The 72,089-nt window shown below is 45.1% G+C and overlaps 1 protein-coding gene across 2 annotated transcripts; it reads right to left on the bottom strand.

Moving 5' to 3' along the window:
- Positions 1–37,117: 37,117 nt before the first annotated feature.
- Positions 37,118–62,744, bottom strand: LOC144485247 (scavenger receptor cysteine-rich domain-containing protein DMBT1-like). Of its 2 annotated transcripts, none has more exons than XM_078203462.1 (15): positions 62,498–62,744; positions 56,412–56,444; positions 55,322–55,636; positions 52,656–52,970; positions 51,329–51,643; positions 50,719–51,033; positions 47,998–48,309; positions 46,602–46,919; positions 46,460–46,516; positions 46,051–46,362; positions 45,567–45,683; positions 42,893–43,000; positions 40,788–40,898; positions 40,169–40,300; positions 37,118–37,523 (listed from the first exon to the last, which is right to left on the bottom strand). In XM_078203462.1, the coding sequence occupies exons 1-15, from the start codon at positions 62,541–62,543 to the stop codon at positions 37,477–37,479; spliced, it is 2,853 nt and encodes a 950-aa protein (XP_078059588.1). In that variant the 5' UTR covers positions 62,544–62,744; the 3' UTR covers positions 37,118–37,476. The 2 variants fall into 2 exon arrangements, with proteins under 2 accessions (XP_078059588.1, XP_078059589.1); XM_078203463.1 differs by having other exon boundaries at positions 37,126–37,523; positions 40,169–40,285; positions 62,498–62,743.
- Positions 62,745–72,089: the final 9,345 nt, after the last annotated feature.

Below are 72,089 nucleotides of genomic sequence, written 5' to 3'. Positions count from 1 at the left end.
GAGGCACCCCATGGACCATGGGCCAGGTACCCTGGGATATGTTGGGAGGTTCGAGATTCAGTCAGACAGACACGTTTTGCATCAGTCTTACATACACAGCCATTCAACGTGATAAATCTTCCACCTTCTGCAGCCCTGTTGCTGTTTCTGTGAATGTTTTACCATTTCTCTGGAGCCGTCACTACGTGAGACAGACATTGGAAATGTATTGACCTCAATCAGTGCTGTATTTCCCATCTCACATTCTCAGCACTTTCCGCTGAGCTACAGACAGGATCTTTACCTCTCTGCTCTGAGAATTTCGAAGACCGTGGCCCTTGTCCTTGGATTTTATGAGTCCTGGAAGGATCCAGCGGACTGCAGGTCCTCTGCACAGATCCGGATCATCGCTTCGTGGGGTGCGTGTGTCACAGTTGGAGCAGAAGAGGACCACTGCCCAGGGAGCATCTGAAAGGAGCTCCCAAATGTTGCAGGCAGACGCTCCTATACCCATTCAGGGCAAACTGAACCCTCCCTGCTGAGCTGGGGAGGTTCTGACAGTGACTCGTCATGTTTTCCCTAGCCCTCCCGTAGCCCCTGTTCCACAGAGTTCATGGAGGTGGTGATAACATGCAGGTTCATGTGTATTTCCTGTGCCTAATGTGCTGTCTGTGACTCTCCCTGAAGGTCACCAATCTCTCTGTGGAGGATGATATTTGTTCTCATACCTGAGACATGGTAACACTGCTGGCCTGGATTGTATCCTCCATCCTTTGTGTTTGGATACACGTAGCCTTTGTAAACTCCACCAGACATTAAAATACCTTATGTACAGCTCCAGTATCTGCTGCATTGTTAAAGACTCCAGTCACATTTCATCTTCCTGAAGCTGGCAATGCCCTGTTCCCTCGAATGTGAGTGAACTCAGCTATTACTGCCGCTATCAGCTGCTCGGGTTTGTCTGTGCTGCCAGATTGTAACCCCTTTGCTAATCGTGTGAGATGATATCTACTCTAGTAGAGGTTTTGGGGAATAATGTGACAGTGCACCCTTTGAGGACCCCTCCTCATCTTCCGAGATAAACACTTGCCTCCCTCTCGCATTGTGATTTGTGAGAGTGAGGAATGTTCGAGGTCAATGCACATTCCAACATGTCCTGCAGACTGTTCCTAATCTGGAACTCCATGTGACCAATGGTGAACACACAAACACTAGGTTATGGACTCAGCAGCAGAGTCTCCCCTGTGCCCATCCATTCACTCACACAATCTCTCTGGATCCACAACCCATCTCACCATCAGCGATTGCCCACCCAGCCTCCAGGTCTCCCAGCTCCAGCACTTGATCTTCTATTTGCACAAGGATGACACAATCTGCACACTGTCACTCTTGGCTCCTTCTCTGATGTTCTGCACTCTCTTTCAGAACCCCATACATTTCCATTGTTACTCACCCATCAAAGATACACACAAGGCTATGATGCTGCCTGCCTGACTGACCATCGTGGGACCACCAGGATGGTCACCCAGTCTCGGCAGTACAACAGTCATCTCTGACTGAAACCCTTCACGGAGAGGCTGACATGTTCCTGACAGTGAGGCTGCTGTCTGGGCATTGCCAGTGTCTGCGTGGAGATGTTCTTTCGACAATTTCACTTATATCCTGATTCACACATCAGTCTGTAAGTTTAACGCTCACCTTGTCAGAACAGATCAGGTTATTGATCCTTTTGCCTCAGTGCAACCACGTGCTGCCTGCTCAGGCCCTCGGCAATTTCTATCCTAGATTTGCTTGGGTTGATGAGACAGATCTCCTCCTCCAGTCCTGAGGGAACAGAAACTCCCTCGAAACCCATGTAGCCTCGAGGAGCATTTCCAGGGAAGTGTCAGTGAATTGGGTTTAATCTGTCTTCTGCCATTTCAGCCCTTTGTTCATTAACCAGGGCTCCCTCACTGTTCTCTGCAGAGCTGCTGCCTTTGAAAGTCCTGCTGGCTGCCTTTAAATATGGTGCCAGCATTGCCTGAAGCGGATCTTCCTCTGCAGAGAGTAGTTAAACTCTGGAATGCACAGGGTTACGGGGAGAACGTGGGGGGAATGGCACTTCGTGAACTGCTCATTCGGAGAGTCAGTGCAGACACCCTGGGCTGAATGGTGTAACAATTCTGTGATTCTGCCTGTGCTGCCTGAGTGGACGGATTCCCCTCACCTCTCGGATATTAATGTTGCCGGTAATGTGGTGTGGAGTTAATTCAGTTGTTTCAGTGTCTGGAGTGTGATGTGGAATGACGTTAATGTCGTGGGTTTGATCCCCACACCGGCTATGGGGGCTCATGGAGTCCCACCTCATCCCATTGCCCCGCTTTTACTAAGTTGTGTCCCTGAAGCTACATGTAACAAATTGTCTCTCTCTATTGGAGAGAAATACTAATATTTCACTGAGGGCTATGGTTACTAACACTGTCCACACTGCATCATCACCAACTTCCAGTTCAAATATCGATACATTTCCAACCATTATCTTCACAGAATTGTTACGGTGCACAATGAGGCCATTTGGCCCATCGTGTCTGCACCAGCTCACCAAACTCGCATTCGGAATTTGCGTCATTCTCCAGCCTTTTTCTCGCATCCTCGCTCACTGTTTATATTCAAATATTCATCTAATTCCCTGTTGACTGCTTCGATTCAGCCTCCCTCCACCACACCTCCAGACTGTGAATTCCAGACTCGAACCACTGGCAGTCTGAAAAAGGTTTCTCTCTCATCATGTTCAACCCCACCAAACACTCCATTCCTGAGCCACTGACCATTCCATGTCCCTCCCTGTGACTCAGTGTGAGCTGCTTTTGCTTGTGGTCTGGCTTTGGCTACCAAATAAACCTGTTGGACTTTAGCCTGGTGTTGTTAAACTTCTTACTCAGTGTGAGGACATAGGAATCCTGTGCTCTTCTCTTTCACCATCATCCCTTTTGTCATGTAATCACTCCGGCACTTCCATTTTGTTCTTTCCTCATCACCCGCCCATCCCTAGCTCCCTGCCCCTTAAAACAATTTAACTGACTACGATTTCCAGTTGCGAATTTTGGCTAATTGAACTGAAACTAAATCTGTTTCTATCTTCTCAGGTACTGCCTGTCCTGCTGAGACTTTCCAACATATTTTATTCATCTTTCAGATTTACAGCATCAATAGTATTTTGCCTTCTGTATGAACTGAAGTTGTGTTTTGTGAATGTCCAACACTGTACATTATTATTGTTCATGATTTTATGCTTCAAAAGACTGGGAATTTACCCGACTTCCTATTGTTTTTCTCTCTCCAGTCTGTTTGGTAACGATCTCACCGATTCTTGTGCCGAGGATCTGGCCTCTGCTCTCAGTACAAACCGCTCACTGATAGATCTGAATCTGGGTTTCAATAAACTGGGAGTTCCAGGAGTGAAACTGCTGTCCGAGGCTCTGAGGAATCCAGGCTGTAAAATACAGAAGCTGCAGTAAGTAGCAGACTGTGTGATTGACTCCATAATAACTGAATATTCAACAATATAATTTGATCACTGGTATTTGTAGAAAAAAACTCAGTCCATTACGATTGGCATCAGTTATTAATAAGGAAAACTGCTTTTGCACTGACTCGTGGCATTTCTTTCTCTGATCCCCAAGGAATGGGATGTCAGTGTCACAAATCTTTCTGTTGAGGGTGCAGGGGAATAATATTATGGTTCACCCTCTGAGGTCTGCTCCTCCTCCTCGGAGGTGCACGGCTCTTCCTGGATACAGCATCCATTGATTTGTGAAAAGGGGAGAGTGAATAGATGACAGTAATTGGAGGACAAGACATGGTGGTGGAATCTCTCTGTTAGTAACAGATGACAGTACAGTAGCGAGAGGTGAACTTAGTTCAAATGATCAAGATGCAGAATTAGTTTGGGTAGAGATAAGAATTAGCAAATTTTAGAGGTCGCTTGTGGGAATCATTTATCGGCTCCTGACAATAGTCACAATCTCCGACATTTTATAAGGAAAAATAATGTGGGTCTTGTAAAAGCTTACTGCAATAATCACGGGTGATGTTAATTTTCATGCACAAAGAAGAACAAAGAACCAAACAGCACAGTAACAGGCCCTTCGGCCCACCGAGCCTGAGGTGACTCCTAATCCTTCTTCAGACCCAGTACTTATTGCCCATATGCGGTTTATAATCCTCTGTTCATCTCCTGTTCGTGTTTCTATCAAGCTAAACCTTGAACGTTGGGAACGTTCCTGCTTCCGTCAACTTCACTGGCTGTGCATTCGAGGCACCCACCAACCTGTTTGTGAAAACTCTCCCCGCACGTCTCCTCTAAACTTTCCCCTCTTGCCTTCAAACTGTCCCCTCTTGTAGTTGACATTTCCATCCTGGGGAAAAGCCTCCAATTATCCACCATATTGATATCTCAATCAGGTCGCCCCCTCGGCTTCCGTGTTTCCAGTGAAGACAACCTGAGTTTATTCAACGTCTCCTCATAGCTTAACCAGACCAGGCAACATCCTTGTAAACTTTCTTTGCGCCCTCTCCAAAGCATCCAAATCCTTCTGGTAGTATGGTGAACAGAACTGCACGCAATATTCCACATGTGGCCTAACTAAAGTTTAATACAGGTGCAACATAACTTGCCAACTTTTATACTTGATGCCGTGGCCGATGAAGCAAGCACGCTGCATGCCTTGTTGATCAAGTTATCCACCTGTGTTGCCACTTTCAGGGATCAGTGGACCATTATGCACAGATCCCTCTGTATGTCAATGCTCCTGTTGTTTTACTCAGACAGGGAAGGCTGGGGGGCTACTTTGTGGAGTTGTATCAAATGAAGAGGGACATACATAAGTTTGTAGAAAGAAACCTTTCCCCTTCGTTTTAGTGGTCTATAACCAGGGGCATAGATTTAAGGCATTTGGCTGGATTTTCAGAGGAGAATTGAAGATGGCACAGTGGTCAGCATTGCTGCCTCACAATGTCAGGGACCTTTGTTCAATTCCGGCCTCGGGTGACTGCCTTTGTGGAGTTTGCATGTCCTCTCCGTGTGTGCCGGTTTCCGTCAGGTACTCTAGTTTCCTCCCACAATCCAAAGATGTGTATGCGAGGTGGATCGACCATGCTAAGTTGTCCCTTAGTGTCCCAAGATGTGTAGTTTAGGTGGATTTGCCATGGTAAATGTCCAGGGTTAAGCGGTTGTGTGGGCCTGGTTAAGATGCTTTTTCGGAGAGTGGATGGGGTGATTGGCCGCCTTCTGCACCGTCTGGATTCTATTGTTCTGTGGAAAAGCTTTTTCACCAAGAGGGTGGTGGGAATCTGGATCTTCGTGTCTGACAGCGGGTGGAGTCGGGAACACTCGCAACATTTAAGAAGCGGTTAGATGAGCATTTGAAATGCCACAGCTATGGAGCAAGTGCTGGAAAATGGATTAGAATAGATTGGTGCTTGATGGGTGACACAGACACGGTGGGCCGAAAGGCCTCTTTCTGTGCTGAAGAACTCTATAACAGCTCCAGCTGGAAGCGATGAACCAGAACCTGAATTTTCGCTGATTCCTGTTATTTCTCTCTCTGATCCCAAGGCAATGGAATGTCAATCCCATTGATTTTTGTGCCGTGGATGTAGGGGAATAATGTGACAGTGACTCTATGTGGACCCTTTCACATGCTCATCGGGGGGACAGATGTCATCCAGTCACACAACCCTTGATTTGTGAGGAAGAGGAAAGAATGAATGGAGGCAATTATTAAGACGCAGACCAGAAACTCCAAGATGTTTTGTGAAGTTAGCCTCGACCCTCGGTTTTCCATTTGATTTTGGCATTGATGAGCATGAGGTGTTTCACTCCAGGTATGAATCAAGTGACCCACGAGGATGCTTTTATCGAACACAGTGTATTGAAGAATGCAGTCAGATTATAACAACAAGAATTAGCATAACCTTTACCAATTGCAAGACTTAAACGTGACTCAGTATAACTCTGAACAGCTCGCTATCTCTGTTGTTTCAATGTAAAGCAATACCCACAGACATGCACGCTTCTCCAACATCAGTTAGCACAAAAACAAGGATGCTCATGTGTTGCCGATTTCCAGCTTTTTAACACATCTGGACAGCCAACCGACAGCTGTTTTTAGAGAAGGATGCAACCTCAGAGAGGTAACTCTGGCAGCTTCCAACACAGCAACACTTAAACAGCAAAAACTCCAACTTCAGAGAGGGAGACAACATTGCTGTTTGTCTCAACTTCGTAAGAAGTTTAACAACACAAGGTTAAAGTCCAACTTTAACCTGGCGTTGTTGAACTTCTTACTGTGTTTACCCCAGTCCAACGCTGGCATCTCCACATCATGTCTCAACTTCCAGCAGCTTCTGAAAGTAAAACTAAAACTAGTATGCTCTGTGAAACATAGCAGTCCCTCAGCCACATGTCATAACCTGTCAATCACCTGCAATCAAGTTCTAATCTGCCATCCCAGGGGAACACTGAAACAACAGAACACTGCATTAGTTCAGATTAAAATCAACATGATGTCAATTATACTGCTTCAGTAACAATAAAGGACACCAGCTACACATGAGCACGGTGCCGACAACATACCCTGCATAGGAACATGATGAAAATAGAAACTAGAAGCAGGAGTCGGCCATTCAGCCCTTCGAGCCTGATCCACCATTCATTTTGTTCATGACTGATCATCAAATTCAATATTCAGTTTATTTCTCAAGGTCATAGTTTGTAACAAAATGTACATTCCAACACGTCCTTCAGCCTGTTCCATGTGACCAGTGATGGGCACACAGGGTCTATGTTGTGTGTGCCAGAGAATCACCTGAGCCTATCCATTCGACTGTTCACTCTCAGCTCCATAACCAATATCACAATCAGCGATTTCTCACCCTGTCTGCTGTTCTCCCAGCTCCAGCGTTGCTCATTCAAGGTGTAAGGATGACAGGATCTGGACGCTGCCACCGTTTTTAGTTCATTTTCTGAAGTTTTGTGCTCTCTTCTACAGGCACATTAATTCCCATTGTTTCTCTCCCATCAAAAACACAAGCCTAAGCTGGTGACAACCTGACTGCCCATCATGTCTCCACAGGGAAATCCTCTTGCCTGTGACCATTCCATTCAGTAAGAAGTCTCACAACACCAGGTTAAAGTCCAACAGGTTTATTTGGTCGCAAAACCCACTAGCTTTCGGCCCCTGACGAAGGAGCAGCGCACCGAAAGCGAGTGGATTTTGCTACCAAATAAACCTGTTGGACTTTAACCTGGTGTTGGGAGACTTCTCCCTGTGTTTACCCCAGTCCAATTTCGGCATCTCCACATCATGACCATTCCATTCTCACAGTGCAAGAGTTATCTCTGACGAACCAGAACCCTGCAGAGAGAGGCTGGCATGTCTCTGACTGTCGATGCTACTGCCTGGGCATTGCCTGCGTCTGTGTGGGGATGACCTTTCTGCGATTTCACTTTCATTCTCATTCGACCCCCTATGCCTCAGATGACATGCTACAAGATGTTTCACCATCTTGTCAGAACATAGGTTATTCACCCTTTTGCTTCGCTGCAACCACATAATCCACACCTGCTCAGGTCTCGGGAAATCTCCATCCACATTTGCTTGGGTTGATGTGGCAGATACTCTCCAGTCCTGAGAGAACAGAAATTTGCTCCAAACTCACGTAGTCTTGGGGAATACTGCCAAGTGTTCTCAAGTGCATCATTGAATTGAGTTCAATCTTCCTTCTCCCATTTCAGCCCAGTGACCAGATCTTCCCCACTGGTCTCTCCAGAGCTGCTGCCTATGAAATGGAGTGGTGCTAGCATTGCCTGAACCGGGCCTTCCCCTGCAGCGAGTGGCTCAGGGCTGGAATTCACTGTCTGAGAGTATGGTGGTGACACGGTCAGTTGAAACTTTCCAAAGGGAATTGGATTGTTCTCTGAAAAGGAAGAATGTGCAGGGTTATGGGGAGAATTTGGGGGAATTACACTTAGTAAATTGCTCATTCAGAGAGTCAGTGCAGACAGCACAAGCCGAATGGTCGCCTTCTGCTGTGGAACAATTCTGTGATTCTACCTGAGAGAGACACCAATGGCCCTTTGTGGACACTGGCGAAATTACCTCACCCTGTCGACACTGCATCATCACCAGCTTCCAGTTAAAATATAGATACATTTCCAACCATTATCTTCACAGAACTGTTACGGAGAACCACGAGGCTAAGCACCAGCTCACCAAACTAGTATTTAGAATTTCTCTCATTCTTCTGTCTTCTCCTCGTATCTTTGCACATTGTTTCATTTGAATATTAATCGACTGCCCTCTGTGATGCCTCGATTCAGCCTGCCTCCATCACACTTCACGGCTGTACCTTCCAGACCCGTACCACTGGCAGCATAAAAAAGGTTCCTCTCACATTATCTTCAACAAAACCACACACTCCATTCCTGAGCCTCTGACCATCCCATGTAACTCCCTAGTGACTCAGGGTAAGGACATGGGGATCCTGTGCTTCCCTTTCACCATCATCCTTTTTGTCATTTAATCACTCCGGCACTTCCATAGAACATAGAACAGTACAGCACAGAACAGGCCCTTCGGCCCACGATGTTGTGCCGAGCTTTATCTGAAACCAAGATCAAGCTATCCCACTCCCTATCATCCTGGTGTGCTCCATGTGCCTATCCAATAACAGCTTAAATGTTCCTAAAGTGTCTGACTCCACTATCACTGCAGGCAGTCCATTCCACACCCCAACCACTCTCTGCGTAAAGAACCTACCTCTGATATCCTTCCTATATCTCCCACCACGAACCCTATAGTTATGCCCCCTTGTAATAGCTCCATCGACCCGAGGAAATAGTCTTTGAACGTTCACTCTATCTATCCCCTTCATCATTTTATAAACCTCTATTAAGTCTCCCCTCAGCCTCCTCCGCTCCAGAGAGTAAACTTTTATATTTTATCTTTTATCCACTTTTATCTTTCTTCGTCACCTGCCCATCCCCAGCTCCCTGTCACTTAAAACAATTTAACTCTCTGCTACTTCCAAGTTTCAATTATAGCTAATTGAACTGAAGCTAAATCTGTTTCTATCGTCACAGATACTGCCTGTTCTGCTGAGAGTTTCCAGCATATTTTATTCATATTTCAGATTTACAGCATGAACAGTATTTTGCCTTCTGTATCAACTGAAGTTGTGTTTCTTGAATGTCCCGCACTGTACATTATTATTGTTTATAAGCTTATTCTTAAATAGACTGGGAATTTACCCTGATTCCTGTTATTTTTCTCTCCCTCGTCTCCAGTCTGAAAGGAAATATTCTCACAGATTCTTGTGCCGAGGACCTGGCCCCTGTTCTCAGGACAAACCGCTCACTGATGGATCTGAATCTGGGTTACAATAAACTGGGAGATTCATGATTGAGACTGCTGCCTGTTGCTCTGAGGAATCTAGACTGTAAAATACAGGAACTGTAGTAAGTAGCAGACTGTGTGAGATTGTGTTTATAATGACTGCATATTCAACAATATAATTTGACCCCTGGTATTTGAAGAAGAAGAACTGCTTTTACTCTGACTCCTGTTGCTTCTCTCTCTCATCCCTCAGCAATGGGATGTCTCTCCCACAATTCGTTATGTCGAGGGTGCAGGGCAATAATGTTATGGTCCACCCTTTGAGGTCCTCTCCTCCTCCTCCGAGGTGCACGACTGTCCCTGGACATAGCATCCATTGATTTGTGAAAAGGAGGAGAGTGAATAGGTGACAGTGAATGGAGGACAGGACATGGTTTTGGAGCCTCTATGTTTGTAACAAATGACAGTACAGTGGCGAGAGGTGAACTTGGTTCAAATGATCAAGATGCAGAATCAGTTTGGGGAGAGATAAGAATTAGTAAAGTTAAAAGATCACTTCTGGGAATCAGTTCTCGGCCCCGAACAATAGTCATCATCTCTGACATAGTAGAGAATAATAATAATGGGGTCTTGTAAAAGCATACTGCAATCATCACAGGTGATCTTAATCTTTGTATACAAATAAGAACAAAGAACCATACAACACAGTAACAGGCCCTTCAGCCGACCAGGCCTTACTGACCCAGTACTTACTGCCCATACGCGGTTTCCATTCTCTGTTCCTCTCCTGTCCATGTGTTTATCAAGATACAGCTTGAACATTGGTAACACGCCTGCTTCCAACACCTCCATTGCCAGTGCATTCCAGGCACCCACCACCCTCTGTGTGAAAACTTACCCCACAGGTCTCCCCTAAACTTTGTCCCTCTCACCTTCATCCTGTGCCCTCTTGTAGTTGATCATTCCACCCTGGGGAAAAGTCTCTGAGTATCCACCATACTGATGCCTCTCAGAATAGTGTACACCTCTATCAGGTCACCCCTCAGCCTCCCTTTTCGCAGTGAAAACTATCCATGTTTATCCAACCTCTCCTCACACCTTAGTCCGCCTTGACCAAGCAACATTCTGGTAAACGTTCTTTGCACCCTCTCCAAAGCATCCAGATCCTTCTGGTCGTGTGATGAACATACTGCAGGCAGTATTCCAAAGGTGGCCTAACTAAATTTTCAGACAACTTTAGCATAATATGCCACTTTTATACTCGATGTTCTGGTCGATGAAGACAAGCATACTGTCTGCCTTCTTGACCACCTTATCCACCTGTGTTGCCACTTTCAGGAACCTGTGGACCAGTATGCACAGACCCTCTATATGTCAATGTTCCTATGGGTTCTTCCATTTACTGTATAAATCGCTCCTGAATTAGGTCTTTTAAAAAGCATCTCGATTGCATGAATCAGATAGTCAAAAGTTGAATAGAAGATTAGTCCGCAGAATATATTCAAGGAATTTCTTGGAGAAGCACGTTCCAGTGCAAAACACAAAATCTCACAGCTTTTACAAGACCCCATTATTTTTCCTCTCTCCTATGTCAGAGATGATGTCTATTGTTTGGGGCCTAGAAATGATTCCCAGAAGTGATCTTTTAACTTTGCTAATTCTTATCTCTACCCAAACTGATTCTGCATCTTGATCATTTGAACTAAGTTCACCACCGCCACTGTACTGTCATTTGTGACAAACAGAGAGACTCCACCACCATGTATTTTAGACATGGGGATGTGCAAATGTGTGCTGTTTCCAGCAAAACTCAATTCCTTTCATTTGAAAAAAACAGCAGCAGAAGTGTTCCAACCATTGCTAAATAAAGGACTATTAGATTAAGCGAAGATGTGGCACCATAGTTGGCACTGCTGCCTCACAGTGTCAGGGACCTGGATTCATTCCCGCTTAGGGTGATTGTCTGTGTGGAGTTTGCACGTTCTCCCTGTGTCTGTGTGGGTTTCCTCCGGTTGCTCCTGTTTCCTCCCACAGTCCAAAGAATGTGCAAGTTACGTGGATTGGCCATGCTAAATTGCCCCTTAGTGTCCAAGATGTGTAGGTTAGGGGGATTAGTGATGTAAATATGTGGGGTTATGGAAAAATAGGCAACTGCAGATCTGATTTGATTTGATTTATTATTGTCACATGTATTAATATGCAGTGAAAAATATTGTTTCTTGCGCGCTATACAGACAAAACATATCGTTCATAGAGAAGGAAATGCGAGAGTGCAGAATGTAGTGTTACAGTCATAGCTAGAGTAGAGAGAAAGATCAACTTAATGCAAGGTAAGTCTATTCAGCTGCAGCAGGGAAGAAGCTGTTCTTGAGTCGGTTGGTACGTGACTTGACTTTTGTAACTTTTTCCCGAAGGAAGAAGAGAGAATGTCCGGGGTGTGTGGAGTCCTTAATTATGCTGGCTGCTTTGCCGAGGCAGCAGGAAGTATAGACGGAGTCAATGGATGGGAGGCTGATTTGCATGATGGATTGGACTACATCATGACCTTTTGTAGTTCCTTGCGGTCTTGGGCAGAGCAGGAGCCATACCAAACTGTGATACAACCAGAAAGAATGCTTTCCATGATGCATCAGTAAAGGCTGATGAGAGTCGTAGCTGACATGCCGAATTACCTTCGTCTTCTGAGAAAATAGAGGCGTTGGTGGGCTTTCTTAACTATAGTGTCGGTCACAGCTTGTTGGTGATGTGGACACCTAAAAACCTGGAGCTCTCGATCCTTTCTACTTCATCCCCTTTGATGTAGATAGGGGCATGTTCTCCTTTACGCTTCTTGAAGTCAATGACAATCTCCTTCATTTTGTTGACATTGAGGGAGAGATTATTGTTGCAGCACCAGTTCACCAGATTCTCTATCTCATTCCTGTACTCTGTCTCATCATTGTTTGAGATCCGACCCACTACGGTGGTGTCGTCAGCAAACTTGAAAATTGAATTGGAGGGGAATTTGGTCCTGTTAGTTAGAATCTGTTAGTCTGACATTGATAGTATGGAAAATCCGATAGCAATCTATAATAAAGGAAGTGATAAAGAACACTTTGGAATTTGGCAGGATTAGACAGAGCCAACATGGATTTATGAAAGGCTGTCATGGTGACACAGTGGTTAGCATTGCTGCATCACAGCGCCAGGGGCCCAGTTTCAATTCCAACCTTGGGTGAATGTCTGTGTGTAGTCTGTATATTCTCCCCGTGCCTGCATGGGTTTCCTCCCACACTCCAAAGAGATGCATGGTAGATGGTTTGGCCATGGTAAAATTGTCCTTGGTGTCCCAAGATATGTATGTTAGGTGGATTAGCCCTCGTAAATTTGAGATTTTGGGGTGCAGACCTTGGTAATATATTCCATCAGAGTATCTCGATGGGCTGAATGGCCTCCGTCTACACTAGGAATTCTATGAAATCATGTTTAGCAATCCTGTTCGACTGTTTTTGGCGATGTAACTAGCAAAATAGACAAGGGGAACTGGTGAATATGATATATTTAAATTTTCAGAAAGCTTTTGATAAATTCACACACGAGATGTTATTAAAGAAAATTGGAACACATGGGATTGAGTGTAATACTGGCACGGATTGAGAACTGGTTAATGGACAGAAAACAAGGAGTTGGAATAAATGGCTTATTTTTTGGGTTGACAGCCCCTAACTAGTGGAGTACCCCAGGGATCAGTGTTTGGGTCTCAGCTATTCACAATCTGTATCAATGATATGGATGTGGGGATCAAATATAATATTTCCAAATTTGAAAATGATAGAAAGCTAAGTGGAAATCTGAATTGTGAAGAGGATGCAAAGATATTTCAAGGGGTTGTCGAGAGGCTCAGGGAGTGGCCAAACGTTTGCCAGGTGGACGACAATGTGGAAAAGTATGAGGTTATCCAATTTTGTAGGAAAAAACAAATTAAGACAACTCCAAAGTTATTTTGATGTCCTTGATCATGAAGCACTGAAAGTTAAGATGTGAGCAATTAAGATAACAAATGGGTTGTTAGCCATTAATCGCAGAGATTTGAGTTTAGGAGCAAAGATGTCTCATTGCAATTATATTCAGCCTTGCTGAGACCACACCTGGAGTATTGTGTACAGTTTTGATCTCCAGACCGAAGGAAAGATGTACTTGGCATGGAAAGCAGGTTCACTAAAATAGGGCCAGTGACAGATGGGTTGCCCTATGAGGAACAAAAAAAACTTTATTCTCAGGCCTTCAGAAGAATGATAGCAGATCTTATTCAAACATATACAATTTTACGGGACTCAATCGGCCAGATGCAGAATGGATGTTTCCCCTGGCTGGAGGGTATAAAACCTGGGACACAGTCTGAGAATAATGGGCAATTATTTAGGCTGAGATGAGGACTATTTGTTTTCCATTAGAATGCTGGTGAACCTTTGGAATTTTTCAGAGAGCTGCGGGGAGCAGTCATTGAGTTTGTGCAAGACTGAGCGCGATAGATTTCTATTTATTAAAAACATCAAGGAATGCAGGGATAATGCTGGAAGTGGTGTTGAAGGAGAAGATCAGCCATGATCACATTGAATGATGGAGCGGATTTGAAGGACTGAATAGCTGACTCCTGTTCCTATTTCTTAACGTTCTTATTGCAATAGGAAAGGAAGGTAAGAGTAGGGAAGTTCTGCTGCAGTTTTGCACAACCTTCATCAGAACACAACTGGAGTAATGTGTGTAGTGTTGGGCACCTTACTTAAGAAAGGATAGAATTGTGTTGGAACCAGTTCAGAGAGAGTTCACTCGACTGATCCCTGGGATGGAGAGGTTTATTTTATGAGGAAAATTTGAGCAGATAGGAGCAATATCTATTCAAATTCAGAAGATTAAAAGGTGATCGCATTGAGACAAATAAGTTCGTGAGGGGATGAGACAGGGTGGCTGCTGAGAGGCTGTTTCCTCTTGGAAGAGAGACCAGAACAAGGGGACAAATTTTAAAATGTAATTGCCAGTCCCATAAGATTGAATGTGGAGACATGTATTTTATAGATGGTCGCTAGTCAGTGGAATTCTCTCCCCGGAGACCAGTGGAGGCAGAGTCATTGAATATATTCAAAGCTGTGTTTGGAATGATTTTGGATTGAGAACAGAATCAAGGGGAAGCGACAGAGAAAAGAGTTGAGATGAGAATTAGATCAGCCGTGATGGAGTATGTTCGAGGGGCTGAATGGCCTTCTGCTGCTGCTAGTTATTCTGCTGCTGCTAGTCCTTCAGACTGCTCTCTGTGACCAGTGATGGATACACAAGCTCTATGTTTTGTACACACCAGAGGCTCTCCTGTGCCCATTCATTTGGCCACTCACTCTCTCAGCTCCACAATCCATCTCACCAGCAGCGATTGCCCACTCTGCCCCAGGCCTTCCTGATGCAGCACTTCATCTTCCATTGGCGTAAGAATGGCAAGATCTAGGTGTCTCCACTCTTCTCCACTCATTCCCTGACATTGTTTGCTCTTTTTCCAAACGCACACATTATTACTCACTCACCAAACACATGCATTAACCCAGGGTTGTCCAACGTGTGGACCAAGGGCTGAATGTGACCCTCGAAGCCCCTCAATGTGGCCCCCGGAGTGAGTTTCCAAAATCTCAGTGACACAATTCAGTTTGAATGGAAGAATCTACATGGAGCTGCTCCTCCAATCACATGCCGTTTCTTTCCCATGTTTGCTGCTGCTGGGTTTTTGAGCCAATCTGCAGCAAATGTTGGAGAGAAACAATTTGTGATCGATGAGGATTAAACTCTAATTCTCATCTTTATTTATTCCTCATTATTGTGCTCAGCAAGTTGTTTCTTTTCATATCTCAGCCTAGTTTTTAATTGAAATTTCTGCTGTGCCGAACTTCTTTCTGAAATTTAGTCATCGGCCCCTTGAGTGAGAAAAACATTGCCATGTGTTTGCCCACGTGATAATGTTGGTAAACCCTGCACTAGCCTCTGCTGGTGATAGTCTAACGGACATGTCTCTGACAGTCAATGCTGCTGCCTTTGCATTGCCAGTGGCTGGGTGGAGATGTTCTTTCTACAATTTCACTCTCATCCTTATTCACATATCAGGCTGTGCTGCACTCACCTTGTCAGAACACATCAGGACATTGATCCTTTTCCACACTGCAACCACGTGTCTCAAACCTGCTCACCTCCCAGCAATCTCCATCCAGACTGGCTGGTATCGATGGGATAATCTCCTCCCATCCTGAGGGAACAGCACCTCCCTCCGATCCCAAGCAGCCGTGAGGAGCCCCTCCAGGGAGGAATTAGTGATTGGGGAGCAACCCTTGCCCTGCTTTCTGTTATTTCAGCCCCTCATTCGGTAAGCAGAGGTCTCTCGCTACTCCCTCCAGAGCTGCTGTGTTTGAAAGTGCTGCTGGCTGCCTTTGGAGATGGTGCCAGCTTTGCCTGAACCGGGACTGCCCAATACCCAGGCTTTCTGAGTGGACAGCTCCCCCCTGCCTGCCATCCGTAAATTGTCCGCCTCTGACAATATCACCTTCATAACTCTGCCTATCCCGCCCACACGGACACACCACTCATTTCCAATCCCCATGTTGGGACTTCAGAGCTTCTGGTGAAGTCACAGCCATTATCTTCAACCTCACCACATACTGCATTCCCAAAACACTGACCATCCCATGTCCTTCCAAAGCCACTCCGAGTAAGGACATGGGGATCCTGTGATTTGTCTTGTCCCATCATCACATTCATCATTTAATCACTCCTGTAATTCCAGTTTGTCCTTTCTTTGTTTCTGCCCCAGCCACCCACCGCTGTCACTTCAAACCTGTCAATTCACTGCCCGTTCCCAGTTCCAATGAAAGCTCAAACTTTAACCCTGTTTCTCTCTTCACAAATATTTACCCAACCAGCTGAGCATTTCCACCATATTCTATTCATATTTCATTTTCAGCATTGAGTATTTCCTCATTCTATAAAAATGCAAGTTGTGTTTTGAATGTCTCTCATAAAATACTTTACTGTTGTTATTCAGTGTTATTTAAAATACTGGGGATTTAGTCTGATTCCTGTTAATTTTCTCTCTCTGATCTGGATTAAAACGCTCTCAGAGATTCTTGTGCTGAGGATCTCGCCTCCGCTCTCAGTACAAACCAGTCACTGAGGATTCTGTACCTGCATTCAAACAACTTCACAGACCAATCTGTTCCTGCTTTCCACCGCCTCATACTGACCTGCAGGAGTCTGGAGTTTATCTGGCGAGTGCTTGTGTTAATTTTTAGTGCAATAATTAAAATATAAATGGAATTTAAAATGTACATTGTCCAGAATCTTCCAAGCAGCAGCAACGGTCAGCAGATTGTCGGTATGTGTGAAAATTCTCCAAACCGGAAATTCCTGCATATTTCTCCGGGGTCTTCAGGACAGTGACTCCAGGGAGCTCCATCAGAGCAGAGTTGGGGAAGAGAGAGCACCCACCCTATTTACAGCACAGTGACCCCAGGGAGCTCCATCAGAGCAGAGTTGGGGAAGAGAGAGCACACACGCTATTTGCAGCACAGTGACTCCAGGGAGCTCCATCAGAGCAGAGTTGGGGAAGAGAGAGCACACACACTATTTGCAGCACAATGACCCAGGGGAGCTCCATCAGTGCAGAATATCTTGGGGAGGTGAAAGCACACACACTATTTACAGCACAGTGACCCCAGGAGCTCCATCAGAGCAGACTCGGGGAAGAGAGAGCGCACACCCAATTTACAGCACTTTGACTCCAGGGAGCTACTTCAGAGTCGTGTTGCGGAAGAGGGAGCAGACACCCTATTCACAGCATAGTGACTCCATGGAACTCCATCAGATCAGAGCAGAGTTGGCGAGGTGAGAGAGAACACCCTATTGACAGCACAGTGACCCTGGGGAGCTCCATCAGTCCAGAGTAGAGTTGGGGGAGAGAGAGCACAAACCCTATTTCCAGGACACTGGCCGTGGGAAGCTCCATCAGAGCAGAGTAGAGTCGGGCAAGAGAGAGCGCACACCCTATTAACAGCACAGTGACCCCGGGGTGCTCCATCAGAGCAAATTAGTGTCAGGGAAGAGAGATTACACCCCCTATTTCCAGCACAATGATGCCGGGGAGCTCCATAAGTTTTGGTTGAATGGTGGAGTGAATGCGTTGGTTTATTGCTGTATGAATGGTCAGTCAGGGAGCTGGCGAGAGGTTGGAGAATTAGTTATGGGTGTTGGGAGGGTGGTCGAGTTGTATTCGGTTGGAGGGTCAATTGGGAATTTGGGTGGTGGCTGGGAGTTGGTATTGTGTTGGGGTCTAGTCAGATGGGGTTGTATGTTGGAGGGTTGGCGTTGGTTAATAACTTTGGAGAGGGTAGTGGGGTGGGGTTGGTTCTGTGGTGATGAGTTTCAGTCAGGGGATTGATCAAGAATGTATTCAAGAGGCTGCCAGATAGAGCACTTTGGGTGAATGGGATCAAAGGTTATGGGGGGAAAGCAGGATCAGGCTATTGGGTTGGAAGATCAGCCATGATTTCTCGAGGAATTAAGGGCTATGGGGAGAGAGCGGGTAAATGGAGTTGAAATCAACCATGATTGAATGGTGGAGTGGACTCGATGGGCCGAATGGCCTTACTTCCGCTCCTATGTCTTATGGTCTTATGGTCTTATGATTGTGATGAATGGCAGAGCAGGCTCGAAGGGCCAAATAGCCGCCTCCTGCACCGATCTTCTATGTTTCTATGTCAGGTTAGGAGATGTTGGGACAGGGTGAGGCTGGGTTGGGAGGCTTAGTCAGATTTGTTCAAGGGCTATTGAGGAGGTATTCCCCAATAAAGGTTAATAGCTCTGGGTCAATTCCTATGTGGATCAGTGCATCAGGACAGCCAGAGGTTCCTGATGCTCATCTTCAGTTGTGTGTCTGGTCTCTGGCGATCCAACGACCAGAAGATTTGTCCAATTAACTCCAGTCTCCTGTTACTTTGTTGTTCAATTTGTTTCTTTCCTGTTTCATCTTTAATCTGTTTCAGGCTGTTTAATAATCAGTTCAGTCCAAATGGAGAGAGACAGCTGAGGTCGCTGCAGGGATCCAGACTGGGACTGACAGTGTTCGTGTGAACATTTCAATTCATAAACATTGCTGCTCCACCGGTTACAGTGAAATCCTGAATTGTGAAGATCTTCGACAGTCCGTTCCAAACCCTTCATTCCTGCCCCCTTCCCTCCCTATTCAATCAGCCCCTCCAGCCAGGCTGTGAGTTTCCTGCTTACCTGGTTTCCTTGGGATTCCCAGCTGGAAAACTGTTGCAGTATTCGTCTCCACACTGAAGGAAAGCTTGCTACAAACCATTGTTTAAGCAGCAATGTGTTGTCAGTGTTCTCAGCAACAGACTCTTCATCCTCCTTTCAAAAGGGAGCAGCAAAGATAACTTTCCAGAGAGAGAACTGTGTGTGTGCGCTCTTTGTGAGCCTCAGACAAGTTCAGTAACTCCCATGTCTGCATCTGGGAACCACTTGCTGAAGTGTGGATATTGAACAATATTGTCAGGGATTGAAGTTTGTAACAGGAACCTCGGCTGGTGAATTAACCCTTTTATCACCAGACATGTACATGAACTCTGTTCAGTCACTCCCCATGGGAGATATTGTCAGGAGATTATCTCAGACTGTAATGTGCACATTTGGTGCAGTTATCAGACACTAATCCCATTCAGAATGGGAGTGGGTAAACTGTGCTGCACTCTGTAATTCCTGTGTCATTGACATTGTCAATATTTAATCTTGCACGGTGGCACAGTGGTTTGCACTGCTGCCTCACAGCGCCAGGAACCGGGGTTCGATTCGGGGTTCGGCTTCAGTCATTGTCTGTGTGAAGTCTGCAGGTTCTCCCTGTGTCTGTGTGGGTTTCCTCCGGGTGCTCCAGTTACCTCCCACACTCCAAAGATGTGCGGGTTAGATGGATTGGCCATGCTAAATTGCGCCTTAGTGTCAGGGGGACCAGCTAGGATAAAATGCATGGGGTTATGAGGATAGGGCTTGGGTGGGATTGTGGTTGGTGCAGACTCAATGGGCCGAATGGCCTCCTTCTGCAGTGAATTCTGTGATGCACTGGATCTTGCTGACGGTTTTTTAATGTTTCCAAGATAATTGTCTCAATTTCACAGATTGATTCTTTGAACATTGAAAACACAAACAGTTTAAAAGACAATTACAACCTTTATCCACATTTTGTCTGTTCTCGACCAAAAAATAAGTTCAAAACAAACTATTCCCATGTTGCAGCTCTTGTTCTACAATTCCACAGGTTTCGGTGACACAGAGAGCAGCTCCATTGGAATCCAAATGCTCGACCTCCACTCTCGCACCCTGCCCCTGTTTACCCTGCCAGTTATCAACTTCAACAAAAGTTCCCACATATTTATCAGGGAAAGTTTCACTGTTGACTCTGGTGAAGCAGGATGACCATTCCTTAACCCACAACAAACACACACACACGGTAAATGTTACTTCATTTATTTCTGGAACGATTAAAACCCGAACGCACGGGTTGGTTCATTTGATTCCAATACTAAGGTTGAATATATTTCTGCTTTATAATCTCAATCTCAGAGGTGAGCTGGCAAGGTGGATACAGAACTGGCTTGGGTCATAGAAGACAGAGGGTAGCAGTGGAAGGGTGTGTTTCTGAATCGAGGACTGACAAGTGGCGTTCCTCAGGGATCAGTGCTGGGATCTTTGCTGCTCGTAATATATATAAATGATTTGGACGAATTACTAACTGGTTTGATCAGTAAGGTTGCGGATGACACAAAAGTTGGTGGATTTGCAGACAGCGATGAGGGCCATCAGAGGATACAGCAGGATATAGATCGGTTGGTGGCTTGGGCAGAAAAATGGCAGATGGAGTTTAATCCGGACTAATATGAGGTAATGCATTTTGGAAGGTCTAGAAAAGATAGGAAATATACAGTAAATGGCAGAACCCTTAAGTGTGTTGATAGGCAGAGGGATCTGGGTGTACAGGTACACAGGTCACTGAAAGTGGCAACGCAGGTGGAGAAGGAAGTCAAGAAGGCCTACGGCATGCTTGCCTTCATCGGCCGGGGCATTGAGTTTAAAAATTGGCAAGTCATGTTGCAGCTTTATAGAACCTTAGTTAGGCTGCATTTGGAATATAGTGTTCAATTTTCATCGCCACACTACCAGAAGGATGTGCAGGCTTTGGAGACGGTACAGAAAAAACTTACCACGATGTTGCCTCGCATAGAATGCATTAGGTATGAGGGGAGGTTGGAGAAACCTGGTTTGTTCTCACTGAAACGACGGAGGTTGAGGGGTGACCTGATAGAAGTCTACAAGATTATGAGAGGTGTGGACAGAGTGGAACGTCAGAAGCTTTTGTCCAGGGTGGAAGTGTTAATTAGTAGGGGGTATAGGTTTACGGTGCGAGGGGCAAGGTTTAGAGGAGATGTACGAGGCAAGTTTTTTTACACAGAGGGTGGTGAGTGCCTGGAACTCGGTGCCAGGGGGGAAGTAGTGGAAGCAGATACGATCGTGAGTTTTAAGGGGCGACTGGACAAATACACGAATAGGATGGGAATAGAGGGATACGGTCCCCGGAAGGGTAGGGGTTTTTAGTTCAGTCGGGCAGCATGGTTGGTGCAGGGTTGGAGGGCCGAAGGGCCTGTTCCTGTGCTGTAATTTTCTTTGTTCTTTGTTCACAAAGCTGCTGACATTCCCACACAAAAACACAATCACAAGCATAATCTCACAAAAACATTCACACAGACACACACAGCAATACAGAGAGAGATATAAGCATGGAAACATTCACACCCAGACATACAGATACATAATCATACACATAGACACATCCGGACATCCTATACACATCCCTGCAGACACGCACACACATACACACAGATATAAACTGACACCTACACACTCATTCACACACTGACAAACTTACACACATGCTCACAGGCACAAAGAAACACTCTCACAAACACACACACACAAACCCACATAGTTGCACATTCTTATCCATGTACTGCAACACAGACTTACAGAGAGAAACACAGAATCTCTCTTAAACAACACACAGCCACACACCCACGGAAACATACATCACAAACCACAACAAGCAAGAAACACATGGGCTGCAGTGGTTAATGAATTCTCATCACCCCGTAGCCAAATGAAATTTAAGTTGGACAACAAATGAAAACATTTCCTCTGAAGCCGACATCCCCAGAACGAAAGCAAAAAAGGAACACTGGCGCAGCATTGCACCAGATCAAAGCCTCGGAAAAGCAGTGTCCTCTTTCCTTGTTCCTTATATCTCACTGTGCAGATGCGGAGCTATTGCATAGAAAGTTATAATTCACAATTTCAGTCTGTTCCTGCACACTCAATTTCGCTTTATTTAATTTCTGAATGTATGATTTATTTTGGATTATCCCAAAGATCTCAGGACGGAGGCATGATGTCAAATATTACCATTATTTATAAAACTGTTTGTTTTACCATGACAGATTTTACCTGACGTTTGCCAGTTAGTTGTTTTTCATCCATCTGCAGTTGCAGCTGCCGGCGCTGAAAAGTGGATCGATATTCAACACCAATAAAACGTCACATTGAATCAGGGAAATTCTTCAAAGACAATGAATTAATCACTTTCAAAATGGTATCATTTCTTCAGAACAAACTATTCATATCATTTATTGTTTAAATTAACTTTATTGTGTTGTCTGGTCTGTGCTAGTTTCACTCAATACTGCTCATAATGTGACATGATGTATGTTATTGAGTCTTGGAAGAGAGAGAGTTAATGCTGCCGCTCTGTAATTGTAATGAATATTCCTAATTTTACAATCTTTATAACTACTTATTTGAAATTAAATGCTTGCTGGTTAATTTGTTAAATGCTAATTGAGAATCACTCGAATCCTGAAACTAATACGTCCACTGAAGCTAATAAAGACGGGGGGACCAGTACAAATTTTGTAGCGAACAGTGAGCGTGAAACTCGTGAGACCATGAGATATCGGAGCAGAATTCAGCTGTTCTGCTCATCGAGACGACTCTGCCATTTAATCGTGGCTGATAAGTTTGTCATTCCCTTTGTCCTGCCTTTTCCCCATAATATTTGATCCCCTTACCAATCAAGAATGTATTTAGCTCTTTACCTTGCCTTTAACATCGGAGGTTGTTGCACAGAGCTAAACCTCACGGGATCCAGGGTGAGATATCTAAATGTATACAAAATTGGTTTCTTGACAGAAGTCAGAGGGTGGTTGTGGAAGATTGTTTTTCAAACTGCAGGCCTTGACCAGCGCTGTGCATCAGGGATCAGTGCTGGGTCCACTGTTATTTGTCATTTATATTAATGATTTGGACGAGAATATAGGAAGCATGTTTCATAAGTTTTCAGATGACACTAAGATTGGTGGTATAGTGGACAGTGAAAAACGTAAGTTTGCGGACGACACAAAATTGGCAGGACTTGCAGATAGTGAGGAGCATTGTCAGAGGCTACAGAAGGATACAGATAGGCTGGAAATTTGGGCAAAGAAATGGCAGATGGAGTTCAATCCTGATGAATGCGAAGTGATGCATTTTGGTAGAACTAATGTCGGTAGGAGCTATGCGATAAATGGCAGAACCATAAAGGGTGTAGATACGCAGAGGGACCTGGGTGTGCAAGTCGACAGATCCTTGAAGATGACGTCACACGTGGAGAAGGTGGTGAAGAAGGCATATGGCATGCTTGCCTTTATAGGACAGGGCATAGAGTATAAAAGTTGGGTCTGATATTGCAGATGTATAGAACGTTGGTTCGACCGCATTTGGAATACTGCATCCAGTTCTGGTCGCCACACTACCAGAAGGACGTGGAGGCTTTGGAGAGAGTACAGAGGAGGTTTACCACGATGTTGCCTGGTATGGAGGGGCTTAGTTATGAGGAGAGATTGGGTAAACTGGGGTTGTTCTCCCTGGAAAGTCGGAGGATGAGGGGAGACTTAATAGAGGTGTATAAAATTATGAAAGGCATAGATAGGGTGAACGGTGGGAAGCTTTTCCCCAGGTCGGTGGTAACGTTCACGAGGGGTCATAGGTTCAAGGTGAAGGGGGGGAGGTTTAACACAGATATCAGAAGGACATATTTTACACAGAGGGTGGTGGGAGCCTGGAATGCGCTGCCAGGCAAGGTGGTGGAGGCGGACACACTGGGAACGTTTAAGACTTATCTAGACAGCCACATGAACGGAGTGGGAATGGAGGGATACAAAAGAATGGTCTAGCTTGGACCAGGGAGCGGCACGGGCTTGGAGGGCCGAAGGGCCTGTTCCTGTGCTGTATTGTTCTTTGTTATCTCCAATTGCAACGGAATCTTGATCAATTGGGCCAGTGGGCTGATGAATGGCAGATTGAGTTTAATTTAGACAAATGAGAGGTGATGCATGTTGGTAGATTGAACCAGGCCAGGACTTACTCAGTTGATGGTAGCGCATTAGGAAGAGTTACAGAGCAAAGAGATCAAGGGGTAAATGTTCATAGCTCCTTGAAAGTGGAGTCACAGGTGGACAGAGTGGTGAAGAAGGCATTCGGCATGCTTGGTTTCATCTTCAGAACATTGAATACAGGAGTTGGAATGTCTTGTTGAAGTTGTAAAAGACATTGGTAAGGCCACACTTGGAATACTGTGTGCAATTTTGGTCACCCTATTATAGAAAGGATATTATTAAACTAGAAAGAGTGCAGAAACGATTCACTGGGATGCTACCGGGACTTGATGGATTGAGTTATAAGGAGAGGCTGGAAAGACTGGGACTTTTTTCTCTCGAGCGTAGGAGGCTGAGGGGTGATCTTATAGAGGTCTAAAAAATAATGAGGGGCACAGATCAGCGAGATAGTCAATATATTTTCCCAAAGGTAGGGGAGTCTAAAACTAGAGGGCATAGGTTTAACGTGAGAGGGGAGAGATACAAAAGTGTTCAGAGGGGCAATTTCTTCACACAGAGGGGGGTGAGTGTCTGGAACAAGCTGCCAGAAGTAGCAGTAGGGGCGGGTACAAATTTGTCTTTTAAAAATCATTTAGATAGTTATATGGGTATGATGGGTATAGAGGGATATTGGCCAAATGCGGGCAATTGGGATCAGCTTAGGTGTGTAAAAAAAAAGGGTGGCATGGACAAGTTGGGCCGAAGGGCCTGTTTCCATGCTGTAAACCTCTATGACTCTATGTCTCTGTCTTAAATACACTCAATGAACTGGCCTGCACAATGGCAATGAATTCCACAGATTCACCACCCTCTGGCTGAAGAAAGTGCTGCTCATCTCGGTACTAAAGGGTCATCATTTTATTCACTTTAAAGGAATGACGAGGGTAAGATTAGGGCCAGTCAAGGATAGTAGTGGGAAGTTGTGCGTGGAGTCCGAAGAGATCGGAGAGGCGTGCGAAATGAATATTTTTCGTCAGTATTCACACAGGAAAAAGACAATGTTGTCGAGGAGAATACTGAGATACAGGTTACTGGACTAGACGGGATTCAGGTTCATAAGGAGGAGGTGTTAGCAATTCTGGAAAGTGTGAAAATAGATTATCCCCCTGGGCCGGATGGGATTTATCCTCGGATTCTCTGGGAGGCAAGGGAGGAGATTGCAGAGCCTTTGGCTTTGATCTTTACGTACTCATTGTCTGCAGGAATAGTGCCAGAAGACTGGAGGATAGCAAATGTTGTCCCCTTTTTCAAGAAGGGAAGTAGAGACAACCCTGGTAATTATAGACCAGTGAGCCTTACTTCTGTTGTGGGCAAAGTTTTGGAAAGGATTATAAGAGATAGGATTTATAAACATCTAGAAAGTAATAACTTGATTAGGGATAGTCAACACGGTTTTGTGAAGGGTAGTTCGTGCCTCACAAACCTTATTGAGTTCTTTGAGAAGGTGACCAACGAGGTGGATGAGGGTAAAGCAGTTGATGTGGTGTACATGAATTTCAGTAAAGCGTTTGATAAGCTTCCCCACGGTAAGGTACTGCAGAAAATACGGACACATGGGATTGAGGGTGATTTAGCGGTTTGGATCAGAAATTGGCTAGCTGTAAGAAGACAGAGGGTGGTGGTTGATGGGAAATGTTCATCCTGGAGTTCAGTTACTAGTCGTGTACCGCAACGATCTGTTTTAGGGCCACTGCTGTTTGTCATTTTTATTAATGACCTGGATGAGGGTGTAGAAGGATGGGTTAGTAAATTTGTGGACGACACTAAAGTTGGTGGAGTTGTGGACAGTACGGAAGGATGTTGCAGGTTACAGAGGAATATAGATAAGCTGCAGAGCTGGGCTGAGAGGTGGCAAATGGGGTTTAACGCGAAAAAGTGTGAGGTGATTCACTTTGGAAGGAGTAACAGGAATACAGAGTACTGGGCTAATGGTAAGATTCTTGGTAGTGTGGATGAGCAGAGAGATCTCGGTGTCCATATGCATAGATGCCTGAAATTTGGCACCAAGGTTGATAGGGTTGTTAAGAAGGCGTACGGAGTGTTAGCTTTGATTGGGAGAGGGATTGAGTTTCGGAGCCATGAGGTCATGTTGCAGCTGTACAAACTCTGGTGCGGCCGCAGTTGGAGTATTGCGTACTGTTCTGGTCACTGCATTATAGGAAGGATGTGGAAGCATTGGAAAGGGTGCAGAGGAGATTTACCAGGATGTTGCCTGGTATGGTGGGAAAGTCTTATGTGGAAAGGCTGAGGGACTTGAGGCTGTTTTCGTTAGAGAGAAGAAGGTTAAGAGGTGACTTAATAGAGGCAGACAAAATGATCAGAGGATTAGATAGGGTGGACAGTGAGAGCCTTTTTCCTCAGATGGTGATGGCTAGCACGAGGGGGCATAGCTTTAAATTGAGGGGTGATAGATATAGGACAGATGTCAGAGGTAGGTTCTTTACTCAGAGAGTAGTAAGGGTGTGGAATGCCCTGCCTGCAGCAGTAGTGGACTCGCCAACATTAAGGGCATTCAAATGGTCATTGGATAAACATATGGATGGTATTGGAATAGTGTAGGTTAGAGGGGCTTTAGATTGGTTTCACGGTTGGCGCAACATCGAGGGCCGAAGGGCCTGTACTGCGCTGTAATGTTCTGTGTTCTATTATTCTGAGGCTGTGCCCTCGGATCATCGTCTGTCCTACGAATGGAAGCATTTTTGCCACATCCACTCTATCCAAGCCTTTCGGTATTCTGTAAGTTTAATTGAGCACCGCCCCTTCCCACCACCATCCCCCGGGAATCGAACCCAGGTCCCTGGAGCTGTGAAGCAGCAGTGCTAACCACTGTGCTATCATGCCGCCTCAGCTGTTGAAGTCAATTATTACATGTCAATGTCCCAGATTGGTCTGTTATGATTGACCAAACAAGAGGAGATTCAGGTGCAGCTTCCAGTGGATTTCTCACCCACTGGGAGTTGCTTTGATTATTTATCTGATGTCTGTGATCACCCTGAACAAATATTAAACTGGAGAGATGATGAAGTTTTAATTGTAATATCTAACGGTGTAACTGGGAGCAAAGTGGATTTGATAAAGTCTGGAATACAGGCTGGGGGAATGAGAGGGAAGCTGTTGTGCTGAATGAATGGTTCTTGTTGTCGGGAGGGATGGAGGGAGGGAGGCGGATGTGGATGGGGGTAAATTTGAGAAGGTGCTGACATTTGAATTGGTTCCCAGTGCCTCTGAACAGCTGAACTGGGGAAGCTTTTGGGCAGAGACGACACTGGTGCGACTGCTGTTTCTCCTCCTGGTCGCCAGGGGTCGCTGTAGCGCTTCCAGCTGCTTCTCCACCCAGTGTCATCTGCGCCTGGACGCTGCCCTCTTTTTAGGTCAAACCAAATTAACAAACTCAGATTAAGTCAGGACAAAGTAAAAGGGGCAGCTCCCCAAAAGGAGGGGCAACAGCCCGAACAGAAATCAAAGTACAAAGGAAACTTAAAAACATCAAATTAAAATGTGATTATTAGGGTCGATAATGCACCCCAAGGCGTCAACCGCGCCCGTGGACACCGCATGCTCCCTCTCCAGGGACACCTGGCCGCGAACGTAGCCGCGGTAGAGGGGGAGACAGTCAGGGTGGACGGCCCCCTCGATCGCCCGCAGCCTGGAGCGGTAAATGGTGCATTTTGCCAGGCCCAGGAGCAGGTTCACAAGGAGGTCGCCATCCCGACCCTCCCCTCTCCGCACCGGGTGTCCGTAGATCAGGAGCGTGGGACTGAAGTGCAAACAAAACATCAATAAAAGGTTCTTTAGGAAAACATAAAGGGAGTGCGGCCTAAGACACACAACATAGACATGGTCCATGGACTCCACAAGGCAACAGAAAGGGCAGTCTTCGGAGCCTGTGAACCAGTGAATACTAGGGTTGTGCGGCACTGCTGCATTCATCACCCTCCACCCCAGGTCCCCGACGTAATTGGGGGAGATCCCTCTGTAGAGGGACCTCCAGCGGGGACCCCCGCCGCCCGGCGGCAACACGGCCCACCAAGGTGTATCCGGGCGACAGGCGAGGAGGCGGGAGTGGAAGGTGTGCAGCAGCAGCCCGCACAGGAAACGCCTCCGCACAGTAGAAAAAGGCACGGAGGACATTTCCGCGAGGCGCCTCAGGCTGTGGGGCACCTCACCCAGGGAGGGGGGTTGAGGTTTTGGGCCAATGTGGAATTCCATCCTAACAGGGGAACGCTCGGTCGGGATCCCACCGCACACCTGCGCCGCCTCGAGTTTGCGTGCAGTTTTGGGGCCGAGCACGACCGTCCTAAGGTCTAGGATGACTTTGGCCGCTTGCCGGACGGTCGTCCCCACGCGCTCAGCCAGCACGCGGGGACTCATCCAGCCCGCCCCTCCGCCATCGAGCACGTCCCCAATTCTGGACACCCCGGCGTCCACAGCCCTCCTCTCTGCCAGCCACCTGAAGTTATACGGCTGGAGGAGCGGATTCCTGAGCAGCGGCTCTCGCACGAGAGCCGCTACTCCTGATGGGGGGGAGCTGCGTCGCGAGGCGACTGTGTTCCAGGCAGTGAGGAGTTCCTCATAAAAGACGGGCAACTCCTGTAGCGCGGTTGAAGCACGCCCCAGTTCGATATGCAGGAGCTGCACGTCATAATTGAGGCCGTGCCACTGGCGCAAGAAATACGTCACCATGGCACACCATTGTGGAGGGGGCTCAACGTAAAGGTACCTCTGCAGGGCCTGGAGGCGGAAGGTCGCTATCTGACTGCAGAGGCACACCAGACATTGTCCGCCCTCCTCAAGCGGGAGATACAGAACCGCAGCAGGGACCCAGTGCAGTCGATTGTCCCAGAAGAACCGCATGAGGGTTCTCTGGATATCGGCGACAAAGCCAGGGGGAGGGGTCAAAGGGACCAGCCGGTACCACAGCATGGAGGTGACCAGCTGGTTCATGACGCAAACTCGCGCCCCGTAGGACCAGCACTCGGAGCAGTCCTGTCCAGCGATTCAGGCGGGCGGAGACTTTGGCCTCCAGCTCCCGCCAGTTCGCCGGCCAGGATTCCTCGGCTGGGCAGAGATGGGCCCCCAAGTAGAGGAGGTTGGTCCTGCTCCAGGTATAAGGCCTGAGCTCCTCCGGAAGGTGGTCCATCTCCCAAGGACCAACAAGGAGTCCGGAGCACTTGGCCCCGTTGATCCTGGCGGAGGACGCGGCGGAGTACACCGCCTGGCATTCTCGCATCCTCCGCAGGTCAGCCAGGTCCGTGAACATGAGGAGCACGTCATCGGTGTAAGCTGACAGGACCACCCCTACGTCCGGTCCGCGCAGGGCCAAACCTGACAACCTCCTCCGCAAGAGGCGCAGGGATGGCTCCATGCATACGGAATATGCCTGGACGCTGTTCAGAGGTGGAACATCCGCGGTCTGTGGAGGGGCAGGACCGTCGCCATATTGTTATGAAGTCACCGCGAGGCCCTCCCAGCCTTTTATTTTTCAATAAAATGGAGAAAGTGAGAGAAATTCTGAGCCGGACAACCCGCCAGGAACGGAATTAAAATTAAATAAAATGCATATTTATATCAAAATGCCGGCGGCTCAACTGCGCATGTGCAGAACTTTCGCCCAGACGGCATCGCACAGGTCACATTTTAAAAAAAAATAGAAAATGAAGCGACGTTCGTGGATCGAGCAGGAACCGAAATTGTGACGAGAGGATCATAACTAAAATCATCAACATTTAAAGAAGATTAACATGTAGCTGCCTGTGCGCATGCGCATGAGGGGAATTCTCCCAGAGGGTAGCGGGCGGGTCGCCGCCCCATTGAAGCTGTCGCCCTGACATGGCCGCCGGCCGTCTCCACTGAGTTTGTTTATTTGGTTTGACCTAAAAAGAGGGCCGGCCGTCTCCACTGGCAACGCAAGATGGCCGCCAGCCGTTCTCCCACGCCAACGCAAGATGGCCGCCGGCCGTCAACCCTGGCAACCCAAGATGGCCGCCGGCGGTGGGTGTGATTGTGGCGCAGGCGCAGGTCTCCCTGCAGCCCATTGTCCAGGTTGCCCCCAGTGGATGTGGTTGGGATGGTGCAGCAGATGGAGCAACAATCCCAGTTTCAATGGGGGGAAAGAAGCTGCAATGCTGCTCCCTGTTGTACACTCCTCTCCAGTCTCTGCATTGCAGAGCGTTTAAAGCCAGAGAGTGAATTGTCCGCGCAGCAGCTTGACGCTCTTCCCTTGGTATCAAACCAGCCCCAATTAAAACCATAGAATCCCTACAGTGCATCGAGTCTGGATTGACAGAGCATCTTACCCGATTCCCCTAACCCTGCATATTCATCCTCTAATCCCCCTAACCCACACATCTTTGGAATGTGGGAGGATACCGGAGCAACCGGAAGAAACCCACGCAGACACGGGGAGAACGTGCAGACCCCACACATACAGTGACCCAAGGCTGGAATCGAACTCGGGTCCCTGGCGCTGTGAGGCAGCAGCGCTAAACACTGTGTCACCGTGCTGCCACTCGGGCAAATGTATTTGTTTTGAACACGGGGCGGGCGGGGGGATTTCTAACTCACTTTGATTATTGGGTGGGGGGGTGAACTCAGCGTTGCCTCAATACCCACCCCCCCCCCACCCCCCCCACCCCAACTCCCCTCCCCCCCCCCCCACCTCCCCACCCACCCCAACTCTCCTCCCCCCCCCCCCCCACCTCCCCACCTACCCCGCCTTCCTGCTCGTTTCTTATTTAAAAACAACTCATTCCTCCACCTGGCCCACCGATAGGGTAAGAGAAAGCAGAGAATTGGTTACGGCATAGCAAGAGGCCATTCAGCCCATCCCATGGTGCACCAGCTCGAGAAATAGAAACTAGCATTCCATTCTAATCCCACCTTCTAGTGACCCAACCCCTAGCCCCATCTTTACAGGTTACAACATTTCAGCTACAGATCCGGGTGCTGATCGAGTGAGTCGAAGGGTTTCTGTCTGAACCACCAGTTTACACAACGGATTCCAGACACCCACTACACTCTGAGTGAAAAGCTTCTTCTTAATATCCCCTTTAATCCTCCCAGCAATCCCCTTCAATCTGTGCGAACCCCACTCCCCCGGTAAGTGACGTCTCCCTGCTCCGGGGAAACTGCTGTTTCCTCTCCACCCTGTTTCGGCCCCTCAGATTTTTGGACACCTCAGTTTGGTCTCCCTCCGCCTCATGTGTTCTCAGCAAAACAACCCTGGCCAAGCCGATCTTTCCTCATCGTCGCAATTTCCCAGTTCTGACAACACTTCTATAAATCCAAATGGTTATCCAGTCACATTAAGCTGTCCATTTAACATTGCTTCATCGCCAACTGTGACACTCGCAGAGACGGTGCAAATGTTCGAATATTTATTTAGAAAACAATGGAATATTTATTGAAATGTTCAGGTGAATCTCAATGATGGTCATTGACCAGGTCGACATTAAACAATCGTGCAGTCCAAGGTTAAAAGTAATTTTAACAAAGTTGAAGGTTATCCTGAAATTGGAGATTGCCGGTGACTCCCAATAGATCTATCAATTCGAGCAATCGTTTGTAAAAGCACCAGGATTGTGTGGAACTTTAACATTAACATTTCGATCTTAATGAGGAGTATTGTGTTTACTGCAGGCCACCACTTCAGCACAGAGATTAGGAAGGGGACAGCGGAGACCTTTTGGAAGATTTTCAAAGATGAAATGCTTCAGTTATAAGGAGTTGTTGGAGGAGTTTGAGTTGTTGTGCTTCGAACATAGATTAGAAAATAACCTATTCTGGTTTTCCCGATGTGAGGTCTGGATGGAGTATGCAGGAAATGATTCCCTCTGCTTTAAAGTCAATTGCCAGGGGTCATGGATATCAAGGCAGTGGCAAAAGACAGAGAAAGGACGGGAGCATGTTTGATGGGACCGAAAGGTGGCAGTAGGTAATTTCATTAACAATTTTGAAAAGGGAATTGGAAAGCTATTTGAGGAAAAGCACCTGACAAGCACACAACTAATAAAAAACAACACAGGATAAATGAACGGAAATAACGCAGACAGGGAGAAGCAGAAACTTGCACACGAACGTACACACGCGCATCTGTTCACACAGGCAGACACATGTATAATTAAACATAGAGTGACTTACACAAAGGGACAGAGGCTCAGAAAGATCACTGCCACCCATTAGGCCGATCATTCGTGTACTTATGGCAGAAATTCCGTGAATAAGGATGATAAAAACATCTCTCATTGTTGAAAGGCAGGGGTTACCCTTCCGGGTAAGGCATGATCCATCCCAAAGGAACGTGGTGAAACTTGAAACTGAATGAGGAATAGGGGAAACATGTTGGGCAGGATTCGAACCGGGAGACTCCCATGTATTTCCAGTCCATCAGCTTAACCACTGGGCTATAACTACACTGGGTCGTATTCTAAAACATTAGACTGATCATCATTCAAAACAATTCGAATAAACATCACCGTCATGATGTGATTTCGACTTTTTAGTCAGGATGTAAATGCGTTTCATCACTCTGCTGGTTTCAGAGATCTGTATTCTTTCCACATTTCAGCCCAATATAATTTGACGTACAAAGATATTTTTTTTCGACAAATACACGGATGATCCATGTGCATGCATCACAGTTGTGATATAAACAGTGAGACCGTGATGTAATCCAATACCGAGACAACACAATATCTCCCCGAAAGGCGCTATATGAACGCAATTTCTTATTTGATTCAGCTAACACCATGTTATCATGGTGTTATAATATAGATTTAGAATTCAAACCGACTCTCCCACGTACTAAGTACATATTGTATTCCTGAACGTCCGATTTGCAAATTTGAATTGAATTCGCGATTTTGCACGCTAAGGTTTTGTTTTCTGTATTTATTACCACTGAAATACTCAGTCAAGTACGATAAAAATAAAACATTCGACTAGTGTTGAATATTGAACTGCCCTGAAAATGGTGCAAAAATCCTGAGGGTCCAGAAACATCTTAGACCCAGACAGTGGTTTGGCTTCTTAAGTCAAGACAGAAACCGAGTTAACGTTTCCAGTCCATGTGACCCTTCATCAGAGGTAAAAAGAGGATTTCAGTTTTATTACATTTTCAGCTTCAATGGCTTCAGTTCAGGACTGAAATTTCCCAAAAGCCCCAAAGATATCCTGAACTTTCTTCTAAATCAATTGGTTAGTTCACATTCAGAAGCAAAAACACATCTCTTCCTTGCAGTTTATTACATACGGGGCTGAAAATAGATTCACAATAGAGAAGAGGTTTGAGAGCAGCCAGTATCGAAACATCGCTTCTACGACACTGCCACAGCCCCTCCAACTACTTCCCCTCACCTCCCTCACCATCCCATCTCTCCCCCTTTCCCCGACATGTTTAATATTCACTCCCTTCCTCACTGTCACACAATGACAGCAGTGCGTTGAATATATAACAAACAATATATAAGTCCCCAAACCCCGTTCTACAGCATCTTCCACACACAGGACCTCTATCACTGAGAAGGAAAGGTACAGGCAATAAGTTCGCAAATCAACACCTGCAGGTTACCTTCCAAGACGCGTATGTTACTGTCCTGGAACTGTGTCACCATTCTCTCATCTTCGCTTAGACAAAAACCTGGAAATCTCTCGAAGATCACAGTGGATTTACCGACACCACGGGTTCGAGCAGTTGGCTCACAGCCACATTCAGAAGGATAATAAAGTTTTCTTTTTAAATAAATGGTGACCTTGCCAAAGACGCTCATGCACAGGAATAGAAACTTTTCCGAACCTCGGTCACCCTTTCTTGGTTTTGTGATCCAGTCTCTATTGAAAGTGACCCACAGTGACCCCCGCCTCATCATCTACACACTGACAGATACAAGAATATCAGCCCCTGCTTCAGTGAGATTAATGTCCACGTTTTCTAGCTGGAATACATTCCCTTCATCCGGAATTCAGCCGAGACAGCGTACTTCCCACACAGAGTCCGCCTGCCCATGATTCACAGGCTTCATGTCTGCATTGACTGGAAGGTTACAAAATTGCAAATGATGTGAAGGTGATGGGCAAATTTCCCGATGCGAGTCTCCCACTCTCCCTCCTTCTCTCTCCCTCTCTCCTGCTGTCTCTCACTCTTTACTTCACACTGTCTCTCCCTCTTTCTCCCTTTGTCTCGCTCTAAGCCTCTCTCTGCCTCTCTCTCTTGCTCTCCGTTGCTCTCGCTCTCGCCCTCCAGCTACCTATCTCCCTCCCGCTGTTTCCTTCTCGCTGTGTCTTCTTCGCCCTATCATCGCTCCCTCTTTTTCCCATTCTCCAGTTGCCTCGTTTCCCTGTCTCCCGCTCTCGATATTTCTCCCTTCTGCTCTATCCCTTTGCTCTTGCTCTCTCCCCTTGTCTTTTGCTTTCCCCCCCCCCCCCCCCCCCACTTTCTAACTTCCCACTTGCTGTCATCCTCTATCGTCGTCTCCCCCTCTCGCTAGCGCTTCCTCTCACGGTCTTTCCTCCTCACTGTCTCCCCATTATCTCAATGCTTCACCCTGTCTCTCCGTCTCTCTGTTTCTAGTGAAGGGACATCTCATAGTCTGGCTTGTGAAAGTATCAGGCGCTCTCAATGTATTTTGTTTCTCTCTCCAGTTCTCTCTACCTCTGACACATTTTCCATCTCCCGATCTTATGAGTGGTTGGGATAGAGTTGTAAGATGTGGGAGGTTTGTGAGGGATGAATGGTTTATGAAATGTTGAGGTTGATATATCCACCATCTTATCTCAATTTGTCGATGTCCTGGTAGCAGATGAAATGCGTCAACACATTGGCACGTCTTTTTTTTTTACTCTGTCACCTTGTCAGCTGTCTCCACATTAAGGTTTTGCACAAAATGTAATTTATTGATATATGGGATAACGTATCTGCACCGATGGAAGGTTGGCTCGCCAACAGGAAACGGAGAATTGTTTGAACGGCTGTGACGAGTGGTGTGCCATCGGCATCTGTGCTGGGTTCACAACCTTTTTACGATTTGTATGTAAATTACTTGGATGAAGGGACTGAAAGAACGGTTGCCAAATTTGCTCATGACACAAATATTGGTTGACAATTGTGATGAGGGCAGAAGGAGGCAAATACCTGACAAATGGAATATGAAGTGAAGTAAAGGGAAATTCGCAATGTTGATGCGAATAATACGAAAGAAGCTTATTATCCAAATGATGAGAGGCGGTAGAGCTCTGAAATGCAGAGCGATCTGGGTGTCCTGGTGCTTGAATCGCAAAAAAGCGAGTATCCAGCTGCAGCAAGTCATTGGGAAAGCGAATGGAAGGGTAAAATTTACTGTGAGGGGAAATGAATACAACATTCGGGAGGTTGTGCTTCAGTTAGATAGGGCATTGGTGAGATGATAACAGGAGACTTGTGTACATCTATGGTCTCCTTTTTTAAGGAAAGATGCAAATTTATTGGAAGCAGTTCAGGAAAAGTGTCCTGCACTAATATCTGTAAAGGGCTGCTTGCTGATGAAATAAGTTTGGCGAGATGAGGTTTGCATTCACTGCAGTTTAGGAGAGTAAGGAGCGATTTGATCAAAACCTCTAAGATCCTGAAGGGTACTGAAAGGGGAGATGTGGAAAGAATGTTCTCTCTTGCTGAAGAATCTAGAACGAGGGGCCACTATTTGCAACATGGGGTCGTCCATTTACCGGACAATATTTCTTTATTGTTGTACAGTAAGCGATTAGTTAATGAATTCCTAATGTATGCCAAATTTCCCATTTCCTTGTATGATTACACCCAACGTTACACCCAACATGTTTCTGAACTCTTTCACGAATAATCTCACAATTCCCCAATTTGACAGAAATTTGAAACAATTTCACTGCTTCTTCACCTGGCATTCTCTTCTCCCACCGCTGGTGTCGGTGTGTCACTCCCTCTCTCTCTCTGCACTCTTTCCTCCCACCGCTGGTGTCGGTGTGTCACTCCCTCTCTCTCTCTGCACTCTTTCCTCCCACCGCTGGTGTCGCTGTCACTCTCCCCTTCTCTGTCACTCTCTCATCCCACTGGTGGGGCAGCTGTGCTCCTCCCTTCTCGCTCTGCCACTTTCTTCTCCCACCGCTGATGTCCCTGTTTCTCGTCCCCTCGCTCTGTCACCCCGACCACGGCTGGTGTCACTCTCTCTCCCTTTTTCGCCTTGTCACTCTCTCCTCCAATCGCCGGAGTTGCTTTCTTTTCCCCTCTGGTTCTGTCACTCTATCCTCCCACCGCTGAAAGCTTTGTTTCCCCCCTCCCTCGGTCACTCACTCAAACCAACGCTGGTGTCACTGCCTCTCCCCCTCTGGCTCTGTCACTCTCCTCCCACAGCTGGTGTTTCTGTTTCTCCTCCTCCTCTCACTCGCATGGTGGCACAGTGGTTAGCACTGCTGCGAGACAGTGCCAAGGAATCGGGTTCAATTCCTAGTTTGGTCATTTTCTATGCGAAGTCTGCACGTACTCCCCATGTCTGTGTGGGTTTCCTCCGGGTGCTCTGGTTTCCTCCCACATTCAGAAAGATGTGTTAACGGAGGATTGGGCATGCTAAATACTCACTCAGTCTCCCCGAACAGGCGTCACTGTGGATTTCACAGTAACTTCATTGCATGTCAAGGTAAGCCTACTTGTGATACTAATAAATAAACCCTCTCCTCCAACCACTGGTGCCACTGTCTCTGCGACTCTCTTCTCAACAACTTTATTGACAACAAGTCGTTGTGGACCTGACACAGCGGAATACAGCAAGTTCAGTGGCAGAAAACAAGCGCGAGCGAGGTGGGCCGATATTTAAACATTTCCGTCTTAATCTGCGCTCAGACATGGTACTGAATTGTTCAGCTTTATCACCATTCCCAGTATTTATGTATTTGTCAAATGACGGTCTTCAGCTGATGCATATTTTTATTTTAATGGCCGGAACGACCGAAGGATGGTTAGAATTGCCGGGCGATAGTGCAGGGGCTGATCTGGAGTAAATGAAAACTAATGGATTACTGGATATAAATCTTGTGAAATTATAATGAAAAGGAGACATGGAAACCTGACCAGCATCTTCACATCTCCCGGCGCACACAACGGTGCCGAGTACGAGCGGTAGTGCTGGGACGCAACATCATGTTGTATTCAGTTGCTTGGGAAATGCAGTGGACCCTCCCCCTCGCCTCCATGACAATCTGGAGTGCATTAAATGACGATAACGGAAACAAATCATGTATTTATCTGCCCTAATCTTTATTTAAAGAAAAGCTTTTACGAAATAAATTTCAAATGCACTTGACAAAAATACACATCAAATTTTGAATTATAGTAACTGCTCCGTTCCGCAATGCGATGTTACAGCTTTAATATGGACAGTGCAATACTCGATATATATTCTACGTTGTTTCTCATTGTTCATTGAATCGAACGTTTACTTTTTCACGCAAAACAAAAAAAGACAAAACACAGCATGAAGTAACAACCTATTGATACAAAAACAACAATATTTATATCTAGACTTAAAGCATATTCGACATGGCGATATTTGTGGAAAAGTTAAGGGGCGTTCGCTTTCATTTAGTGCCATGATTCATATGTCTGAGGACGTCACATCCTGGATTTGTTGATGACTATGACCTGAAACGGTAAAAGAGAAATGAGTGAGAATTACAATCATTTCCACAATCAGTTGAACACTTCACAAGCACTTGTATTATATTCCAGCTCAACTGGCTGTTTCTTTCTATGCAAAACACACTGCACATTTTCTCCGACACCTTCAATGTAATACACCACTGAAAATACTGCAGGAAATCACAGCAGAAACCACGTGAGACAGGTCACATCCCTCCACTGGCACTCCCATTGCAAAATGTCATAAAAATACGGTTGAGCAGTATATTGTATATGTATATCTTCGGAGATGCATTGTCACTGCCCAATGACAGGTAAAACCCCAGGCTTGTGCCAGAGATAACGTTGTTATTCTTAGCTGGCGTGGAAAGAACCGATAAGAGGGGTCAATGCGAATCTACTGTACACTGTGGGGGTAGACATATTTTTAGTGAACTTTGTGCTTAAAATGGATTCTTTGTTTAATACAATTCTGCGCATTCGCGACAGGAACTAAAAACAAATGCCGCATTATTCTTTGATCGACTGCACACCAGAGCGAGTATATTCCACACAAGAGGGCGGGAGATTGCAGTAATAATCAGAGGTGATAATCAATTCAGAAAGCTGTCGCAGCATGGGACTCCATGAAGGACAACAGAAATGACAGGGATTTCCTCACAGTATCCATGAAATGCTAAATTTCAATCTGAAGTCAACTTTGTTCATTAATTTAGCAATCAATTAAACATTGCACAAAAACAACAATATTCAAATATTGGAATATAATACAAGTACTTGTGAAGTGTTGAACTAATTGTGAAATGATTGTGTGAATTTTAATCGCTGGTTGAAAACAAGTTTTTATAACCTCTCAGCTGGAGCTAGTTAATTAGAAAGCAGGATTAATGTCGCTTCGGAAGCCTTGAATTTCGGGGCAAAAACAGAAGGTACTTCAGTGTGGCCTTGTCTGGAGCTTCGTGAAACGGGAAGTCACAGGGCTGAGTTTGAAGGAATGATGCAATTTAATTTAATGGTTTATTTCAATCTAAAAATCAATCTGAAGCCCAGAATGTTTTTAACTAATAAAAACAAAATAAGGGCAGCACGGTGAGACAGTGGTTCGCACTGCTGCCTCACAGCATCAGAGACCCCGTTTTCAGTCCCGACCTGATTGTGAAGTTTGCATATTCTCCCCGTGTCTGTGTGGTTTTCCTCCGGGTGCTCTGGTTTCCTTCCACAGTCCAAAAAGTGCAGATTAGGTTGATTGGACATGCTCAATCGCCCCTTAGTGTTAGGCAAACAAGCAGAGAAAATATATAGGGCCTGGCGCGGAGGTACCACTTTTGGTGGACTGATTGCGAAACTGTTGGGATAATGGCTTTACCTTTGATAGGAGTAACATCACAATTCATGGCACCACATTTGGCTCCATTGTGCGAGAAAGAAGCAGAAGATGTGGGAATGCAATACTTATAGGAGATTCAATTGTCAGGGAAATTGAAAGGCATTTCTTTGGCTGGAAACGATACGCCAGGCTGATATGTTGTGTCCCTGGTGCTCGCGTCAAGGATGTCTCAGAGCGGTTAGAGGATATTCTGCAGGGGGCGCTGAGCAGTCACTTGTCATGATTTGCATCGGTATTAATCAAATGGGTTAAAAATCATTAGATCCAAAAAGCCGAATATGGGGAGTTGGGAAGTAAATTGAAAAGTATTACCTCAAATGTAGTGATTTCAGAGTTACTATCAGCTCCATGTGTTCGTCAAAGTATATGCAGAAGGACATATCAGCTGACACCCGGCAGGGAAACGGTGCTATGGTGACGGGTTTTAGATTCCTGGGACTTTGGGGCCGGTTCTGGGGGTGCGGGGAGCGGGGGTGAGAGGGGGTGGGGAGTGGGTGGGATTAAAACAAACTGGACGAGTTGCACCTGGCCAGGACAGGAAATGCTGTCCTATGGCGAGTACTTGATAGTGTGGTTAGGAAGGAATGAAGTGGACTGACAAGTGGATGGGAACGCAAACTGTGTGACACAGGAAGGAGAAACACGAGAAACAGTAATAAAAGAGAGAACAATAAAATGCAAAAACGGGTGATGGCTTCATCAAGGACGAGAGGCAAATATGGCCACAACACAAATAATGATTAATAATGGTTAAAAAGTCAACACTAAACGCTTTATATCTTAATGCACAAAGAGTTCAGAATAGGTTCGATGAACAGACAGCGCAAACTAAGGTCCCTGGATTTGAGTGAATAGCTTTTACGGAGACTTGGTTGAAAGTAAATCAGAGCTGGGACCTTAAGTTTCAGGGATATTCGACCTTTCACAATGACAGCAGGGAAGGAGAATATGGTGGAGTAGCAATGTTAAGAAGGGCTGAAATGAGCACTTTTGTGGGAGAGCATCTGGGCATGGATGAAATAGGGTCCATGAGAACGGAGGTAGAAAACAGGAAGGGAAAAAATACATTGGTAGGAGGATAGAATACACCCTGAAACAATAGAGGCAATATGATGAATGTCTGATCAGTGATGATCCACTGAAGGGCGGATCAGTCTCGAGGGACTGAACGGCCTAATCCTGTTCTAATTTCTTATCAACTTACGTTGTACTGATCCCGATTGACTGTCTAAGAAGAGGAACAATCAGAGATTTATCTCACCCAGAGTGCCGAGATCACCGCTGGAACTTGTCAAAGTGAAGATACCGTCAGGGTCCCTGTTCAGCAGCAAGTGCCCACTATGAGAGTCAATGGTTTCAGCCTCAGCATCATCATAGTCTGACAAAACAGGAACTGAGAGGTAAAAGTATTTGAATTGAAGTTAATTAGTAATGAGGGACAGTTAGAATCATATCCTCAAATGTCTATTTCCACAGTAATTAAAACTCTATTGTGTTGTGGAGGCCAGTGAGTTTGAGCGCGGAGAATTATTGGGCCAAGTTTTCCCATAATATTTTCAAGTTGAGTTGAAGTTTATACCGTTCCCAATGAGTCACCGATCCCACCAACTCGCACACATTTCACAGCCAAGAGAGGCTTCTGGGGAAATGCATGCAACTTTTTAAAAATGTAATTTATATTGCTGGGAACAATGGTAAGAAATTGTTTCCGACACAACATTTCTGTAATTGAAATCATTCTGCAATACATGAGCTACTTGGCACTGCCATTTCATGTTGTACGCGTCATGGTGTACAGTTTCGGAGATTTCAGAAGCTATTTTGATATTACAGAGTGAGCAGGTTCGGAAGGAAATGGTAGGATATGAACTTCGACCTACCCTGTATAGAGGAGGATTCCACTTCTGGATATTCTGATCCAGGATCCGTGTCTCCCAAACTGTGACTGGTGTAATATTCAACGTGATTGAAGGAGTCAATTGTTGAAGAAACTGGTAAGCACAAAAGAATTGGTTGTGAGGCAAACTGTTTGTGGTTGAGTCATTACGATGTTATCATGGCAGAGAATGATTCAGAAAGTTGAAGTCGAGATCACAACAATTTCATCGCCTCTGTGACAATGCCCTGCAATTTGATCATGGCACCAATTTGTGAGAACAGTCAGCAGACTGGCTGCAGCGGTTCAAAATGAAGAACCAGCACCCACTTCATTGTACAATCGGTGTTACTCTGGCTCCAAAATGTCCAGTCCTTTCGGAGAGACAATGCGTGAAATATCAGAGAATAGGAAATTATTTAAGAGAAAATCCATTTTGTCTGGGTCAGTTGACCGACTTTCTGATCCAGAATCTCTTCGCCCTGCCACACTATTATCTTCAGAGGTGAAATTCCATCGAATTATAGAATCACAGAAACCCGACAGTACAGAAGGAGGCTATTCGGCTCATAGAGTCTGTATGGGCAACAATCCCACCCAGGCTCTATCCCCGTAACTCCACATGTTTACGCTTTTAATCCCTCTAAACCTACACTGAGGGGCAATTTAGCATGGCCAATCAGCCTAACGTGCACATCTTTGGACTGTGGGAGTAAACCGAAGCACCTGGAGGGAACCCACGCAGACACGGGGAAAACGTGCAAACTCCACACAGACAGTGACCCAAGCTGGGAATCGAACACAGTTCTCTGGAGCAATGAGGCAGCAGTGCTAACCACGTGCCACCGTGCCGCCATCAGCAGTGAAAACAGATCATGGAAGCCGTGGGTCAGACGCCGGAAACGAGAATGAATAGGCCAATTGGGATTTTTAAAAATTCTGTTCAGCCATTCCGAATAGGTCTCAACCGTTCTTACTGTTGACATTGTTGTAATTTTGATCCAACTTCTCCTGAACCCTGTATCGTTTTACTGAAATCCTGTTCAGAGCCATGCAATCCACTCAAAATGGCATCAAAGCAATGTTCAGTTGACATGCACCCTCGCTCTTTTGAGCAATGATTCGGTGAAAAGCTGCAATTCTGCCTCTGCTCGAATTTTCCTTTCTTTGAAAATGCATGGATGAAAATGTTCCAATGAGTTTTATGCTTTTAGTTCGTTTTTGTTTCTACCTGTTGATACCATTCCCATTCACAGCTTGTGAAGTCATGAACTTAAGTGTTATCTCTGGTATAAACTGAAACAAACAATTGATTAATATTTCTGTCATTTCAGCATTGTTGACTATTGGTAAAAACTATCCCTCGAAAATACCTGAAGTTAATTCTGAGTTGGCCGTTTTATTTCCGTTTTGATTGAATATTTTGCTATTTCAGTTAACACTCCATTCTTTACTAATATAGTAGTCCTCCTTTGTCACCTTCACTAATTACATCATCTTGTTTCCCGATTCCACATATCACTTTGCTCAGTTCGCTCCTCCACTGAGTCTAACACATTTCCCCCATTGTTTTTCCTTGTTTGCATTGGCGATGTTTCTTTATACTTAATAGTTTGCATTTATTTTTTGCTTTTTCTTGTTATATTTTTCCTTTGATTCGGTCCAAAAATGGTTTCAAAACTACCCATTTTAGCAAAACAAACCTATTATACTCCAGGTACTTTCCCAAATACTAATCTGTCCCTGTAATTAGGTGCTGTGCATGGGGCCAGCAGTAATGTATTGAATTGATTTACATATTCAATCAAATGTTTTACTTATTATTATTTAAATCAGACTTTGATGTGTGCAAGGTGCAAAGCAGTTGGAAATTGGAAACAGTTACTCGACTCGCTACTTTTACACAGAAGGCAGAAATATTCTTGAAAAATAATGAACATTGGTAATCGAATCAGTACTCGAATCCTCTCAAGATAAATAAGGGCATTTAATAAGTCTCCTTTCTACATGAGCACGGTGAGAGTAATGATTCTCTTGACCATGGTTAAAGGGGGTAAACATGAAGCGGCATTTTTGCAGTGTGGCTTGGGTTTTAAAAAGAACACAAACCTGAAGCACGAGACTGAGTGTATAGCTTGGCGGGAGGAATATTATCTATTTCTTCATAAATGGCTTGGTATAAAACAGAAGGTGGATCCCAGCTAGCAGCAACAGGTTCTGTTGGAGGAAGATCGGGGCAATTAGCATATTGTTACATTCTGGAACTATATTTCAGTTCAGGATTTTGATTTCATATCTCACTCTATGTCGAGGTGAGATTCAAACCAGGGTCCGGTGGAATTTATTTTGTTTCTCTGCATCATCAATCCAGTGATGATACCACTGCCTCCATCACAAGGAACACTGAGACATTTAGAGACCAATGAAGGTCAGCGCATAAGATATGAATCAAGAGAACACGCTGCGAGTTCAGATACATGCAATATTTTTGTTTATCTGTTCAAAACTAGTGGTGCAAAAGGCAGACATTCAACAAATTCCATGGCCATGTTTTAGCATGGAGCTGGTCGGTAACCTGTCACCAGAGGAGCGCCATTCCAGACCAAGCGTGGCCGAACAGGATTATCTCCCACTCTCACCGCATGACATTGTTGCCTTGGAAGGGTGTTACAGGAAGTTCTGACACTTTTTTCGTATAAAGTCTTGGGACCGAACGTGAAACATCTGACTCAGAGAGAGGGAGGCTACTCACAATACCACCGGCATTGATCCTGTAATATTAGTGGAATAGTTTGCTGGGATGCAGTGTTGGCATTGATAATTGTGTAAATTCATACCATCACGTCTCAAAATGGGTCGAGTACCGTTAGAGAACTTGACACGGCAAAAAACTCAGTGTTGGTTTGCAACCAATTGTAAGTGGAAACAAAATGCCAGTTGCCAAATAATTAATGAACACAGTGGAACATAGGAAATAGGAGCGAGATTGGGCAATTCAGCCATTTGAGCCCGCTCCACCATGCTATATGATCATGGCTGATCTTATCCTGCTTTCAAATCCACAAACCTGCCTGCCTCATTTGAGCTTTGTCCAGCTTTCATTGAGACACATATTTCTTTCGTTCTTGAATCTGCTGACTGATTCTGTCTCCCCTGCACTTTGGGCAATCGTTCAACAGGTTCACAAAACTCTGAGGGAATTTGTCCCTCACCCCAGATTTGGAACTACTTTGGCTCACTCTTAATCTATGAGCCTTTGTTGTCGACTCTCCAACAAAGCGGAATATCTGTTCAACATCCACCTCATCAATCCCTTTAGCATTTTATATACCTCAATCAGATCCCCCCTTATTCTTTTGATCTCCACCCAGTATAAGCCCAAGTATTCAAACACTCCTCGTTGGTAGCCCTTTCATCCCTGGAATCAAGCTGGTGGACATCTTCTAAACGACCTCCAGTATCAGCACTTCCTTCATCAGGTACGGAGACTAAATATGGACACAATACTCCAGGTGTAGTCTCACGAAGGCCCTTATCCAGTGTTAACAACATTTCTTTACATTTAAAACCGGGTCCTTTTGTAATAAATTTCAATATTCAATTTGCCTTTCTTATGAAATGCTGCACCTGCAAATTCATGTTCTGTCATTCATGCACAAGGACACCCAGATCCCTCTGCACTGACAGACTTTGAATGCGCTTCCCATATAAATAATAATTTACCCTTTTAATGTTTTGTCGTGAAAATGGATGACCATACACGTATCAACATTAACCTCCATTTGTCACATTCTGGCCCATTCTCCTAGCCTGTCAATATCCAACTGTAACCTCTATAATCTGAACAGAGCCTGCTTTCCCACTCATCTTCGGATCCTCCGCGAATCTTGGTATGTTGCACTCTGGCCCTAATCGCAGGTCAGTTATATCGGTTGTAAACAGATGAAAACTGAAAACTGCGTCATCCGTCGTGTTACAGTCAATTTCACTCCAGAGAAGGACCCATTTATCCCGACCCTATGCTTTCTCTCACTCAATCAATCCTCTATCTAAGCCAATGTTCTGTGCCCAACCCCTGGGATCTAACACTCTTGTCCAATGCCTTCTATAATCCAGATATGCCACATCCACGTGATTCCCATCATCCATCTCTCTGTTTAAATCCTCAAAAAACTGTAGCAAGTTTGTCAAACACAACTTGCCCTTCATAAAATCGAGCTGACCCTGGTGAATTCCGCTTTGTTTTCCATTGATCAGTTATCTCCTGCTTAATGACTGACTGCAACAACTTCCCACCACAAAGGTCAAAATAAGTGGTCTACAGTTTGCGACTTTTTGCGTCTCTCCTTTTGTGAATAAGGGTGTCAGATCAGCGTGTGTCCAATCCACTGGTATCTTTCCAGAATCTATGAAAAATTGGAATATCATAACTAATGCACCCACTATCTCTGCTGCCATCGCCTTTAATACCAGAGAGTGCCGGCCATCAGAGTTCAATTTCTTGCAATCAACGTTTTAATGTATTGCAACAAAAATAAATCCCATTCCATGTCTCATGGACTGGTGGGTGGAGGAGGAATATGAATGTAGATAACTCCCTCATTTATATGTAATATTTTACTGTTTCTCATGTGGCTTGAAATAACTTGCTGGCCAATACTCAGTTAAGTTGTTTCTGAATTGTACCCAAGTCATTCTTTGCAAAACGGCAGAGAATCCCCTCTGATGTATGAAGCAACATCCATGACTCAGCGTGGGTTCAGGGATATGATTCGAGCCTTACCATTTATTGATGATCTCCTCTGCATTACTGCCAAAAGGGCGATTAACTCACAGATTAACAGGACACCGAGTGAGATGCAGATCACCAGAGGGATGGAGGTGCTTTCATCTTCATGTCCTTGATGAAAGATTCAAGGAAGTTTTGTGAGATAAAATGTCCACAATGTTTTTAAATACTTATATGATCAGCAAACACTCAGAATGTCGTTAGAAATTGACAAAATTAAGGCAATGCCAATGTGTGACAATTATTTATCCCAATGTAAAATTAGCTGGAATAGTGATTGATATTTATTCCAGAGAGACATGAAGGTGTGGACGGAGAAGTCGGAGATAATTCCGGACCTGATGAAGATATGGTAAAAAGAGCACAATTATTTGCATTGTTGGTCAGAAAGACATCTGAAAACATGGATTATATTCATCAAAAATGGGTCGGACAACGTCGCACAGTCCCAAACGGAACCGATCAGTGGAACACTTACCGGAGCAAATCACACTGGCATCTTCCTTGTGATCACAGTCAGCTTGAGCTAATGACGAAGAAGGGCAGTCAAACAGAAAGGCTTCGCTTCCGGTGCACTTCACCTCATCCAGCCAGACAGGACCGTTACCCTGCCCAAAAGCGGCCCCTCCTGTGGCCTCAAGAGCAGAGCCACAGCCCAGCTGTCTGCAGACAACACTGGCATCGTTCATATCCCAAGAATCATCACAAACCGTGCCCCAGGCTCTATTACACAATGCCTCCAATCTCCCGGAGCAGTTGTTGTTACCTCCAGCCAAGCGCAAACTTTGCCCTAAATTTGTCAAAGATAATCAACAAATTATTAACCTTGATGTAGCACAAGAGAGGAATACAATCAGGTAGCTGTTTTATTAAAGTTGAGAAAGAACCTGATTCTCGCTTGCAGCCGTTTGCACTGTCCTGCTCTTGCTTCGGTGTGTCTCCCCCTGTTGATAAGACAAACATGCTGACTCCATGAGCTACATCAATATTTCAAATCACACCTGCAAGCAAAATGATTGATTGTGTTACCTGAACAAACGACACCTGCATCTTCCCGATGATGACAGTTGTGTTGACCCCACGGGTCTGCCTGGCATTGCCAAAGGGTCGACTCGTGTGAAAGGCACTCGACCTCATCCAACCAAATAGGTCCGGATCCTTCTCCGAATGAGCGAGCGTCATAGTCGATGGAAACGAATGTGCCGCAACCTAACTGTTTACAGATCACTGTTCCAGCATCTTGATACAGGTTTTCAGAGCAAACTGTTCCCCAGGTCCCATTATAGAACACTTCCACTCTGCCCTCACAGCGATGCTTTCCCTTCACCAAACGCAGCTCTTTGTGCTCTGTCAAGCAAGTAATAAATAACCACATGGTTCAATTAACAATTCTGTATCCACAGTGCACTGTGGGTATATCTATGTACATATATATATATGTATATATATATATATGTCTAAGTTGAGTTCACGGTTTGCCATAATTATTTCACAAAGGTCACAGAAATACAGATATAATCAAGAATAAGCAACATTGAATTTCAATCGAAATATTTGAATGATGGACCCGATTGATTGCTTGCCCTCTTTTTAGGTCAAACCAAATAAACAAACTCAGATTAAAGCAGGACAAAGTAAAAGGGGCAGCTCCCCAAAAAGGAGGGGGAAGATTGATTGCTTGCCGGAATGGTGAGAGGGCCAATGCTTTATGCTCTGTGCGCAGACTACCAGAAGAGGTTCAAAAAGTTCCCATAGTGAAAGCCCATGAAAGACAATGGGAAACTAGACATTCAGTATAAAAGTAAATTTAAAAAGTTTGTAAAGTTTCTCGTTACTTAAGTAGCAAAAGTTCCGGTGTGAGATTCACATGGATTGGCGCTGCGGTCGCTGCTCCTTGGGACTTTGTAATCGGCAGTAAAAATGAACGTCTTTTGTGGCAGCAAACTGGTTTGTATAGTTAATACTGAAGAGGACTGCAAAGTATGTATCAAAATGTTAATACCAGGCAGGATACACATGCCAATGACAACTTATTTTTCGTCCTGCTAAGTGGAATGGAGCGAATTTTGATGCGAAGAATAAAGTGACAGCATGCTTCTTGAGAAATAAGTGATTAAATCAAATATCTTTGCAAAATAATGTCGTTATCCGGAACATTTTACACATAACCTGATGAAACTTAAGGCTCGTGATCAGAATAGTCAGTGATATTAAGTGGAAGATGCATTTATGTCAGGAAATGAGGGATAAAGAAACATAAGGCAACACATTAGAAGTCGGCTGTCGAAATACTTTAGCAATAATTACGCCCAGAATAAAAAAAGTCAGAGAGGGATTTGACAGAAGGGTAAGCGCCGTCCTTAGGTATATCAGGAACATATCTCATGTATGAAAGTTCGAATGTAACTGAAGTTAGGACAGTTACCAGAGCACATGATCTTCACATCTTCTTTATTACAGTCATGGTTACCCCACAATGCATGGGGACATTCCCAGAGAAATGATTCACTCCCGGAGCATTCCAGCTCATCCAACCAAATTGGGTCTGCGTCAGGTCCAGCCGATGTATGAAGAGGAAGCCGCAATGCGTGTCCACAATCCAGCTGCTTGCAAACCACGTCAGCGTCTGTCAGATCCCAGGAATCATCACAAACTGAGCCCCAGGTCCCATTGTGATAAATCTCCAGTCGGCCCGCACATCGGCTTCCACCGCCAGAGAGCCTTAACTGCTTGTGTTCTAATAGAATAATGAAAGTTTCATATTATGTTTCTTAAACATATTCATCTCGTTGCTAAATTCAAACTATTGTATAAATTCCAGCTCAATTAAAACCTGCATTTTAACTGCCGTTGACAGGGACAATAATCTATGCTCCAGAAAAAAACAGTTTCTGTTCGGAGGGAAAATAAATGATGGAGAGTTTACAAATCTTCTACATATTAACATTTCCGTTTTCGGTTTGGATCTGACCCACTCATTGCAGCTTGTTTTGCTTTATCATCAATTATGTAATTGTGGTAATTAGTTGTTCCACACAGAATGTTTTAAGCAGACATTTGATTCTTTGTTTTTCACTGCCTCATTTTGCCATGCAAACTTCATCAGATACTTCACCAGTTCACACATATATATCGGAACATATCAGAGGTACTGCAAATATGCAAGTCGGCTGGCAGCGACTTGACCTTTCAGACAGTGTCCTTTCTTGCGAACTCACCCAAAAGGTTCATCAGTTCCTTGTTATCTCAAGAATGCAGATTTCAAAACTACTCTGATGGACGCCCCTCCAAAACACGTGAATGCAATCAGAACTTTTCGAAACGAACAGTGCACATTTCAACTCACCAGCAGCGACCAGCGCACGCATTAACCCGCACTCGCACCCCCTCCCTCCCCAATCCTTTCCCCTGCCCCCATACTGACCAACAGCACCACCAGCCCTGGCTATTTGATCTGCATTGGACTCTCTTCCGTCAATACAAATTGGCTTCAAAATATCATGGTCATGTTCAGAGATATCGATGCTCTCCACTCCTGCTCACCGCTCTGCCATAGCCAGCCCCACTACCCCGAGCGATCATGAAAATCACCGCTCATGGATCCAATCCACACGGCAGCACAGTGGTTAGCACTGCTGTGTTCGCAACACCAGGGACCTGGGTTTGATTCCTGGCTTGGATCACTGTCTGTGCGGAATTTGTACATTCTCCCCGTGTCTGCGTGGGTTTTCTCCGGTTTCCGCCCATATTCTGAAAGACGTGCATTGACCTAAGCAGGCGGTGGACTGTGGCGACTCGGGGAATTTCACTGTAAGTTCATTCCAGTGTTCATGTCAGCCTTCCTTGTTACCAATAAATTACCTTTAACTAAGATTTTGGCTTTCCTTCCCATCTGACGCTTCATGCAGCAATCAAGAACAAAGAACAATACAGCAAAGGAACAGGCCCTTCGGCCCTCCAAGCCCGCGCCGCTCCCCGGTCCAGGATTGAATCCTGAATCCAGGATCCCCGCCCAATTTTCCAGCCTATCTACATCCTAATATCCGATCCACCGAGCTGTCCCTCACAGCTACGATGCTTTGTTCATCACAACCTATTAACTCACTCCCACCCCGCCCCCCCCCCCCCCCCCACTCCAGACCATGTGATCTCCAGGGAGAGGCGAAAACCCAGAGTGAAAACCCCAGGGCCAATATGGGGAAAAAAAAATCTGGGAAATTCCTCTCCGACCCCCTGAGGCGATCGAAACGAGTCCAGGAGATCACACTGGCCCTGATCAGAAAATGCTTCCCAACCCTATTCATTTCCACTTCTGCTTTACGAACACCATCTGAATTCCCTGCCCCCGAGACAGGTTCCCAACTATCCGCAGTCTCGCTCTGTACTGGCACCAGCAAGATGATCATAGAATGAAGCCTTGAAACGAGAAACAAAGAACAATTAGCCCGCGCCGCTCCCTGGTCCAAACTAGACCACTCTTTTGTATCCCTCCATTCCCACTCCGTTCATATAGCTGTCGAGATAAGTCTTAAACGTTCCCAGTGTGTCCGCCTCCACCACCTTGCCCGGCAACACATTCCAGGCCCCCACGACCCTCTGTGTAAAATATGTCCTTCTGATATCTGTGTTAAACCTCCCCCCCTTCACCTTGAACCTATGACCCCTCGTGAACGTCACCACCGACCCGGGGAAAAGCTTCCCACCGTTCACCCTATCTATGTCTTTCATACTTCTTTCTTCATACTTATTTAACAGTCATTATGTGAGTGACTGGGACACAAGGTTGCAATCCCCTTCTTAAACGTGGCCCCCTCTCTCTCTTCGTTGTGCTGTTGAAACCCACCCCACTGATCAGCACATTAGTCCCCATTGCCGATTTGTCTTTAGTTGTGTTGGTCTCAATTTACAGAGGGAAGTTACCTGGAGATTTGTAAAGTTGTTAAATGATTTTATTAAATTGTTATTGTCATCATATTCCAAACTATTATGTTTTATTTTTCTTTCCGGGGCGTCCTGTCCTGCATCCAAGCACCAGTGTGAAATATCTCAGCTACGTGTTCCCGAGGAAGAAGTAAAGTATATTCCCCAGTTGACCAATATTACATTTTTCCCTTTATGTTTCTGGAAAAGTGACCTGTTTATTCACCTGAGCACAGAACCCCTACGCCGATGCTGTCACTACGATTCGGGTTCAATATGAATGTGCTGCACTTTCGGAGATACGATTCGTTCCCTTCACACCGGACATCGTTTACCCACACAGACCCTTCACCCTCTCCGTACTTTGAATTGTAAAAGGCGGCTTCCGCTTCGCCGCAGCCCAGCTGTCTGCAGGCCACGTTCCCGTCATTCAGATCCCAGAGGTTGTCCTGCACTCTGCCCCAGCTGTGATTGTGGTAAATCTCCACTCGCCCATCACACCGACTTCCCCCATTCATCAATCTCAGTGACCAGTTTTCATCTAGGCGAAGAAAGACATGGAGACCAGTGGTTACAGTGCAGCAAATTAACTCAAATCAATATTACCTTTCGCCAGAGCCGCTCCCCCGGTGAAGGATGTCATGAGAGGCTGCTGAGCACAGCCAGACAGGAGGCTGAACAGCCAGCGTGGCTGCTCCATATTTGAAGCAAATACATTGATAAGCGGATGAATAATACATGTTTATGGAACTCAAGGATGGGGTAGCATTTGGGCGGTTAAATGCAGAAATATCCTCACTAATCCCAGCACCACGTGTTTTGCTTTAGGGACTCACCCGTGCAGATGACACTGGCGTCATTTTCATGTGAGCAGTTAAACTCTTCCACGGATGAAATCGGACACTCCCACAACCAGGACTCACTCCCGCGGCAGCTGTAGTTCTCCTTCCACACTGGGCCATTTCCCTTCCCAAAGGCTGCACCTCTCGGGATTTTCTCTACCACTCCACACTGAAGATGCTCACAGATCACACTGGCGTCTTCGAAAGCAAAGTAAGCATCACAGAGCGTCCCCCAGTGTTCTCCATGCAGCACTTCCACACGGCCGGAGCACCTGTCCTTTCCACCAACCAATCTCGGCCCACGATTTCCTGTTTCACGTACAAACACAAACCCAAATAATTTATACATCGAAATTAGAATAAACACATGGCAGTTTAGTTTTGTAAACGGGAAAACACACTTTATATCTGCATCTACAATCATTGCCCAATATCCACAAAAGATCATATAAAACTAATTAACATTATGTGTGATGCTTTTAGGAAGGTGCTTCAACCCAAAGAGAACAGTCCATCCTGAAGAGAAAAGCTCATGTGCCATTGGCAGAATATACTGTCTTTGCAGCAGGTCCAGTATACATTTTAAATAAAGTGCACGGTGTTTAAGCATTGCATGACGATGCAATTATAAAACGATATCCTCTGGAGCAATAAGCTGAGCATAAAATGGTAAGTGCACCTCGAAAATTAGACAGAATCTCGGACGGGATAATTCAGAAAATAAATGTCGTTCGAAAGATTACTGTATTATTCTGGAGGTTATGCACATTATTGACACATTATCCATGCTTTGAAATCTCCTCTACACATTGGTATAAACTTTCACCTGAACAGCTGGATGTGAAGCATGCACTTGCAATGCCTTCACTGAACTCATTCAATTATTTTGTTTAATGCAAGATTCTTGAAATATAAAACGCTTCATTTATTCTGCTGCGCCAATAACCTCTTTAAAATGCAAACACAGTTATTGTCTGCTATAATCCATGCAGTGGGTTCATGGCTTGGGAGGCAGAGCACGTCTACCCAACAGCTCCACAAATAATGTCAAATCAAATGTTTAAGAGAAGCCTATGTTTAGCCAAGGTACTAAATCAACAATAATAATCTGCTCATTTCAGACCACGAATAAAAACGCAGACATTTCTGATTTGCAAAAAAGGTGCATACTTTAAAATAATGTTTCAAAATTACAACAAATTTACAGTGAAATATGAAGGTCTGGTTAGGTATGTCCATGTTAGAGAGAACGAGAACTGTAATCTCTCCATTGCTGAAATATTAAGAGAAATTTTTCTAATATTCACAAGTCTGCACTCACCGGAACAGATCACACTGACATCGTTCCTGTGGGTGCACTCGGACCGAGTTACAGGAACAAGGGTACAGTCCGTCAGCCCTGTCTCGCTGCCTTTACATTCAAATCTTTCGTTCCATATTAATCCAGCGCCCTCTCCAAAATAAGCCCCGCTTCTAACGGAAATGGCGACTCCGCACTGAAGCTCAGCACAGACCACTCTGGCGTCATTCCAATCCAAGTCAAGGTCACACACTGTGCCAGATTCTATATTGCTATGGATCTCCAATCTGCCGGAGCATGGGAAAGCTCCGTATACTAGTTTTGGAAATCTGTGGGCTGAATAACAACAGATCAGAATCACACTAATTATTATCAAAAAGTATTCACATCCGCTTAATTAGATTCTATCATGATTGGTTCTGAATCTGGTTCCTCTTAGTTGCCCCTTAATCTAAAGATGTACATTCAGGGGAATTATCGAGGTAAAAACGTGGGGTGCGACCTGGGTTACTCTGTCGGTTCGACTCAACGGGCTGAATGTCCTTCTTCTGCATTAAGAAATTCTATAATTAAAGATGTTTCATTAAGTTCAATAGGTGTCAACTCTTATACTCTCCAGAAGCCGTGTTCAGTCTCACAGCGATTCCTCTGGAACACTCTTCCCCATTCCCCCCTTAAATTGAACCGAGCGCTGGTTTATCTCAATAAATTCTGAGTATAACTGCCCCCTACCGCCTGGTGATGGGAAATATCACAATGTGCAACAGGCGGACCTGAATTAATAACATATGGAATTATTTGCCCAGGGATGTTCGAACTGATAGGCATCAAACGAAATCCTATATTTATTTTTCGGCGTGTTGAGAATGAACGTTGTGAAAGGACTTCAAGCAGAAATGAAACGGTGGATCCCAGAATGTCTCAATGGTGATTAGCAAACAACACTCGAGCTTTATTGAGGGTCCATGTGCACAGATCACAAAATGCAAAGGCCAGGTGCAAAACGTGATCAAAAATCCTCCTGGAATTTTAGCATTTCAATTTAGATGGCTAGACTATGAAGTGGGGAGGGGGGGGGAGGTGTTTCTGCTTCAAGTTTCAAAAACTTTGGTCAGTCCATATCTGGAATGGAATCGGCAATTCAGGGAACTGCATCCTTGAAAGGATCTCCTGTTCCGGAAAATAGTCCAGTGAGAGTGTCGCAGGCTCCTGGTTCCTGAGTCTGGACAACATCTCCTTCTGTCAGTTTACACTGTGTGAAATCTGCCTGAAGCTGCAGCAGCTGTAAATGTTAAAACAACTCATCTTCCTTCATTTTATTCTGGAGAAAGTATCAACTGCCGCACATTTGTTTGAAATATGACCTAATGAACAAATTGAGCAAGCACTATTCATTCAAATGCAAAGGAACTCTCTCCCAATAACATTTCTGATTTCTCTCCCTGACAGATTCTAAAGGTAAACTCCTCCAAAACAAATAACACGAGGGGAAATCAGATAGGAACAGTTGGGATTCATCAGATTCAGGGTGTGAGAGGGAGAAAACTTTCCAAATAGCATCAAACATTTTGGGACGAGGATTTACATGACAGTTATAAAAACGACACGCTTGGAGAGACAGGAGATATCCAGCCAGTCCCCTCTCACACAAAATCAGAAAACGTTGGAACAATTCAGCAGCTGTGGCAGAATTCATGGCGAGGGAAGAATAGAGGGAAGTTTCCAGCACGCATGAATCTCCTCCAGACCCTTCTCATCCTCACTCCGCTCTTGGAACACGTTCAATCTGACCAGTGATTGCAGCTCTGAAAGTAGCCGCAGTGATTGGATAAGCGCTCTATGGCCTCCACAATCAATAGTCAGTAAATGTCAAACACATGGACCGAGACACCCGGATTTAAGTCAGCGACAGCCGCCAATTCCGACGGAGTGTCGCATGATCCGGACTCCCTATAAGTATAATTACGTGCACAGCCTGCCGATCAAAGCATGCCCGACCTTTTGACTCTGCAGAGGCAAGATCGGGACACATTAGCATGCCTGGGCTTCCCTCAACCACCTCCTCCCCCACGTAGTTGCTGTGTGGTTGTGTCGGTTGAGGCACTGGGGGAGGGGTGGTGGTGGAGAGCTCGAAGGGTTGGGGGATCGGGAGGCCTCCGACCCTTTCTCTGGGGTTCGGACCACATTTTCATCTGAGGGGACAATTTCTGGACACTGATGCAAAAAATAGGCATTAAGAATGGAGCGATTTGGAGTTAAGTTAAAATAGCAGAATAACCCAAACGCTGCGGACAGATGAATATAAACGATTGCTCAGCAGAAGCCCGATTGTTGGACAGGATTTGCTCCGTGTGGTCCTGGAATGCTTCATTATTTGTTGAATGGTGATCGGAACTGAACAGTGAGGAACCAGGAGCGAACAACTCCTCTCCTGAACATAGCTAACAGCAAGCGCTCAGCTCAAGGACACAGCGGGCCTGTGCACGGTTGTGGTCATTGTTAATCACTCTCATTGCTGTTACTTTATTATAAACTTAAATCCTGGTGTTAATGTAAGAACACTTCTATTTTCAGAATATTGAAATTATTCACCACTCTCTTTACGACTGCGGACAGTCTCAGAAACCTTTATCCGCCCCTTCCCGGAGAGCAGGCTGTAGATGATGGAGAGATTTGTTTTTTTTTACCTGAGCAAATCACACCGGCATCACTGGAGTGCGAAAAGCCATAGTGACGCCATGTCCGAGAGCGACAGTCCCGCAGAGCGGTCTCGCTCCCTTTGCACTCAACATTATACGTCACAATGGGTCCGGATCCTTCCCCAAAGTGAGCCCCGCGCGGTGCAGAGAGCGCGGTCCCGCAGCCCAGCTCCCCACACACAACATCGGCGTCCGGCTGGTCCCAGTTATAACCATGCACGGTCCCCCAGTGTCCCTTGTAGTGAATCTCCACTCTCCCAGCGCACCGACTCTGCCCATTCGCCAGTCTCAGCTTCACCGCCTCTGTAAAATACAGAAATAAACCAACAGTTATTGGCCGGCTGATACGGCAGGTCCGATCGGAATAATTTGAAACATCGAGTGTGTCCAGAACCTCAACAAACCCTGACAGAATATTCGAGATTGCAAGTGGAAGCGGGAATATAAATAGACAGTGGGAACAATCCGTGATTCAGTTGGAAATTTGAAGCATCAGTCTGCTGCATCAGGCGGGAGTGTCGATAGGCGCATAATTGATTGAATCAGTGCCAGTCAGGACTGTCATGTTCCACGGTCTATCATACTGCCTGGACTAACATCGTGAAATGTCAATCCTAGTATCGATTCGATATTGCCACCACTGTCGAAACAGGGCCGCCCTGCTGCACCGAGCTGAATTAGACAGTCAGGTAGTCTCCAGCCCTTCCTGGGGCGGTAAGATGCGGCGGGTTTTCGGCGGAACCCTAATATGTCGGTGGGGGGAGGGGCAATAGCAATTGCGCTGCATGTCAGCGCTGGCTGGTAACTCGGGAAGTGAAAAATTATCTCCAAACGGGAGCGGGGCCGCGTTGCTTCTCACCCTGCTCCTCAGGGACCTAATTTAATGTCGTACTGAATCGGGGTGCAGCAATTAAAGATTTTCAGAAAAACATTGCAAGACCATTTTCCTTCACAACTGACAGGCAGACCCAGAATGGAAACATTGAACACAAAGACACTGAAATTGTCTCAGGATTTAACATTCAGTTGGATGGATTAGTGCAGTCAAATGTCAGATATGAACTTGGAGGGCGATTACCTGATGGATCAGCCTGACTGTTTCCTGGTCTGCCTGAAATGAAATTTTGAAAATTAATCTTCGCTGCAACACGAGATGAATGAAACTGTCAAAACCATACATCACAATGTCAACACCGAGGATCTGTGTTATTTCTTCATGATATGATTTGCAAGGACTTGATGTTAAAAAGTTTTATTCAAATTACCACACCCGTGATATTATGGCCTATGAATATCCTGGTCTCATTCCATCTTTTTAAAATTATTTTAACCACGTGTTACCGTATTCCCAAACTGGGAGATTTTGTGTCAGTCAAATCTCCCAATCCATTTGAGTCCCCAGTTTACATAATAGAATCAACAGGACAGTGATTCTTGTCTCCAGTTGGGTTGCTGAAATTTATGACTTGATACACAGAGTAACAATGATAAAGTGACTCGAATATCTCTGCACCGCCGTCCACAATACGGAGAGTGCGTCATTTTTTTCCAATGCAGACAATACTCAGTCATCCTTCTTAACTCTTCACTATCAATAGACAATATCGAACACCTTTCACTTATTTGCTCCTCGTTGCCAGAATTGTGGGAAAACATTTCAATATTTACTCAAATTTTTCAAACTCTCGATGGTCCAACTAGAATCTCAGGACCCTCTTCATCCATTCCGTCTTTCTATCCGTGTCTAACTCCACTTTTCAGCTTTCAGTAATTCTCCCACTGAATCTTTGACCCATCTCAAGATCAAAGAACAAAGGAAAGTACAGCACAGGTACTTCGGTCCTTCATGTCGATTAGGATGATCGAACTAAAAAAAAAAACTGCTGCCCTCACTCCGTCCATATCTTTGTATTTCTTGCCTGTTCATGTACCCATCCAGATGCCTCTTAAATGTTGCGAATATGCCTACTTCCACCACCTCCTCTGGCAGCACGTCTCAGGCACCCACTACTCTCTGTGAAGAACTTCCCTCACACATCTCAAACTTTCCCCCTCTCACCTTGAGCCTGTTACCCCTTTCCTCCTGCATCAGGTCACTAATGACATTAACAAGCAATAAAGTAGAAGTTGCTGGCCACCATACAAGCCGCCTGATTTTCTGGACATGCCAGCCATCACCTGAAACATCTGTGTACCGTGTAGATGTTACACAGCAGCAAATGACCAAAAGCCATTCCACAGTTCATTCCAAAACCGCGATCTCTACCACCTAAAAGCACAAGGACAGACATACAGCGGTACCTTGAATTTCGCATTCCCTTCTAAGTCGGACACCATGCTGAGTTGGGACTATATTGGGGTTGCTTCATTCTCTTGTGAGCTCAATCCGTAACGCCACTATGCTTGCATCAGTGTATCATATACTGCAGCCAGTCAGGGAAAAAAAAGGCTCAGAGACATGTTCCTGAATACATCTGGGGACAGGCAACAAATGCTGCATTGTCAGCGACACTGCCCTCACAAAAAATAGTATAATAATAGGAGTGCAAAAGCCGTGTCGGAATGTGGGATGTTAACTTTGTTTGAAAGAGATATAGAGACATGGAAAGTGTGGTACTGTAAAATGTAGGCCCATTTAAGATCATAAAACGCCATTGGTACAAAACAGTCAGGGAACAAATATATCTCCTCATGACTGAGTCGATCGATCTGTTAAACTATGGGACCTAACACATAACAAATAAATATCAGCTTTACGTGTGGAATTAATTACGTAACATTGTATTTGTCATTGAAAACCACCGTTAAACTCTGGGACCATTTAGCTCACAGCACAAAACACAGATTATGAGTCGCTGGTGGAACCGTAATTTCCAAACGTATGGCCATACCAAATTAACTCTTGCCTGACGAGAAGAAATCGCATTTAGAATATAAGCATGCACGTGTCCAATCTTTGCGAGAGAAGGTGATATATTTCTGAGGTCTGGAGGCCGAAGCTAACTGTACAAAATCGTTCAAAACATTTTACAAGGAAACGGTGGAATTCGCCAATAGAAAGATAGAAAAATAGAAAAACTACAGCACAAAACAGGCCCTTCAGGCCCACAAGTTGTGCCGAACATATCCCTACATTTGAGGCCTACATATAACCCTCCATCCTATTAAGTCCCATGTACTCATCCAGGAGTCTCTTAAAAAACCCTATTGAATTTGCCTCCACCACCACCGACGACAGCCGATTCCACTCGCCCACCACCCTCTGTGTGAAAAACTTCCCCCTAAAATTTCCCCTGTACCTACCCCCCAGCACCTTAAACCTGTGTCCTCTCGGAGCAGCCATTTCCACCCTGGGAAAAAAGCCTCTGAGAGCCCACCCGATCTATGCCTCTCAACATCTTATATACCTCTGTTAGGCCTCCTCTCACCCTACGTCTCTCCAAGGAGAAAAAACCGAGCTCCCTCAGCCTACCCTCATAAGGCATGCCACTCAATCCAGGCAACATCCTTGTAAATCTCCTCTACACCCTTTCAATCTTTTCCACATCCTTCCTGTAATGAGGCGACCAGAACCGAGCCCGCAGTACATCCACCCAGGTCCTTCTCCTCTGTGAAAACTGAGGGAAGATACTCATTAAGCACCTCTGCCATTTCTACTGGTTCTGTACAGACTTTCCCGCCTTCACCTTTTGTTGGCCCTATTCCTTCACATCTCATCCTTTTACTCTTCACATATTTATAGATCGCCTTAGGGTTTTCCTTAATCCTACCTGCCAAGGCCTTCTCGTGACCCCTTCTGGCTCTCCTAATTTCCTTATTTAGTCCCTTCCTACAAGCCGTATACTCATCTAGATCCCTATCTTCGCCAGGCTCTCGGAACCTTTTGTACGCTTTCCTTTTCTTCTCGACTAGGTCCCGCACAGCTTTCGTGCACCACGGTTCCTTTAACCTACCAATTCCTCCCTGTCTGCTCGGAACGTTGTCCTGTAGAACTCGAGACAGACATTCCTTGAAAAACTGCCACCTCTCTTCAGTACATTTCCCCAAGAATACCTCCTTCCAATTTACTCCTCTAATTTGCTGCCTTCTGCCTTCATATTTCCCCTTACTCCATATAAATGCTTTCCTAGCTTGCCTGATCCTCTCTTTTTCGAATGCAAGCATAAAGGAGATAGAGTTATGATCGCTATCCCCAAGATGCTCTCCCACTGAGAGATCTGACACCTCTCCAGGTTCATTGGTCAGTATCAGATCAAGTAAAACCTCTCCTCTTGTCGGCTTGTCCACATGCTGTGTCAGGAAACCCTCCTGAACACACCTAACGGACTCCTCCCCATCCAATCCCCTTACCCTAGGGATATTCCAATCTATGTTTGGGAAATTAAAGTTTGCCATCACAACAACTCTGCTATTATTGCAATCCTCCAGGATCTGTTTCCCTATCTGCTCCTCCACCTCCCAGTGACAATTGGGCGGCCTATAGAAAACTCCCAGCAAAGTGATCGACCCCTTCCCACTCCGAACATCCACCCACAGAGACTCTGTAGACAATCCCTCCACAGACTCCTTCTCTACAGCTTTTGCTTCCCTGCAATCTCGAATCAGTAACAGGTTTTCACATCTCTACAATCTAGAATGAGTAACAGGTTTTCACATCTCATTAAATGCAACAGAGAGCTTAATGGATATTGAGAGTATCTGGGAAGAGGTTGACAAATATCCAGTGACTGGTACAGAATACTGATGTTAATGTATGGTTAGGAAGCTTTGTTGTGATTTCTGAAGTTCATTGTCCCCAAGAGGAATCAGAAATACCCATGCAGCAAATTCGCGGAAGAAGTCAGATTTTTCACTTCCCTATTATTTCACTAGTACCACTGATATCAAGTATATTGCTCAATAAGCCGGTTAAAGCAATGTTGGTCCCACCTCGATTTACTATTTAACTTTTCACTATTTACAGCCGTGTCCACTTCTCCAACTCAAAATAATCTGTTTAACAAAAGGCAGCTCACTGAACCACACGACGAGCATTCAGCTCTTCCACTGAGAAGCATCAATCCCAAATGTGTGCACGCATTCCATCGGCAGTAATTATAACTTTTACTGTTATTCCACAAGCAGTTCATTGACTTAGATTCCATTCTGCAAAGTATGCTATTCCACCTGTGGCGACGGTCTACACCCAGACTGCGCTGTTTAACTAGAATTTCAATTCCGTCTGTCCAGCAGACCCAGTAGAATATTTAATCCTACCTGCCGTATCTGAGTTGGATTCCGTGGTAAATCTAAGTTTCTTATTCATTTGCTGATGTTTTTGAAGACGAATGAACTGAAAATGTAACTTTGCGCAAAATGTATTATGATAAGATTCTACAAGTTAAGTAAACCATTTCAACATTCACTTCATAAAACCCCAACTAGCGATTCAGTAGCAACAAAAAAAATCAATGTTTAATGAGGTGAGTCTCTTGAGCACAGGATTAATGGTAAAACAATATAAAATGTGTTCTTCTTTCTTTTACAAAGCATGTTCTTATAAGCAACTGCAAAGTCCAATCAGTATTTTTTAAAATTTATTTCGCGGACTGTATGTTCTTTACTGCGTGAAGTGTTTGATAACAGTAATGGGGCGTTTTCCTATCAGTAAAACAGCATTTGCAGTGACATTGGGAAGAATAAATATAACAGAAGAGGCACGTTGGGAACCAAGGGAAACTGAACCAAGTCAACGACTTAAATCTCAACAAAACTAGTGGGTCTGTGGAAGGAGATGAAAGAACAGGTCTCGATCTGCCACAGAAAACGGCATGAGACAGAGAGAAAATGAAAGCGTGGAATAGTTTTGAGAATGAAAAATAATTGGAACGTGAAAAAATCTCTGCATAGAAATATTAATTTAACACATTCTGGTAAAATTCCGGTAGGAGATATGAGGCAATTGAGCAGCAAACGTCAGAAAGCAAATCACGCATATTTAGCAAATTACATTATCAACATAAGATACGTTTTTTCTTCATATTAATGAAATTAATTAATGACATTATTAATTGCGATTCAAGTCAATGTGTTGAAATGCATTATTCACAGACCGAGCCCAACAGTCTGAGGTGGAGGCAGCTATTTTAAATGATTTGTTTGTTTTCTCTCTACACGGGGTTCAGACGGAAAATATACTGAGAAATATCAAGAGAAATATATCTGGACGGTCCTCGCCAAAATTCCTGCATTTTTAAACGCAGTGAGTTGGCTTCCACTCAAACTCCTTTTCAGCAGATTCTAACAGCGACTGCTCTAATTTGTACCAACACAAATCAAGTGGTCCGAATAGAGGTTTTACAGTAAGATGTTGTCCATGCGCAAGCGCGGCATTTCCATTCAATTTTGCATTTAAATCTCAGGTTGCCCTAAGTCCCGGCCGAGAAATTAAAACATGCTTTAATCAGATGTTCTATATTCTAAATATATTTGGAAGGAAATAAGTTAAAAACAAACTGGGGATCTAAATTATTCACCAACTGAAAGTTCTGCAACTTAAATTTCCAATTTCAATGCGCACTTCATAACAACGAAGGACGAATTTGAATATATCAGAGCCGTCTTCCTCAGTGGAGCGGGGAATTCAAAACACCGCTGGAAAAAATATATAATTTTCCAGATTTAGATTTGACAGTCCATTTTGATTCTCAACTCCAATTAATTTAATCTGCTCACGAATGTAAGGCAGACGGCGATTAAATACACTTTTCGTTGGACACTCGTGGACTCGGAGCAATACTCGGCAAAGGTGTTAGGCCCCTCGGTCCAAAGGGACTGTGCCGGGTGGAATAAAATCAATTCAGTCTAACCCCACTAGCCTGTTCTTGGCTCCTTTGTGCGTTACAATACTTCAAACGCAGAAGCAAGCAGGTTTTCAATGTGCTGAGCACTTCTTCATCCTCCAGCTTTTCAGACACTGAACTCGCCTCCTCTCATTGTTAAATTGATGTACATTAATATTCCATTACCTCCAGATGACAATTATTATTCAAATTATCAACTTTCCCTTACGTAGGTCACCAACATTTTTATTACGAAAGCTCAATGTATCTATATATTTGTTAAAATTTTATGTTCGGGAATTCTCAATAGACATCGGGATACTTTCAATCAATAATAACTCACAGTTGAGAAGCTGCAATGTAATTAGAGTCAGGAAGGAGCGCAGCATCGTCCCGACTGTCGGTTACTGCGATCAGACTTGACTGTTCACCGAGTTTTGTCCATCGGTACCGGGCTGTCCTTCCAACACTTTCTGAAATACCAAACGCTCCAGGAATGAATTATTTGAGAAAGCTGTGTTCAGAAAATAATGTTTCCTCGCGTCTGACTAATTGATGCTCCGAATTGATGTGTGAAATGTCAATTGCCGTTTGATAAAAGATACCAATGACAGTTATATCCACCTCCTTGTCCTGTGCAGCTAATGAGGCCTTCATTTTTGAAAAGGAAACGAGTCACCAACCCAGCATCGGATCATCGAATCATCATATCTTCCAGCACAGACACAGGCGAGTGAAGGAAATTCATATGGAAAATGTTTGCAAATCATATTCGGCCTGCACTGGATTATGTACATTGTTTTTGCACTGTTTTACCGCTTACTTCAACGAACCATTTCCGAGAAACAGTTGAAGGCCGTGGACAGGATTAGGGTTAAAATTTTCAGGTTAAATCCAGGGGAAATGGATTGGTGCGATGTGGAGAAAATGCATCAATTGCATGTCAGATCCATTCACTTTCCTCAAGAAGTCTATCAGTGACAAGTCCAGTCTGATCGGCAGTTCAAGAATCCAGTGGAGTCCGAATACACCATGTATTCACAACCTGATTTTAACATCTTCACAAGGGAAAAGTGAATAGACTTCACTCCAGCAGCAACTCAAGCAAGAAGTTCAAATCTGTAACATCTGGAATAAAAAATAAATCTTTGTCCGAGTGAAAATCAGCCTTTTCCTATTTGTTCTAAGAACAACTTCCGAAGTTTTTACTGTCTCTATTTGGAGAACAATATTCTCGAAGGACAGAGAGCCCAATTTATGCATGTCTACTTATATGTAGCACCTCAGTACGGAAATCTTGGATGAAATGCTTCTGTTAAAAGACTGTTCTTCTCTATTTGAACATAATTAAGTTTTGAGCATACTGTCGAGGCCACCATTCCATCTATGAGCGATTTTGCTGCCTCCGCCCAGTTTAGAGTGACAGAGTTCGGCGGGACGATGCGGCTCAGAAATATTTCTTATCTGCTGGACAAATGTAACTTTATTTTCATGATCAACTTGACAGTAATTTGAGTGAATGTCTTTACAGAGCTGCGTTGAGAGAAGGGAAGCCCACAAACATATTTGTTCCCTACAGGAAGAAATGATTCCTGAGAAGCTGAACAATTGGTATTGAGTTATACTTTGTGTCATCCCGAAGCAGCTCACTGTCTGCGCAGCCTCAGAACACTCGCTGCGCGTTTTCCTGTTTGCTGAACAGACAGGAAGCACCTGGCCTTGTGGCCATGTCTCTGCTCGCATGTTAGTCGCTGCTGCCCTTTAACATTGACGGATTGCAATAGGACTTTCGAACTTGTGTCGGGCAGTGCACTGGGACATGTAAAACTTCAAGTATCTTCATGAATTCACTAGCAGCATATGACAGAATGGCATCTACAAATATTCCGACAGTTATCGGGGACTCCAGGAATAGTGTATCACTAAACCTTATTAAATTTCACTTGTGTTCAACAACATTGAAATCATAGAATCATGGAAACCCTACAGTGCAGAAGGAGGCCATTCGGCCCATCGAGTCTGCACCGACCACAATCCCACCCAGGCCCTACCCCCACATATTTTATCCGCTAATCCCTCTAACCTACGCATCCCAGGACTCTAAGGGGCAATTTTTTTAACCTGGCCAATCAACCTAACCCGCACATCTTTGGACTGTGGGAGGAAACCGGAGCACCCGGAGGGAACCCACGCAGACACGAGGAGAATGTGCAAACTCCACACAGACAGTGACCCGAGCCGGGAATCGAACCCGGGACCCTGGAGCTGTGAAGCAGCAGTGCTAACCACTGTGCTACCGTGCCGCCCCAATGGTATGAGATTAAAACGATTGCCTGGGATGCATAAATCAATCGATAACACATAGACCTTGCCACGCGTAGATGTTGTGGGTCCACCATTCAGCCCCATATCTATTATTCCTTAGTGCTTCCCCCGTGAACACAGTAGACCGGGTGCACAAGTTCACTTCCAGTGTAGAGATGAGAGCAGATAAAAACTTTGGATAATGGGTACAGCTCCTCCTTCAGTTGCAAAATATCTTTACAGTTTTTGGATCCATAACTGACTCAGTGGTAAGACACAGAATGTGGTGGTAGAAGGCGCTTTGTCGAATTGGAGGCCGGTATCCAGAAGTGTACCACAGGGATCAGTGCTAGTTGCCTTATTGTTCATGATATATATCAATGATTAGTATGGGAATGTGTATGTGTGTGTGTGTCTGTGCGTTTGTGGGGGTAGGAGCGACGGGATGACTGTGCTGATTACAGATGACACTAAGCTTGGCAGAATGCTTAGTAGTGAGGAAGCAGGTCTTAGTTAGCACGAAGATGTAGTCGAGTTGGTAAAATGAGCAGATCGGTGACCGATTGGACGCCAAGAAGGGCGAGCTGATGCATTTTGAAAGGATTGAGAAGGCAAGGGCGTAATCAACGAATTGCAAGACACATAGAAGCTTCTGGCCTGCTCCACAGGTCCTGAAAGGCAGCAGAGCACTTGAATAGGGTCGTTTAAAATGCATATGGGAAACTTATCATCATCGATTTGCACGGATTATTAGGGAGAGAGGTTATATTGGAGCTGCACAAAACTTTTTGTAGGCCACAGGTGGATAACTGTGTGCAGTTCTGGTCGTCACACGATAGGAAGGATTTGGTGGCGACGGAGAAAGTGTTGATGAGATTCAGCAGGAGAATTTGAACAATGAAGAGAGGCCGGTTCGCCTCTTGTTGCTTTTATTACAACAGAAAAGGTGAAGTGGGGACCTGATTGAGGTGTACAAGATTATGAGGCATATGTCCATGGTGGATATGAAGTGGCTGTTTCTCCCAGTTGAAGGATAAAGGATGAGGGGGCACAAAATCTAAGTTGAGGAACTGAGAGAGGTGGGGGGTGTAGTCATCCAGAGGGTGCTGGCAGTCTGGAATGCAGTGCCTGGGAGGGTGAAGAGGTAGAAAACCTTACAACCATCAAAGCTACGTGGATGAACTCCTGAAAGATCAAATTATGCAAGATTCTGGGCCAAGTGCTGAGGAGTGCGATTAATGTAGTTTTGTCGTTGCAGACACAAGTGGCCGCAGGGCCTCTTCTGTACTGTGTGACATTCTGACCCTGTGACTCTAAGCCAGTCATTGGTGCTGGTTCAGTTTGTCAGTGCGCATCGGTTTATCTTGCTGAACAAGCATATTTGTCCAATATCTGTTGATCTGTGTAGAGTTCGATCATTCAGACATGGCTATTTGATTTGTGGGGCAGATAATGCTTGCTGCCAGGGAGGTGTGTGATGTATAGCCCGGGCACTACTGTAAAGGGGAAATGTCTGTTTACAATAAATGCCAAGGACTTTAACAGCTGCGGTGTAAATATTGATAGCAACCAGCTGTATAATTGAAATTTGTTATCGTTTACTGCTTCTGAATCATCGTAGTGAATTTCATGAGATTGAAGACAAAAATCACAAATTATGTCCTGGATTCATTCTGTCCTTTGAGATTCAGTGTCACAGGCCTGACATGGTTCACTGTGTCTTTTGAGATTCAGTGTCACAGGCCTGGCTTGGTTGAATCTGTCCTTTCAGATTCAGTGTCACAGGCCTGACTTGGTTCACTGTGTCCTTTGAGATTCAGTGTCACAGGCCTGGCTGCGTTCACTCTGTTCTTTCCGATTCAGGGTCACAGGCCTGTTTGGGATCAGTGAATCCTTTCAGTTTGAGTGTCACTGAGCTGGCTGAATACACTGTGTCCTTTGAGATTATTTGTCACAGGCCTGGCTGTGTTCACTCTGTTCTTTTGCGATTCAGTGTCACAGGCCTGGCTGGATCCACTCTCTCATTTCAGATTCAATGTCCCAGGACTGGCTGGTTTGAACTGTTATTTGAGATCCAGTGTCACAGGCCTGTCTGGGTTCACTGTGTCCTTTCAGATACAGTGTCACAGACCAGGCTGGATACACTGTGTCCTTTGGGATTCAGTGTCACAGGCCTGTCCGGGTTTAATCTGTCCTTTGAGCTTCAGTGCCACAAGCCCGGCTGTGTTCGCACTGCTATTTGAGATTTAGTGCCACAGGCCTGGCTAGATTCACTCTGTCCCTTGAGATTCAGTGGCTCAGGCATCACTAGGTTCACTCTGTCATTTGAGTTTCAGTTTCACAGGCCTCGCCGGGGTCACTCTGTTCTTTCAGATTCAGTATCACAGGCCTGGCTGTTTTCAAACTGTTATTTGAGATTCAGTGTCACAGGCCTGGCTGGGTTCTCTCTGTCCTTTCAGTTTGAGTGTTATCGGCCTGGCTGAGTTCACTCTGTCCTTTCAGATTCAGTGTCACAGTCCTGGTTTGATTCGGTGTGTCCCTTGAGATTCAGTGTCAAATGCCTGGCTGGTTCACTCTGCCCATTGAGATTCAGAGTCACAGGCCTGGCTGTGTTCACTCTGTCCTTTAAGGCTCAGTGTCAAAGGCTTGGCTGATTCACTTTGTCCTTTGAGATTCAACGTCTCAGGCCTGGCAGGCATCACTCTGTTCTTTGACATTCAGTGTCACAGGCCTGGCTGGGTTCGATCTATTATTTGAGATTAGTTTTCAGGGACCTGGCTGGATTCACTCTGTTCTTCGAGATTCAGTGTGACAGACTTGGCTGGGGTCACTCTGTCCTTTGACATTCAGTGTCATAGGCCTGGCTGGGTAAACTCTGTCCTTTGAATTTCAGTGTCGCAGGGTTCACTGGGTTCATTATGTCCTTTGAGATTCAGGGTCACAGGCCTGGTTGGATTCACTGTGTGATTTGAGATTCAGAGTCACAGGCCTGGTTGGATTCACTGTATGATTTGAGATTCAGTGTCACAGGCCTGGCTTGGTTCACTCTGTCCTTTGAGCTTCAGTGTCACAGGCCTGGCTGGGTTTACTCTGTCCTTTCAGATTAAGTGTCACAGTCCTGGTTGTGATCAGTGTGTCCTTTCAGATTCAGTGTCAAATGCCTGGCTGTTTCATTCTGATGTGGGGATCCCGGTGTTGGACTGGGGCAAACAGAGTAAGAAGTCTCACAACACCAGAATAAAGTCCAACAGGTTTATTTGGTAGCACAAGCCACTCGCTTTCGGAGCGCTGCTCCTTCATCAGGTAATGATGAAGGAAATGATGAAGTTACCTGAAGAAGGAGCAGGGCTCCGAAAGCTAGTGGCTTGTGCTACCAAATAAACCTGTTGGACATTAACCTGGTGTTGTGAGACTTCTTACTGGTTCACTCTGCCTATTCAGATTCAGTGTCACAGGCCTTTGAATGAATCATAGAATCCCTTCAGTGCAGAAGGAGGCCATTTGGCCCATCGAGTCTGCACCGACCACAATCCCACCCAGGCCCTACCCCCACATATTTTACCCGCTAATCCCTCTAACCTACGCATCTCAGGACTCTAAGGGGCAATTTTTAACCTGGCCAACCCACACATCTTTGGACTGTGGGAGGAAGACACGAGGAGAATGTGCAAACTCCACACAGCCAGTGACCCGAGCTGGGAATCGAACCCGGGACCCTGAAGCTGTGAAGCAGCAGTGCTAACCACTGTGCTACCGTGCCGCCCTGGCTGTGTTCAAACTGTTATTTGAGTTTCAAGGTCTCAGACCTGGCAGTGTTCACTCTGTCCTTTGAGGTTCAGTGTCATAGCCCTGGCTCTGTTCGAACTGTTATTTGATATTCAGTGTCACAGGCCTGTCTGGATTCGCTCTGTCCTTTGATATTCAGTGTCACAGGCCTGTCTGGATTCGCTCTGTCCTTTGATATTCAGTGTCACAGGCCTGTCTGGATTCGCTCTGTCCTTTGAGATTCAGTGTCATGGGCCTGGTTGCGTTCACTCTATCCTCTGGGATTCAGTGTCACAGGCCTCGCTATGTTCACTCTGTATTTTGAGATTTACTCTCACAGGCATGGCTCACTGTGTCCTTTGAAATTCTGTGACTCAGGTCTGTCTGGATTCACTCTGTTCTGTGTGATTCAGTGTCACAGGCCTTCATGGGATCACTCTGTCCTTTGACATTCAGTGTCACAGGCCTGGTTGGCTTCACTGCATCGTTTGAGATTCAGTGTCACAGGTCTGACTGGGTTCACTGTGTCATTTGAGATTCAGTCTTGGCTGGAGATGGCGAGAGTGAGGTCGCGAACTGAGTGCACCGAGAGAACTTCACCAGCAGATGGAGAGAATTAAGTGTCTCACTGAGTGCACTGAGACAGCATCACCGGCGGATGGAGACAGTGAGGTGGCTAACTGAGTGCAGTGAGGCAGCACCAACAGCAGAAGGAGACAGTGAGGGGGTAACTCAGTGCAGGGAGACAGCATCACCAGCAGATGGAGTGAGTCACGTGGCTGAGTGCACTGCGAGAGTATCACCAGTGGATGGAGAAGGTGACGTGGCTCACTGACTGCACTGAGACAGTACCACCTGCAGATGGAGTGGGGGGTAACTGAGTGCATTGAGACAGCACCACCAGCAGATGGAGACAGTGAGTATTCTAACTGAGTGCAGTAAGGCAGAGACACCAGGAGATGGAGACAGTGAGGGGTAACTGAGAGGACATTGACATGTTGCTGTAATGTGGTAAACAATAAGGATGTTTATGGGATATGGAAGGTCACAGGCTGGGAGTTGCAACTTGGTAAACAGAAAGATAGCAGCAGGATGTGGGAGGACACAGAATTGTGAAGTGCAGCAGTAAATGAGGACGGAGGTTGGATTTTGGAGGACACAGACAATGTGGTGAAATGTCGGGCTGACGAAAGATAACAGAAGGCTTTCGTAGTACAAAGAAAAATTGTTGAATTGCAGATAGCAGTGAGGATAATAACAGTGTTTGGGGGACACAGAGAGATGTGTGAGATGTAGAAAGAGCGAGGCTAACAGTAGGATATCAGAGGACACAGGTAGATTGGTGAGACACAGTTCGCAGTACGGACAACTGCAGGGTTTGGGATTCCAGACAGATTGCTGAAATGTAGTAAATAGTGATGATCACCATCAAATTTGGGAGGACACAGAGTGATGGGAGAAAGGCAACAGCAGTGAGAGTGACAACAGGAATTGGCAGGACACAGACAGAATGGTGAAATGTTGTAATGAGTGAGGATATAGTTAGGATTCTGGAAGGCAGTCAGTTTCCTTTAACATAACAAAGAATAAGTATAACAGGAGGATTTGTGAGGACAGATAGATTGGGAAATGCAGTAATCATGGACAATATAGGTAGGATTTGGCAGCAGACAGACAAATGTAAACATAACAAAATAAATTTGTCAGGGCGCAGACAGAATGTTGAAGGATTGCGAATGTTGGGGATATATCCAGGATTTCTGTGGACACTGACTGATTGCTGTAAAGCAGTTAGCAGTGAGGATGTCAGTAGGCTTTTGGAGGACACGGATAAGTGTTAAAATGTAGTAAACAGTGTGGACAACAGCAGGTTTCGAGGGGATACAGACAGAATGGTGAAATGTAGTAAACAATGTGGATAACAGCAGGTTTCGGGGGGATACATAGAAAAGAACATAGTAAAGCTACAGCACAAACAGACCCTTCAGCCCACAAGTTGTTCCGAACATGACCCTACCTACCAGACTAACCTATAACCCTCTATCTTACTAACTTCCATGAACTTATCCAAAAGTCTCTTAAAAGACCTTATCGAATCCGCCTCCACCACCACTACCGGCAGCCGATTCCACGCACCCACCACCCTCTGAGTGAAAAACTTACCCCTAACATCTCCTCTGTACCTACTCCCCAGCACCCTAAACCTGTAACCTCATGTGGCAACCATTTCAGCCCTGGGTAAAAGCCTCTGAGAATCCACTCTATCAATACCTCTCAACATCTTAGACACCTCTATCAGGTCACCTCTCATCCTTCGCCTCTCCAAGGAGAAAAGACCGAGCTCTCTCAACCTATCCTCATAAGGCATGCCACCTAATCCAGGCAACATCCTTGTAAATCTCCTCTGCATCCTTTCTATGGCTTCCACATCCTTTCTGTAATGAGGCGACCACAGACAGAATTGTGAAATGTAGTAGACAGTGTGGATAACAGCAGTGTTTTGGAGAACACGCACGGATTGGTGAAATGTTGCAAAGAGTGATGGTAGAAGCAGGATTTAGTAAGCCAATGGCAGATTGGTGTAATATAATACAGAGTGAGGATAACAACAGGATTTGGGAGGAGGCAGCAAATGGATGAAATGTGCTAAACTGTGCGGATAGCAGAGGATTTGTGTGTTTGGGTTAGTGCTGGAATGCAGCAAGGTGCTGCGTTCAGTTGTTGGGGAAATACAGTTCTCGATGTGTCGGTCTAGAGCACAAAAATGAAGAATCATAGAATCATAGAAACCCTACAGTGCAGAAGGAGGCCATTCGGCCCATCGAGTCTGCACCGACCACAATCCCACCCCCACAGAAAGGAATCAAACCGTGTCTTTATCTGTCATAATCTTTATTTAATGGTATAAGAATGGAAGCTGCTACAAAATGGAATTCAAATACATATGACCATAATTAGCACCAAATTTTGAACTGTAATCCCGGCTCTGCTCCACAATGTAATGTGATATAAGAGCTTTAATACGGACAGTGCAATATCCGATATACATTCTATTCTGTTTCTCATTGAACAGAATGCAGACTCACTCAAAATGAGAAGCTAAATGCCAATTCATAAAAAACCAGGAGGAATGACCCGACTGATTCAGAAATTACAATACCTATATCTGGAGTTGAAGCATATTCCACACAGTGATATTTGTGGAAAAGTTCAGGGGTCTCCCCTTTGATGTAATGCAGAGTCATATATCTGAGGACACCACATCCTGGATTTGGATTTGTTGATGACTATTAACTGAAACTGTAAAAGAAATAGTGTGAGAATTACAACCAATTCCACAATCAGCTCAACACATCACATGGACTTGTATCTTTTACAATGTTTCCAAGTCCAACCGGCTGTTTATTTTTATCTAAAACACACTGCACCTTCTGTCTGATACTTTCATTGTAATTCACTGCTGGAAATACTGCAGGGTTTGGATCTTGCTGGGATGGTAAGGAGATGATAAGGAAAGTTTTAAACAGCTATATTATTCGCAGCAGCTCCTGGGAAATGTTAGGGTGGTGTGGAACTTCCTGGGACATGAGAGATGATAAGGCTGCACCCATTTCCTCTTAATCCTCAAGAGGCAAAGCTCCAAATTCGGGGAAGTTAAAATCCCGCTCATTGAGATCACGCTTTGACCATATTGTAGGTCAGAATTTAAGGAAAGATACATGATGTTTTTTATCCCTCTTGAATAGGGCATTTGGTGAACAGTTAGAAATGTTGCAGGTTTGGAGAAGGGGGTGGCTGGGACAAGGACTAAGGGAAGGTCTGTGATAGGCAGGAGAGTTTGAATGAGAGAAAAGTGAATCCCCAAG

This window comes from Mustelus asterias, unplaced genomic scaffold (genome assembly GCF_964213995.1).
Source record: "Mustelus asterias unplaced genomic scaffold, sMusAst1.hap1.1 HAP1_SCAFFOLD_178, whole genome shotgun sequence".
Classification (NCBI taxonomy): Eukaryota; Metazoa; Chordata; class Chondrichthyes; order Carcharhiniformes; family Triakidae; genus Mustelus; species Mustelus asterias.
This window is presented reverse-complemented; position numbering and strand designations above follow the sequence as displayed.

Excerpts from the sequence above, each read along its gene's own strand:
- LOC144485247 (XM_078203462.1), bottom strand. The coding sequence starts at position 62,543 with ATGCTGCGCTCCTTCCTGACTCTAATTACATTGCAGCTTCTCAACT. Across the intron at positions 51,644-52,655 it reads TGTCAGTGTGATCTGTTCCG|GAAATCGTGGGCCGAGATTG; the intron begins GTGAGTGCAGAC and ends TACGTGAAACAG. Across the intron at positions 46,920-47,997 it reads TGTGAAGATCATGTGCTCTG|AGCACAAAGAGCTGCGTTTG; the intron begins GTAACTGTCCTA and ends CTTGCTTGACAG.